Source organism: Beta vulgaris, chromosome 6, assembly GCF_026745355.1.
Source record: "Beta vulgaris subsp. vulgaris cultivar EL10 chromosome 6, EL10.2, whole genome shotgun sequence".
NCBI classification, from domain to species: domain Eukaryota; kingdom Viridiplantae; phylum Streptophyta; class Magnoliopsida; order Caryophyllales; family Amaranthaceae; genus Beta; species Beta vulgaris.
In genome coordinates this window covers 62,111,838-62,183,926 of record NC_079207.1, presented here as the reverse complement: position 1 = coordinate 62,183,926, position 72,089 = coordinate 62,111,838, and the positions used below count along the sequence as shown (strand labels likewise).

The following is a 72,089-nucleotide window of genomic DNA, read 5'->3' as shown; positions in this document are numbered from 1 at the left end:
TAAGAATCTGCTTTAGGCTTGTAATGGAATAAGATGGGACGTAGAAAAAGTGTATTACTGTTATTGGTTAAAGTTACCATCTTATTATGCGTGACCTGATTTGTGGGACAGATAACTTTTGGACATAAGACCTAACTTTTGGACGTAAGATTGGACTTCTGGACACAAGACGTGGTTGGACTTATGACTTAATTGGTTTGGTAAAATAGTGGACTAATGACACTAACTAAGTTTAGTTGCTCACTAACTTTGACTCTTAAAAGACGCTAAATCCACTAGAATAGAAAAATAACGAAAGTTCATGAACAAGGTGTTAGCTATCGTTGAATTCGAATCATTAGATCGTTATAAAATTAGTACGTAGTAGTTAGTGTTATCAAGGACGTAGCACTAAAGCTTTTTATTAATGGTTTAGGTCCCAATTTCATAAGCGGCACGTTCAGTTAAGACAGCGAAAATTCTCCGCTCCAAGGTATGTACGCGTACCAGTTTAATTCCAAGTTTTAGTATCATGATTAGGTTGCAATTCATTTTATTAGAACCTAGAAGCATGATAGAGAACATTTGATTGTGATTATTTGGTTAGACATTTGTAACGTGAAATCGATATGTTGCATTAAGATGCGAAGTTCTATCGTAGTTTAAATATAAGCATTATTAATCTGATCCATAGTGTAGCGAGAATGTTACAAGAGATAAGATTTGAGCATTGTAATTAAGAGAACATGTAAATGTCTCTTTGAGGTTATGGAAAGAAGAGACAGTAGTAAAAGTGAATTATGGCAATAACTTGTAGCTGGACTCCCTACAAGTAATGAACAATCGGGGGAGTGTGGGACTTGTCCTACACTCCTATGCAGGCCTACTGTGACGACAGTAGTGTCCTTATATTTTGATAACTCAAGTAGGCGGAAGGTTCCGTTCGATATTGGGGGTATGCATACTAAGGTGATGGGTGTGAGACGGAACAAAACCGTATTTGCATTTCATCTAATAGACCAAGTTGCCTATTAAGGATTCAGTAGCCCGTATGATTCTAGTAAGATGACGGTGCCCGTTCGATGCCAAATAAAGAAAGATTAAAGGATGTAACATAACGTAGTATCATACTTCAAATTGTTCATGTGTGCATCATTTATGTTCATATATATTCAATGGTTCATTACGTACTCAGCATAGCTGATTCTGTGTGTTATTATGTGTTTGTTGACCTGTGATGAACCATTGACACTTCAATGGGGAGCAGACTAGGTGTGCTGGTGCTGCTGCATGATATCAAGCATACGGGGGCTAGTCTTTAGTTTTGAAGTTAAGCATTTTGGATTAAGTATTATTGGATTTTCTAGAACGTTCTTAAATGGTTTGAGGTTAGAATAAAAGGGGTCATCGATGATTCCCGAGTTGTATTTACATTTGTAATTCCGCTGCATGTTAGTTTTTGAGACAATGATTTGAGTTACCGTTTTTCTATTTATGCCTTGCGTTCCATCGCGGCGGTAACACTCCTAAAGTCGATGCTACGTAGCTGTAGACGTGTATGGATTTTGGGGGTGTTACAAAGCTAGATTCAGAGCCAGAAGCTCCTATTTTCAAAGACGTTTTAAAACGATTGCAAAATGGGTAGTATGGGATAGGAGCATATAGATCATGTTATGTGCATTAAGTCATAGGAATGATTTCAGTTGCAATTTCGTTTAGTGTCTTGATATCGTATGTGTTGTTTGTGTAATTGAAATTGTGAAAGATTCTTGAAATCTTCAAATATGACTAGACTAAGAGAGTGTACAAGGATAGGTCTAAAATGATGTTGGACTCAAAACTTATTTTAGTATAAAATTATTTCATTGATCGCAACGATCTTGATCTTACATGTGAATTTCAAAGTTAAAATGAGCATTTTAGCTCCTAAACATGTATACATATAATATATGTTTTTAAACCCTATTATATGCAAAAGCTTAGATTGTTTTATTTTCTTATTTTCGCAGATGGTTCACGACATAGGTTGTAGAGATTATTTGATGAAACAACCAGTAGGGGAGGATTGGCCGGGATGTTTGGTTTTTTAAGATGAAGGCTGCCATGGATTATACAATCATGCAAGGGGAGCAGTGGTTAAGGTCTGAGTGCTCTAGGATACACCTTATGCTTCGATATGTCCCAGAGATAGAGCCCTATAGATTCGTTCATCGTAGGTATGGAGATATGTGGACCGCAGAGGGGAATTTCAATATGGAGAAGCATACCTACGGATACCAAAACCTCCCTTCAAAAAAACATTTCCTAGCTGACCTCAAATACTGCGAGAATGAGTGGAGGATTCGTGAAACGAGAGGTCAAAAACCTTCTACTTCATCTTTGGGGGAAAGTTCGGGAACTAGGACCGTAGATAGGAATTCTGAGAACCCAAGGGTCAAACCTGAACCACCATCGTCACCGGTTGCAAAGAGGCCAAGATACCAACCGTTTGAGGACGAGTTAGTACCTAATGACTTTCAAAACCTTAGAACTGTCACCTACATCTCGGATGATGAGAGGAATAATAGGACCTTTATTGTAGTGGTGGACAGGGATCAGGCTGCACCAGGGTTAGATGGGGAAGATGATGATGACGAGCCACCCCCACTAGAAGATATACCTATTGAGGAAGAAGAACCTGCTGAGAACGAAGACCCTGTTGAGGAAGAGGAACCTGTTGAGGAAGAACTTGTAGAGGAAGAAAATCCTGTTGAGGAAGAAAATCCTGTTGAGGAAGAGGATCCCATTGAGGAAGAGGGTCCCATCGAGGAAAAAGACCCTATGGAAGACCAAGGACCCCTACTGGATGATATACCCATTGAGGACGACGAGCCTGATGCAGAAGAGATTGACATTGATGAGGTGATAGAGGATTCTGAATTAGAGGATGAAGCTCACCGCCATAGTCCATATTTCCTTTGGTCATATATTTAGGACTAGGAATTTTGTTTTATTTTTGTCGTCTTTATTCATTTGTTTATTTCAGTGTTAATAAGGCTTTCATGCCGAATAGTGAGTACCATTACTTGGTTATTTATATATATATGGTATTTCTTTACAGACATTACATTTCTGTTTTCAATAATAGTACATAGTGTTATCCTTTATTGTTAATTGTGGCATCTTATTTAAGATGATTGTAGTGCAAGTTAGTACAAACTTAGTAAGTGTTCGCAATAACTAGTTATATGCACAATGTGTATTCGTTAAATGAGTTAAAGATTATGTGTAAGTCACTGAAATAGCTATTATGTTAATTTCAGCGCAGAATGGTTCGATCGGGAGGCACCTCTGAAACCTCTCTCAATATCGAGCAATCGATAAGTGACTTGGTACAAATCACTACCAACCTAGCCCAAGGTCACAACCGTGATGGGGATCTATCTGAGAAGGTTGCCCGTAGAAACCCACCTGTACAGAACGGAAAAGGAGGACTTGAGGAATTAGAGAACTGGGTTGGGGAATTTGACAAACTTTTCTTCACCCTATCCTGCCCTGATGAGAAAATCGTGCCCTTAGCTAGCTACTACTTGCAGGGGGATGCTCATTTCTGGTGGACCTAAGCTAAGGACAACCTCCTGAGTCAACCTGATTTTGGGTGGGAGACCTTCAAAAAGGCCGTGAGAGACAAATATTACCCTCCATATCTTAAGAAACAGAAAGCTCAGGAATTTATGATGCTAGAGCAAGGGACCATGTCTGTGGAGGAGTATTACCGGAAGTTCATTGAGCTAATGAGATTTGCCGGGGAGATTGCCCCTACTGAGGAGGCTAAAGCCTCACGTTTCGAGCTAGGACTTACCCTTGACCTGCAAGGAAGACTAGGGGGAGATACATTTACCTCTCTAGATCACGTGTTTGGCAAAGTTGCTCATCTTTATGCCATCAGGAAGAGGGAGGAAGGGGGTAAGCTTCATGAGAAACGCAAAGATAATCCAAACCCCGAGGGCCAGAAGTTCGAGAAAAGCATAATCGGAACCAAAACCATCAAAACCCTCAAAGGGATTTCGGTAAGGGACCCAATAACAACTCGAATCCCAACAACAATAACCGCAATAACAACACCAATAACCGCAGACCTGAGCGTGTGTATAGGTGTAGAAAGTGCCCTAACAACCATCCTGGTAAAGATTGTGAGGGTAACAATGCAAGGTCGAATGTTGAGAATGCGGGAAAATAGGACATAGAGCATATGAGTGCTATTCAAAGAACAAACTGAACCCCAATGGCCAAAAGAAGGGGAATTATGGGGACAAGCCCCGAAATGGGAACGGAAACGGGAATGGATTTGGGGGAAGTGCTTATAATGGGAATTCTAACTATTCCAAGCCTGCGACCAACACCAACAATCAGATCTCTAATGGGAACAATGCAACTAATTCCCAAGATAAGGGCAAGGGGAAGCTATACATGATGACGACTAGAGAAGAAGAGGCTTGTAGAGATGTTGTCACGGGTACATTTTCTATCAACTCCAACACCTGTTAAAGTATTATTTGATTCTGGAGCATCATTGTCATTTATTGCCCATGCAACTGTTAGAACTTTAGCATTGGTCGAGTCTGAGTCGATTTCTATGCCTATAGTCATTCCAGCTGGGGAGACTGTTAACTACTTTAAAATATTTCTAAAAGTGCCATTGAAAAGGTGAGGGTTTCTTTCCTTCTGATCTGATAGAGTTTAACATCAAACCTAGACATTATTTTGGGGATGGATTGGCTTGGGAAGTACATGGCTAAGATAGATTGCGATGCGCAGAAAGTGGAACTGAGGGACCCTTCGGGAAAAAGAGTGTCATATAGGAGAATACCTCGAGAACCCGGGATTAAGGTGATCAATGCTTTACAACTTAAGAACTATGTAGACAAGGGTTGGCCCCTATTTATGTGTTCGGTGAGAAGAGTTGAGGATAATCCGTTGAGGCCTGAAGATGTGCCCATAGTCCGAAAGTTCCAGGATGTTTTTCCTGAAGAAATACCTGGTATGCCTCCAAGGAGAGATGTAGAGTTCACCCTTGACCTAGTACCTGGGACTGGACCAATTTCGAAAGCCTCATATCGAATGGCTCCAGCAGAAATGAATGAGCTGAAGAACCAGTTGGAGGAACTACTCGATAAAGGGTATATTAGACCTAGCATGTCACCATGGGAGCACCCATCTTGTTTGTGAAAAAGAAGGATGGTAGTTTGAGGTTGTGTATAGACTATCGAGAGTTGAACAATGTCACTGTGAAAAACAGGTACCCATTACCTAGGATTGATGACTTGTTTGACCAACTTCAGGGTGCGGGGATGTTCTCAAAATAGACTTAAGGTCTGGTTACCATCAGTTGAAGATTGTTGACCATGATATACCTAAGACTGCCTTCCGGACCAGATATGGTCACTACGAGTTTACGGTCATGCCTTTTGGGTTAATTAATGCACCTGCAGTTTTCATGGACCTTATGAATAGGATTTTCCGACCCTACCTCGATAAATTCGTCATTGTGTTCATAGACGATATACTGTTCTATTCTAAGAATAAGGAGGAACATGAGGGTCATTTGAGAGTCATTTTACAGGCACTCAGGGACAACCAACTCTATGCGAAGTTTTCGAAGTGTGAATTTTGGTTGGAAAGGGTGTCATTTTTGGGTCACTTTGTCTCCAAGGAGGGTGTGTCAGTAGATCCTGCAAAGATCAAGGCCGTGAGTGAATGGCCTACCCCAAAGAATGTCACGGATATAAGAAGTTTCTTGGGTTTAGCCGGTTACTATAGGAGATTTGTGAAAGACTTCTCCAAAATAGCAAAGCCTATGACCAACTTGATGAAGAAGGATTGTAGGTTTAACTGGAATGAGGACAGTGAGAAGGCCTTCCAAACGCTAAAAGAGAGGTTGACATCAGCCCCTATCCTAACCTTGCCTAACGGGAACAAGGGATATGATGTGTATAGTGATGCGTCCAAAAATAGGTTGGGTTGTGTTCTGATGCAAAATGGGAAGGTCATAGCTTATGCGTCCCGGCAGTTGAAGCCATATGAAGTCAATTACCCAACACACGACTAGAATTGGCCGCCATTATTTGCCTCAAAATCTGGAGACACTACCTTTACGGGGTGACCTGTCGATCTTCACGATCACAAAAGCCTAAATACATACTTCACCCAGAAAGACCTTAACATGAGGCAGCGCAGATGGTTAGAGCTCATCAAGGACTATGACTTAGACATCCAGTACCATGAGGGTAAAGCCAACTCGTTGCTGATGCGTTAAGTCGCAAGTCTAGCCATAGCCTGAATACATTAGTCGTTGCCGACAAACTTTGTGAGGAATTTCTAGACTCAGATAGAAGTTGTTCATGAAGGGGAGGTAGAAAGATTGCTGAGTGCCCTAACCATCGAACCAACTTCTAGATGAAATAAAAGAGAGTCAACCTGGGGATGTGAAGCTTGAGCGAGTCAAAGCAAAGCTTAAGGAGGGCAAAGCAGAGGGGTTTGTTATCCATGAGGATGGAATCATACGATATAAGGGTAGGTGGTGCGTCCACAAAGTGTGAAGAGCTGAAACAAAAGATAATGAGTGAGGGTCATAACACGACTATTCCGTCCACCCAGGGGGAGATAAGTTGTATAAGGACCTCAAGAAGATGTTTGGTGGCCTGGATGAAGAGAGCAGTAGCTGAGTTTGTTTCCAAATGCTAACTGCCAGAAAGTCAAAAGTGAACACAAGAGACCTCAAGGAAAGATTCAACCCTTAGACATTCCGACATGGAAATGGGACTCGATATCCATGGACTTCGTTGTCGCCTTACCTAGGAGTCGGGGAGGCAATAATACCATATGGGTGATAGTGGAAGACTAACCAAGACAGCAAGGTTCATACCTATGAAGATACGTGGAGTATGGAAGCCTTAGCCAAGGCTTATGTGAAAAATGTCATTCGATTGCATGGAGTCCCACAGTATAGTATCAGATAGAGATTCCGATTCCTTTCGAATTTCTGGAAAAAGGTCCAGGAAGCATTTGGTAGTGAGCTATTGATGAGTACAGCCTTTCACCCAGCTACCGATGGTCAAACCGAAAGAACTATTCAGACCTTAGAGGACATGTTGCGAGCATGTGCCTTAGAATACCAAGGATCATGGGAAGACCATTTGGACCTCATAGAATTCTCATACAACAACAGCTACCATGCTAGTATTAAGATGGCACCATTTGAAGCACTGTATGGGAGAAAGTGTCGTAGCCCTTTGTGTTGGAACGACATTAGTGAGACTGTGGTGTTAGGACCTGAGATGATTCAGGAGACAGTGGATCAAGTGCGAGTCATTCAAGAAAAGATTAAGGCTGCACAGGACAGGCAAAAATCCTATGCGGATCAGAAGCGAAGGAGAAAATTACGAATGGGGAAAAAATTTGCTTAAGGTGTCCCCAATGAAAGGAGTGATGCGATTCGGGAAAAAGGGGAAGCTAAGCCCTAAGTTCATAGGACCATATGAGATACTGGCGAGAGTAGGGAAAGTTGCTTATCGCCTGGATTTGCCCAACGACTTAGAAAGGGTCCATAACGTGTTTCACGTATCCCAACTCCGGAGATACGTACCTGATGAGTCACATGTCCTTGAACCGAAAACGTCGAGATAGACGAAACTTGTCCTATGAGGAGAAACCTGTCCAGATCCTAGACCGCAAAGTGCGAGTACGAGGAATAAGGACGTCAGAATTGTCAAAGTGTTGTGGAGAAATCAAAATACCGAGGAAGCCACATGGGAAGCCGAAGATGCAATGCGTCTGAAGTACCCTGAGCTTTTTCAAGAGGTACGTGAGTTACGGGGACGTAACTTTTCTTTTAAGGGGGGAAGAATGCGATAGAATTTCGCGCTTTCACCCTAAAGTATGTTAATTATGTTAGTTATGTGTAATTACTGCTTATCTTCTTATTTGTTGTGCGAACGTTAGCAAACGCTTGTGAAATTTTGGGACTTAGAAGTGCAAAAGATCGTCGTTAAGACGGGCTACCTCAAAGTTTCGGGACGAAACTTCTTTTAAGGGGGGAAGCCTGTAATACTCCATATTTTGGAAGTTATTTCGTATTAATTAAGAAAATATAAAGAAGTTAATAAATATGTATTTTAGTATTATTTACAAAATAATAGGAATAAAATAATGATAATATGAGTTGGTTTAGTAAATTTCGGAGTTTATAAAAGGTTAAACCGAATTTACATGACCTAGGGTTGAAGGGGAGTATAAAAGGAAAAGGAGAAGGAAAAAATCAGAAAACAAAAAGAAAACCCTAATTACTTCTCCTCTCCCCAGCCGTTTTCTTTTTCTCTCTCCTCTCCCTCTCCCTCAACCGAGTTTCAAACCCTCTATCTCTCACATTTCTCTCTCCTCTCTCAATCTCTCGTTGTTCTCTCTCTCTCTCGTCGCCGCCCCTAAACGTTCACCTTCGACGGTTCGAGGCTGTGCGAACGACAAGAGTGTCGTGTGCGAAAGAGTTAGTGCGTGAGTATTCGAGGGTTTTGTGCGAGACAGTGCTGCGATGAGGGTCGAGTGTGCGAAGTCGAGGGAGTCGAGGAGTGTGCGAGCGCGGAGTTCGGGCGGTCCGACGAGATCGTCGAGTGTGCGAGCGCGGAGTTCGAGCGCTGCGTCGGTGTGTCTTCGGGTGTTCGAGTGCAGCGACGACGGTCCAACGAGGGTCCGACGAGGGTGTGCAAAGCCTTGCGAGGACTTGGTGTGGGGCGATCCTTCGACGCGGTTCGAAGGCGCTGTGCGAGGGTTTGTGTGCGGAAGTGGTGCGCGTGTGTGGTGTGGTGTTTCGGTTCCGGAGGTCGGTCGCCGGAGTTCTTTTGCCGGCAAGATTTAGCTGTATAGCCTATTATGTACTTAACATATTATATCAGTTTTATTAGTTTAATATTATATTTACTGTTTTCGTAATTACGTTAAGTTGTAATTAGTAATTAGTAATTAAAGTTGTTTAGTAATTAATTAGACTGTTTAATTTGTTAATTTATTATTCTGTTTTTAAGTTAAGAATCTGGTTTAGGCTTGTAATGGAATAAGATGGGACGTAGAAAAAGTGTATTACTGTTATTGGTTAAAGTTACCATTTTATTATGTGTTACCTGATTTGTGGGACAGATAACTTTTGGACATAAGACCTAACTTTTGGACGTACGACTGGACTTCTAGACACAAGACGTGGTTGGACTTATGACTTAATTGGTTTGGTAAACTAGTGGACTAATGACACTAACTAAGTTTAGTTGCTCACTAATTTTGACTCTTAAAAGACACTAAATCCACTAGAATAGAAAAATAACGAAAGTTCATGAACAAGGTGTTAGCTATCGTTTAATTCGAATCATTAGATCGTTATAGTCTTAGTATGTAGTAGTTAGTGTTATCAAGGACATAGCACTAAAGCTTTTTATTAACGGTTCAATTAAGACAGCGAAAATTCTCCGCTACAAGGTACGTACGCGTACCAATTTAATTCCAAGTTTTACTATCATGATTAGGTTGCAATTCATGTTATTGGAACTTAGAAGCATGATAGAGAACATTTGATTGTGATTGTTTGCATTGGTTAGACATTTGTAACGTGAAATCGATATGTTGCATTGAGATGCAAAGTTCTATCGTACTTTAAATATAAGCATTATTAATCTGATCCATACTGTAATGAGAGTGTTACAAGAGATATGATTTGAGCATTGTAATTAAGAGAACATGTAAATTACTCTTTGAGGTTATGGAAAGAATAGACAGTAGTAAAAGTGAATTATGGCAAGAACTTGTAGCTGGACTCCCTACAAGTAATGAACAATCGGGGGAGTGTGGGACTTGTCCTACACTCCTACGCAGGCCTACTGTGACGACAGTAGTGTCCTTATATTTTGATAACTCAAGTAGGGGGAAGGTTCCGTTCGATCTTGGAGGTATGCATACTGAGGTGATGGGTGTGAGACGGAACAAAACCGTATTTGTATTTCATCTAATAGACCAAGTTGTCTATTAAGGATTCAGTAGCCCATATGAATCTAGTAAGATGACGGTGCCCGTTCGATGCCAAATAAAGAAAGATTAATGGATGTAACATAACGTAGTATCATACTTCAGATTGTTCATGTGTGCATCATTTATGTTCATATATATTCAATGGTTCATTACGTACTCAGCATAGCTGATTCTGTGTGTTATTATGTGTTTGTTGACCTGTGATGAACCATTGACGCTTCAATGGGGAGCAGACTAGGTCTGTTGGTGCTGCTGCATGATATCAAGCATACGGGGGCTAGTCTTTAGTTTTGAAGTTAAGCATTTTGGATTAAGTATTATTGGATTTTCTAGAACGTTCTTAAATGGTTTGAGGTTGGAATAAAAGGGTCATCGATGATTTCCGAGTTGTATTTACATTTGTAATTCCGCTGCATTTTAGTTTTTGAGACAATGATTTGAGTTACCGTTTTTCTATTTATGCCTTGCGTTCCATCGCGGCGGTAACACTCCCAAAGTCGATGCGACGTAGCTGTAGACGTGTATGGATTTCGTGGGTGTTACATTGGATCACATCCAACCAGCGCTCGTTGGGCCTTCCCCCTCCCCCATTGAAAGTTCTGCCAGGCCCGCTGGTTTTTCATTGCACATTGGCTCCAGCTCCACTTCACACACTCGCACTGTCTTGCGTTTTGAGCTTCCAGCATCTGCTTTCCCAGCTTCACACACACGCACTGCCTCGCGCGCTGGGGTTCCAGCGTCCGCTGGCCCAGCGTTTCCTTCCTCTTCGTTTGTCGCGTCCACGTCTAGCCTAGTTGGTTCCCCTAACCCGCGTGCCATTGAGCCTTCCTCATCCTTTAAGGGTGTTGCCCCCTCTTTGCGACATTCTAGTGTCGCTCCCTCTTCTCCCATTGTTGATTCCCCCTCTTCACAAGTTTCTCGGTCTCCTCCTGTTAGCTTAAACCATCATCCCATGGTCACTCGTTTAAAAGACGGGGGTGTCAGAACTTAAAAACTGAAATTATTGAGTCAGAACCCACTAACTTTAATCAAGCTTCTTAATACTATCATTTGCATCAAGCTATGCTTGATGAATGTATGGCTTTAGTTAATAATGATACATGGGAGTTGGTACCTCGCAACTTTGACAAGAATTTACTTGATTGTAAGTGAGTTTAACGGATTAAATACAATTCTGATGGTTCTGTGGAGCGGTTCAAAGCCAGACTTGTCATTTTTGGAAATCACCAGCAGACAGGTATTGACAACTTTGAAACCTTTAAGCCTGTTGTTAAGCCTACCACTGTTCGTTTAATTCTTACTATTTTTGTTACTCTTAAATGGCCTATTCGTCGATTAGATGTCAAAAGTGCTTTCCTTCATGGTTTTCTTCATGAAGAGGTTTATATGTGTCAACCTCCTGGTTTTGCTCATCCATCTAAACCTACTCATATTTGTCGTCTTCTTAAGTCCATTTATGGTTTGAAACAAGCTCCTCGAGCTTGGTTTTCTCGGTTTAGCAATTTTCTTTTATCTATTGGTTTCAAGTGCAGCAGTTGCGACACTCCCATGTTCACTCTCAAATTTCGTGGTCAGATCTCATTGTTCTTGTATCATATGTTGATGACATTGTTATCACTAGTAAAAGTCCAGCCCTAGTTTCAAAATTCATCTATGTTCTTTCTTCTTAGTTTGCTATGAAGGATTTAGATCTTTATTATTTCTTGGGTGTTCAGGTTGTGTGTATCCCATCTGGTATATTTTTATCTCAAACTAAGTATGTCTCTGATTTACTTCTTAAATTCCATCTTCATACTATTAAACCTGTTCACACACCTGTTGTCTCTCAAGTTACGTTGTCTCTTCTTGACGGAGACCTTCTTGCTGATCGATCCTACAGATTATCTTAGTATGGTTAGTGCATTGTAGTACTTAACTATGACTCGTCCAGGCATTACTTATGCTGTTAATATGGTGTCTCAATTTATGCATGCTCCTCGTACTACTCATCTTCATGATATGAAAAGAATTTCCAAGTATCTGCAGGGCACTTTGGATTTTGATCTTGTCTTACATAGCAGTGGTTCTCCTACTGTTGTTATTGCCTACTCTAATGCAGATTGGGAGGGTTGTCCTGACACTCGTCATTCTACCACTGCCTATGCTGTTTTTCTTGGGAAAAACTTGATTTCCTGGCGCTTGAAAAAGCAACCCACTGTGTCTAAATCCTCCACTGAAGCTGAATATAGGGCAGTTGCCTACACAGCTGCAGAAACAATTTGGCTCCGGCAACTTCTTGCCGATATCGATCATTTCCTTCGCTGCCTTGTGATCGTGTATTGTGATAACGTCTCTGCTACTTATCTCACTGCTAATCCAGTTCATCATGATCGTAGCAAACATATTGATGTTGATTACCATTTTGTTCGTGAAATGGTTACTAAGGGAGGTCTTATTGTTCGTCATGTTTCTACTCAGCTCAGATTGCTGATATTTTTACTAAAGGTCTATCTAGTGACTTGTTTACTAAACATTGTTCCAATCTATTTTTCGTTTCACCCCGTAATGATTGAGGGGTATGTTAAAGTAATGTTATATGTAAAAGGATAGAAGAGAGTTTTACTAGTCTTAGGTATGTATTATAAAAACACTATATATATTGAATGTCAAGGTTAACCTAATCAGGTCAACACAATTATTCTCCACACCTGTACACCTAGACAGCCAAACAAGCCTTATCATGACCACAGCTAAGCAAGTTTTAGTGTCCTAACGAGATATAAGTACAAATTAGAGAAGCCTGATGAGTCAGTGAACTCTTGCTCATTGTATAGTCTTTTCAATTGTGCGCTAGTTCGACCAATATATCAGTTGTTTGACTATCGAACATTTATAGATGTGTTTGAAAGTGAGTTTTTAATTGTTGGTTGTTAAATATAAAAATGGACTTATAGGACATTAATTTTTTTAATTTACTGGATTCATAATGCATGGATTTATTTGCAAATTTTAGAAAAGAAAAACCAAAAGCCAATATCATATAGTTAGGTCAACCTAGATTATAATTTTGAGTGAAAATTAGCTTTGTCTATCCAAAAAGTCATTTAGCATCAGACACTATATTTTGGTTGTTTGACCTACATGTAAAGCCAAAAACCGACGACAAAGGCAACCTAAAGCTACTAACTAAACCACTACTCCCCTTAATTTGAAAATTCCAAATATTCTACATATTTTTTAATGTAGGTTTTGGACAAAAATAGAGTAATTCGCTAGATGTTTATTAGTCTATTCGTGTCTACATTTAACAGCATGTTCTCCCATTACATAATAAGAATTAATAGATTCTAGTTAAATTTATATCGGTGACAAAGGTTGTACTGTATTTATCATAATAGAAGTATAATATAATAAATAATCTTATCTTGGTTTTATAATGTTGCAGTTTATCATATATAGAATGGCTTTCTTGTATTCTGAAATAATATATTTGGCTACAATCTCTATTATATAAGGGAAGGCCGGGGGAGCAATGGTGTCCTCTTTTGAAACGCCTATTTTGCCCCCCTTCTCTTTCTAAATTACAAAAGGAATGTCAAAATAAAAATACCTAAAATAAATTTACAACACTCACTCACAAATCACTCAAAAAAAGGAACTTTACAAATCACCCATACAATTGAGAAAATCACGTTATAAAAATCACGCAAATTACTCAAATAATCAGGAAACTTTATTAAAACATAAAATTAATATACAAACTAAAACTAATAACTTAGAACGTCAATACATACAAAAATATCTACAAAAATTTAAATACAAATCACTATTCTCAAGAACCATTCACAATTAATGGCAAGTCATGATAAAAAATAGAGGTGTATTTGTAGTGAAATTAGACAAGGAAAAAAATTATTTACTTTTTGATAGTGTTTCCTATATATAATGAAACTTTTACATATATTTGGACGTATTTTTTCATTATATAATAGTGATAAATTATCTAGGTAAAAAGGTTTATATAATATCATTTAAGAATTAAAGTACAACATATCTCTATTATATAAGGGAAGGGGGGAACTATGGTGTCCCCAAATGAAGAGATTATCTTACCCCCTTCCCATTCTAAATTACAAATTCACTTACAAATCAAAGGGGGCTTCAAATAAAAATATCAAAAATATAATTATAATAATCACTCACAAGTCAACTAAAATCATAAAATTGCATAATTTACGTTATGCAAATCACTAAAATGAGAAAACTTTACAAAAACTTAAAAATTCACTTATAAACTACAACCTATGAAAAAATTGACTTGAAATCATAGTGTCTACTTTCTTTACAATTTATGAATTACTATACTTAATTCAATCAAATTTTGCAACTAAAAACAATTATACTTCGTATATCTAATGTTCAAATTTTGACTCTTTATGCCGAAAAAATTGAGTTTCTGTTCGAAAAAAAAATCAAGCACGCATCGCGTGCAAACAATTCTAGTATCTTATTATTAGAATAGGACAGAGTAACATTTATACGAAAATTATATAAGCAACGTAACTCTAAGGCCAGGTTAACTTCAATAAACTAAAAGTAAAAACATTTGACAACAATTAAGCATTGATAAAACCAATTGATGTGTGATCTCGTTATTATAGCTTTCTTTTGCGGTGTTCCAAAGTTATAGTTAAGACATGCTTAATGTAAACCCATGTTTATAATACTGTCTCCGTTGGGTTGCTACTATCGGCATGTAATTCTTCATTTGGAAATCCAGTAAATGGAGGTGGAATGAAATTTTCTTAGCGGAAATCAGCTATTTCCTAGAAGCTAGCTAAACAATCAACTATTTAAACATAGGTCCATTTGCACCAAAAATAAAGAAGTTTAAACAATATGTTTTAATGGTATAACATATTGATACGGTGAGAATGAAATCAGAGATATTCCTTTAAGTCATAATCAATTAATAATCATCCAATTTCTTGTCACTAAAAAAGAACCCGAAAAGTTTAAGAAAAGACAAAAGGCTAGCTAAGAAGTAGTAAGAACCAAATAACCAATTATGATTTTCATGTCAATAAGTTCAGCTAGAATTATTGAGAATTTTTAACGTACATTACAAAATAATAAAGATGCTACTATCATGTACATTGTTAATGGTATCACTTTATGACGGGAGAGCACCAGATATTTCCGCTAGCAAAAAAAAAAAATGAAGGGAACCCAGTTGGAGCACTTTAAAAGGTATCAATTGGATCATGTACGTGATTAATATACTTCATATATATCTCTTCCCACCGAACCTTAAATTTTCATGGTAAGCCTAACTATTTGAGGATTTGGTTAAGTTAATCAAGCCCACTTTTTACTTCTGCCGACAATACTAGGGCTGTAAAATGCATGAACATATTCAAATTTCTAGGGCCAAATGGGTTTGAAACACTTTTTTACCCCCCTAAACAAGATGACAACTTTTGTAAAGGGCTTTCTGATCTCTCTGCTAAATAATAATTGTCGTAGAGAAAATCACACTGCCGCAATTGTGGATCTAAAGATGATATATGTTGGTGCAGCACTATATATTTTTTTTTATATAGATAAGTATGAGTTGTGATTATCAAAACAAGACAATTTACACCCTAATTTTCCTTGAATAGCCAAGCTATACCATGGACCACCAACAAACTAGTTATATACAAAGCTTCCAACCAACATTTATCTCTATGACTTCTTAGGAACACCACTAAGGCATTTATATTTCACATTGTCTTGTATTCTCTTTACAATATAATCTATACAATTGACTTTTCCTTCCCAAATAGCCTGATTCCTAGCCTGCCAAATGAAGTAAATGACAGCTTCTAGTGTAGCAGTTTGTACCATCCTTCTGATCTTGGTGTCTCTCCTCCTGCTAAACAGCCAGTGAAACAGGTGTGTTGTATGTCCTAACTTTGAGTGTGAATGCCACACCATTGCTTGACTTTATTAAGGCATCTTCTGCTGAATTCACCGTTAAAGAATAGGTGCCTATGGTTCTCCACATGAGATTCACAAACCAAAGATTTGTTGTTATCACTCACCTCCCAGCTATGAAGTTTAGTTGTAGTCTGTAATCTTCCTTGGATAGCGAACCAACTACATAATTGGTGTTTTGGCGCTCCAAATCAGCCCCACACAACAGTACTCCACTGGATCTTCTCAAAATCACCATAGAGTTTCTTGTAAACATAAATAATATAGTAATGAGGCATATGCTTAAATTGAAACTCAGTGTAGTATTCCTTCAACTTTTCCTTGACAGTGGTGCCTCCAATACCAGCTACTAGTATTCTTAGGCACATAATCCCACCATGAGTCTTGCTGAATATATACAGCATGAATCCACTTGACCCATAAATTGTCAAGCTTCTTCTCAACAACCCAGACATACTTACCAATTGCAACAATATTCCATAAGAAGATGTTTCTTATTCCTAGTCCACTTGCACTTTTAGGTGTGCACACACCAGCCCAATTTCCATACCCTGCTCTAGGGCTAAATGAGTCACCTGGCCAAAGAAAGGCTCTACATATCTTGGTGATATCATGTAATATCTTTTTAGGTAATACAAATATTTGTGCCCAGTATGAGTGTATACTTATCAACACAAAATTGATGAGTTGGATCTTGCCCGCAAAGGAAATATGCCTGGTACTTTACAGTCTTATTCTAGTCACCATCTACTCAATAAGACTTTCACATTCAGCAACTTAGATTCTTTTTGAGCATATAGGCGCACCTACGTACTTAAATGGCAAGTACCCCGTGGGAAACCAAATCTATCAAGAGCCCTTTGAATGCCTTCATCCTTCATACCACTACAATATATGGCTGGCTTATTGAAATTAGCTTACAAGCCTGAGATTTCAGAGAAGAGTTTGAAACCTCTAAGTATCAAGTGTATTGATGTGAAGTCACCCTTGCAACAGAGTAATATGTCATCAGCAAAACATAAGTGTGTTTAAATTCAAGGCATTGCACTTGGGATGGAACTTGAAATCATCTCTCTCAATCACTTTTTTCAAGATTCTTGAGTGGTATTCCATGCATATGACAAAGAGGAGAGGGGACAAAGGATCACCTTGTCTTAGACCTCTTTGAGAAGGGAAAAGCACTATGATTTTAAATTCTAATAAGAACATGTCAAATGAATAAAAGGAAGGGTAAATATGGGAATGTTTTGACTTTTGATTGTGATTGTTAATTGCGGTAAAAGGGGTTTGTTTGAGATCAATATATGTAAGTACCATCAACCTAGCTCGCTTCTGTTGGGTATCTGGGTGTGAATAAATTAGGGTGTTCATTTCGGATATCCGAAAATTTCAATTTTTCGATATCCGAAAATTTCATATCGGAAAAAATGTGATCTGAATTCAATCCAAAAAACTTCGGATCGGATATCCAAAAATTCTGATCGAATCATCGGATATCTGTAAACTAAAAGAATTGAAATTTTCAAAGGAAAATTTGATATAATAAGTTTCAAATCAGATATGATTATCAAATATTTCGGATATCTGGCCTTGAAAACTAATATTTCGGATATGATATCCGAAAAAATTCCATGTCTCGGGATATCCAAAAATGAAACATTCCGAAAATTTCGGATATCTGATCTGAAATATGCAAAAACTAAAAAAGCGGATCGGATATGCGAAAAATTAGATCAGATCGACCTGCTCACGGATCGAATCGACTAGGTCAGATGGTGATTATATAGTAGTTGTGACGGACCCAAGTGGGTACAAGGGGTATAACTGTTCTCCAAATTTAAAAAAAAAAACACAAGCTGGAATCGGACAAACCACAGGGCATAGGACTTCATTCCTCTCTCTCCTCTCTCTTTCTCTCTATCTCCCCTTTCTCTCACGCTCCTCTCCTTTTCTCTTTCTCTCTCTTTCTCTCTCTCTCTCTCTCTCACTCAATTCTCAAACACTGAACTGAAACAAAAAATAAGACCCAGATCATAACCACCAGATGTTGCCATCTTGCTGACAACCAACGTCAACGTCTGATGGGAAGACCAGAGGTCATGCGGTGACTAGTGACTGGTGAGGACTTCGCCACTTCGGTGCGCCACCTTTAACGTTCGACTCACATGCAGTAAGTTATTTTATGCTTTTTATACTTGTGTTTCATTTTTCATTTTTCCTACTTTATAAGTTTATATATGTTAGACTAGCATCACTTGTATGTACGCTATGTGTGAGAAAAGTCGAAGAATGAGTGGTAATCGCTTTGCAGTTTATTAGATTGATCTCCTCTTCTTGTTGAATATATATATATATATATATATATATAATATATTATATATATATATATATATATATATATATATATGTATATATATATATATATGTATATATATATATATATATGTATTATATATATATATATGTATATATATATATATATATGTATATATATATATTATATGTATATATATATATATGTTATATATATATATATGTATATATATATATTGTATGTATATATATGTATGTATGTATATATATATGTATGTATGTATATATATATGTATGTATGTATATATGTATGTATGTATGTATATATGTATGTATGTATGTATATATGTATATATGTATGTATATGAATTCAATTGGGAAATGAAAAATAATACACTCAAGTCAAGTAAATCCAAGGAAAAGCAAGTCAAGCAACCTGATCTTTGAAAATCGATACAAATATATTAAAAGGCGTGCGAAAATAAGAAACTGTGTCACGTGACGCTCTCCATAGGGAGTTTTAGTTCATGTAATCTATGTAGAATAAAAAAAATTAAAAAATTACATAGTATAGGATTAGATCTCGAGACCTCAAGTGCATATACTAAAGTTCTAACCACTAGGCTAAGTTGTATTTAGTGTTATTATTATAAAGTATTATATTAATAAATGACATTTTTCCTTACCCGGAGCATAGCTCGGACCTAATAACTAGTTCATATTCAAAAGGATGAAATCCTAGGAAGGTAGTTCTTGGTGGAGGAAAAAACCTCTCTTTACTCATGGAGTAGATGAAGAGAATAATCGGAAAAGAAGAAAACAGACAAGATATCTCGAAGCTAAATTGGAGGAAAAGCACATAACAAACGACGAAACCTCTCAAAAAATGCTAATATGGAGGTGGATTAGACAACATCAAATGCTACTTTTGCTGCTAATGATGATATCTCAAATGAATGTTTTGACAATTAAATTGAAATTGACTATAATTGCAAGTTTTCTGAATAATTTTTCTTCCAGTTGTGTTGGTAGGAATAAAGACATTAATAAACTAGTCTTCTTCAAGTTTTTCATTCTTTAATTTGTTATTGATTATATAAATCATATTGTTAGTTTGCTAGTACTCATAAATTAATGAAACTTTTTGTTTCTATGATCTTTGAATGTGCATATGGTGTATATTATGTTTTGTGGCATTCTTCTTGTTACAATGCTTTACTGTATTTTTTTTTAGTTTCAGCGATTCGATTACTAGTGTTGTTTCAAGATTTAATCAAATTGAAAGGAAGAAGAAAATTTAATGACTGATACAATGTTTATGAACTTTTTTACATTATTTTTATGCTTGTTGTACGTCTGTATTCCCCAATTTAAAGTATTGGATCCGCCACGCACTGTACAATAGAGTGAAGATTGTTAAAGAAAATGGAAAAACATAGCAGATCGAAGTCCCCTAGGAGCGACGTAGAAGAGTCCGCTTTTAAAAATATCGTTTTTTAAGGTTCAAGGCAAAAACTTTGAGCCAACGATAATGAGGGAGCGAGGAGTGCCCACTCAAATTAACAAGGAGTTCTCTCCATAGTGAATTTCATGGTTTTTGTGGTTTTTTATGTGCTTCACTACTATGATTGTAACCTAATGTGAATACTTATCTAGACAGGTTATGCCCATAATTCTCATATCATAGAGGAAAAACTATGTAGAGATCTTGAGAGCTTTTGTGTCAACAATCTTGATTTAGTGTGTACTTTGTGGTATTCTGACTTTTTTCCTATTGTAATATTTCCATGTAAAAATTCTTAGTATCTCTATTATTGCTTTATTTTGTTCGTTGTCTTATTATATATTGTTTGAGATTGCTTGCTACATTGATAGTCAATGTAACTTACAATTGGTATTAAGAAGTTTGATGAGAAACAAGTCTCGCTATTAGGTTGTGCAAGCAACCCCAATAGCACAGGGGTCGGAACTTCCAGGGGACCAAAAGCTGAAAAATGAAAACACGTATAATATTATTATGGCGCTTAAACTGTTCAGCTGTAGAAGTTGGCAAAGTTGGTCTTTGATTGTAATATTCCAAGAATGGAGTTCAAACACACGAGTTCGCTTTATCTCCCCAACATTTCTTACTTACTTTTTCACTATTTCTCTTACTTTTTTGTTCCTAGCATTTCATACTTACTTTTCCACTATTTTCCTTACTCTTTTAATTTTTTCAATTCTTTATGGTATTTCCTTTTTCTTTGGAAGTGCATATTTACCCAAGAAGAATTCAATGATTTGTGGCCCAAGTTTACTACTTTCTCCGTTCTTTTTCTGCTACAACAATTGAGATTTGGCTCTTCCCTATTTAGAAATTTAACTATTAAAATCTTTCATTACTTTTCAGTAAAAAAATGAAAATTTGACTTTCTAAAAGTATATATTAAGACGAATCTAACAACATCCCACATGACTTTATTTTTTCGTATGTAAAAATCACAATAGATAGTGAAAAAGTGGTGGGTGAATAGTATATAAACATAATTATTGCAATAGAAAAAGAACCCCGGTAGTAGCTTACACATTCAGCTACTTCATCACATAAATCTTCTTTTCTATTGTAACTTTTGAGGGTGAGATAGAAAAATTATTAATGATTTCTTTGTAAGTAGAACATCAATAATAGCTTGATTTTGTATTGAGTTGTTATATATGTTTTGAAATGAGTTTGAGGTTTTGGTTTTTCGATTTGCAAGATAAATATATAATTGTAATATTATAAAAGATATCATTTAATTAAGTTGCCAAAAAAAATACTAGGGGCCCACTCCTAAGATTAGAACAAGGCCTCCAAAATAAAAGACCGTGATGAGAAATATTTTAATTATTGCAAGATGCACGTTAAGATTTAGAACCTTTTTATATGAATTGTGGAAAATCCATGTAGTCTAATTTTATTTTCGGATTTTGGTTATATAAGAACTCCGAAGGGTAATTAAATTGCTTTTTTCTCGAAAGATAAATTTCATTAATTGAAGGCCAAACAGAATCTACAATAAGTATTAGAAAAAGAAAAGATATAATCAGAAAAGATCAAACCAAATTCGTTTTCGAAGAAACTATAATGAACCAAATCCAGCAATACGACGCAACCCCCTTGTATTTACTGAATCGAGCAACTATTGATGGGGAATTTTATCATTCTGATATAATTTGGGGAAGAAAATTCTTGATTTAACCATGTTGATGACATCCGAATTTCCAATATCTTTTATGTTGATGGTCTTGAACTTCAACAAATAGGAATAATTTCGAACATTATTTTTTAATATTACACGTGGGAACTGAATAAAACTAAACTCCAAACTCCCATGAAAGGAGCGAAAGAACCAAAAATTGGGTATAAAACTCACAAAAAGAGAAATAGAATGGAAGATTATTAATAACAGAAGGAATAAATGGAAGAAAAAAGAAAAATTGGGCGCTTACTGCCATCGAAAGGATGATGTAAACTCCGAACTTGAAGAAAAGGATTATGGCTTGTTAGCAGGAAGAGAAGAGAGGGGAGAGAAGAAGGATAGGGTTTTTCGATATATATTGAATTGCTCAAGAATATCAAATTATGTTACTACTAAATTTCTTTGCTTTTGTAATTAAAAATGTCTACATGACTTGTAACTCGAGGATTTATATAAAGCTATGGAGGTTGGCGTTGGATAATTGAGCTGAATTCTTTTTTTTTTTTAGCGGATGCATATTATAATTACGTCATAAAAGGAGAGTTAGCACTGCCCCAATAGTATTGGTGGTAGTAAGAGAGTTAGAAGTTATAGCTTCTAAGTCAGCTAAGTAGAGTTTTATACAATCTGGGGTTGGGTAATTAAATTACATAAACAGTAAGTTCATGCAAATTTGCGACTTCCTTGCCGTTTTTCTACCCCATCCGCTACTATATTCCTTGATCTGGGCTCAAACTAAAGTAAGGCGCCTGATGTTTCTTGAAGGAACTCCCTGCAATGAGTCATCAATTTTGTTAGTCTTCCTTTGAATTTTGGAGGATCTTTGATACATGTGATTGCTACGCTGCAGTTAGTGGCAACAATAACATTACTCCAACTTTCAGATATACTCCATTAACATGCCATATATATTCTTTTGAGTTCAGCCTGTTTGGCAGAACTTGCAAAAAAATTGATCCATTTGCCACCTCACCAAACTCCCTGGTCACCCCAACACACAATTGTTGCAGCAGCCTCATAAAAATCATAGACATAGAATCCATAACCGTTAAGTTTAAAGCTACCAAGAGGTGGGGGACCCAGAAGGGTAAGTGTGTATGCATGGAGAGGGAGGGGGAGGGGGAGGGGGAGGGGGTGGGGGCTGCCATAGGGAGGTTTTGGGGAAAAAACCATTCAGCAGAAGCGCATGAGACTTGTTTTTGTAAGACATCAGCGGTGATGTTATTATTTTTGAGAATCCAAGGGCTTCTCCTCAACCAAAGGAACCAAAGGCTGAAGATCAATTTTTAATAAGAGGTGATGTTATTATAATATGCGTTTTAGTTTTTTAATAAGGATATTTTGGTAATTTAAGGGGTAAAAATCATACCAAAAATGGAAAGAAGAAAATTGTTGCACTTAATTTGAAACAACCATTTTTAGAAATTGTTGTATTAAATTTTATACGGAGGAAGTAATATTTCTTTATAAATAAAAGTAACTATTGTATCAATACTCAATATAAATAAAACACCATAATCTATGTGAAGATCCCCTTCCTAGTATGCTCCCATGCACATCCAAAATTCACCTGCAAAACTGCGCTGCTTACCAAAAAGGTAAACAGGGCAAAGCCAAATAGGAAAAAGGAAATATGCGTTAGTATAAAACTGAGTACGTAATGTACTAGATAAGTAACACATTTGTTAGTTCGCAACATTTTTCATTTCGAAAACTCCATCATTAATAATTCAAGAATATCTGTTTAAGAATAAATAATTCAAGAATAACCTTTTAATAACAAACTCTATCCAAAATTTAAATAATAATTCGAAAATTTGAATAATAATTCAAGAATAACCTTTTACGAACAAACTCATTCCAAACACTTGAATAATAATTCAAGAACAACCTTTTAAGAACAAACTCATTCCAAACACTTGAATAATAATTTAAGAATAACCTTTTAAGAACAAACTCTTTCCAAACAACTTCGATTAAAATTAATATTGAAAACAATTCCTCTTTTTATCCCTTCTTCTATTTTGCTAAGTGTAGGTTATTTTTGTTATGCTTCCAAAGCCTAGACGCGCCCTTCACCTTGGCTTGGCTACAGGTTCAAATCAATCAAAAATCTTCACTTTAGCGATGACCTCCCTCCTCCCAAGCTAGTCATCCCATCACAGAGCTATATCAAGGGGTAACTATAATTACCAACAAGTGGACTTTGAAGCTCTTAATGTTAATCAAGCGGAAATAATAATAAAAATATGACTTGTAAGTCACGAATAAACCTCCTTTTCTCATAAACAACTTTTGGAACATTCAAAGTTCATAAAAACCAACCAACCTTTCCTTGTAATAATAATTTAATTTTTCAAAAAGGATAACAAAATTTTTCTATAAAAATCATTAATAAATCATTCCTTCTTTTCACTTCCAAGAGTGAATAATAAAATATTGTAACCATTAAAAATCATTCCTTATTTTCTCATCCAAGAGTGAATAAATAAAATATTGTAACCATTTTAAATCAAAATTCTAAACCAATCCAATCATTAAATCAATAAACAACTTTATCACAGAAAACCACATTACAAAAGATCTAGCCACATAACGTACCTTGATCTTGCACCAAAGATTATACTAGTGTCTTCACTTACTCTTATGCTTGAACTTTCTCATAACCAACCCATAAGTAACGTATTACGTGAACTTAATCATAAATTTAAACATGAATGACCTATCACGAGCATAATATTTTTGAGTAAGAAACATGGAAATCTTAGCTTTTTTCTTAACCCAAAGAAAATTGGAACTTGAATAAGAAATATATAACTAGAATAGATGAAGAAGAGAAGGAAGAACCTTGATGCAAGAGAGTATGGATTCTTCAAAGTTTTTATGTGGAAAAGATGGCTTAAGGTATGAGGTATTTATAGGAGTAGAATAGGTAGTACTTAATTTTCAAAATTAATTAATTTGTAACCTGCACCATAAATTAGGAGATTAAAGCAAGATTTGTAACCTCCATCATAAATTTGAAAGTTTTAGGAAAACAGAACTCCCCCATTTACTATGAAATGCTGTCAAAAAATAAGGGCCTAAAAAAATAATTCAAAACGAGTGAAATTGCTAAAATACCCTTTGCTTAAAATATTTATTATAGAAAATAAACATTTTAATTATTTGAATAAATACTCAAAAATATGGGATATTGCAGTATACCCCCTTTAAAAGAAGTTTCGACCTCGAAACTTACGACAAAAAGTCATAATCACTTTCCAAAAAATGGATTAAAATCCGCAATTGTTGTTTCAGACTCAAATGCTCATGTCTAAAATGTATATAATGACTCCAAAAATATGTTAAAATTCAATAACTATAGTAAAAGCGTGAGACTCTATCGCATTCAACCCCCCTTATAAGGACTTACCACCTAGTAACTCGACAACTAACCTCGGAAAACAACGTCGGATATTTCTTGCGCATATCCACTTCACCTTCCCATGTTGCTTCTTCAGTCTGATGGTTTGACAATAATACTTTGACTAATCTTACATTCTTAGTCTGAGTACTTCTAACTTTACTATCAAGGAGTCTTACAGGTTTTTCCTCGTATGTCAAATTATCATCTAATTTAACGTCTCATGATGCAGAACATGAGACACATCCAGAATATACTTTCTTAACCGAGATATATGGAAAACATCATGGACTCGACTTAAATCATTTGGCAAATCCAACTTATATGCCACTTTCCCGATCTTCTTTAACACCTCATATTGCCTGATATACTCTAGGCTTAACTTTCCCTTCTTCCCAAATCGCATCGCCCCTTTCATTGGAGATATTTTTAATAATACCTTCTCTCCAACCTGAAAGTCTTCATCCCTCCACTTCAAATCAGCATAACACTTGTGCCGATCTTGATATGCCTTGGTCTTATCCTGAATCACTTTCACTTGCTTCACCGTCTCACTAGTAGAATAAAGGTTAATTGTGTCGGTCATTAAGTGGCCTATTGTTGTGGTATTGGTCGTGCAACAATCAAGGGTGCACCGAAGGATGATTGCAGGTGCCGGGAAACCACTAATTGTAGGTTTCGCAAACCAATTGTAGGTGGTAAGTGCAGATTGTCGCCGCCGCAAAACGTAGGCAAAATTAGCAAACAAAAAATACAGAAGATTGATTCATAAATTCAAGCATAATTAACCGTCAAATTTTAAAGAATGATAAGTCGAGCACGTGAGAGTAAATCTGAGTGCCTAAATCAATCGAAAGATATGCGAATCAGTAAGTTTTAAGTAATGATATGGATAATTCGTCAACAACAGCAAAAAAATTTGGTCTAGCAATAAGAAAAATCAAGCGAAAGCAATGAAATGAAGCAGGTATTCCGAAAAAAAAGAATTGAGAACAAAAATTTATGTACAGTAATGAAGGAATTTCTCACAAATGACTTACAGCAAGAAAATTCGATTGAACCTCGTCAATTAATATGAACATCAATAATTCGAAGCAGTGATCTTGATTCCGACATTTCAAATGAATTCGAGTAGTACTACAGCTGAAATTTGATGAAAAACAAAAAGTTAGATTACAAATTTTCGACTGAAATATGATGATTTGAATCACAGTTTCACCAGTTACAGAAGATAAAGGAGGAGATTCGAGAAGAAATTTATGGAGATATATTGCGAGAAACTAATCGCAAATTGATGAGGAAATTTAGATGGAAATTTGATCCAACAAAAGACGAAATTTTGAGAAACGATATTAGCGAAAGTTCAGCTAGGATTGAACAAAAAACATGTAAAAGTTTGATTGAACTCCATTAATGGAGCTTGAAGAAAAAGTAGTAATGGAAAGAGGAGAGAGTAAAGATGAGGGACGAGGGAAACTGAAATATTTAAGGGATTAGAGTTTTCTAATTTTTCAACTTTCATAGACTCAAACAATTACCCAAAACTGTCAATGGTTAATGGATGTTTGGCTTAGTATTATTTTTTTCTAATTTTTATTAACCTATAAAAATATTTAAAAGCTAATTAATTAAATAAAAATTTTAAAGTCTTTATTTTATAGTTTTTAGTGTTAATATTTTAGAAGTGTTACTTATTTCAAAAATCATAGTGTTACTATTTTAAAAGTGTTACCTATTACAAAGTTTATAGTGTTACCATTTCAAAAGTGTTACTATAAAATGTTACATATTACAAAAGTGTTACCTTAAATGTTACAAATGGACAAAGTGTTACGTAAGTGTTAATAAATAGAAAATCTATAATTTGAAAAGTGTTACCTAAATGTGTTACTTAAGGTCAATTATGTAGTAGTGAACTAAAAAAATAATTGAAAAGTAACCTATTGTTGTTGTTGTTGGTAAAAACAGCAGCAATAGGTAAGTCTATTGTTATTGTTTTTACCAAACAACAGCAGCAATAGGTTGCTTTTTTTTATAAAAAAAAAATTATACATTTCTACTGGAAGAAAATATACATAACCCTGAAAAAAATTGAGTTAAATGAACTTCACAAGAACCTATTAAAGTTTCTAAAATTCAGAAAAATTAAAGAACAACTTGTAGCTCTCACTGTTAAAAAAAATCAAGATCAACATCAAGTAGAAAAAAGCGGTAAAACTCAAAATCGCAATTCGAAAAATAAGCGATTCTTGGTAATGACATCCAATAGCACAAAACCTTCACATTAACCCAATATAAAAACCCTAGCTTAGCAAAATATGAATGGTATTGGTAGATCACCAAAAATTCGAACCTTCCTTCGCCAAAAATTGGAAAAACTAAATGGAATTCAAGAGAAGCCAAAATTATGACGTTGTCAAACCCTGTTTTGAAGCCCCTAAGTGTGAAAACCTAGGCTCGAAGACTAAAAATGGAAACCCAGATAAAAAAAAACCCAAAACATAACCATTAAAAACCAAAATTTGAAAACCTAGGCCTAATCTTGATCCATGAGCACTTAATCTCGTCGGATAAGAGGAAATTCTCGAAAAAAAATAAAATTAGATATACGAAATTAACAAAAATTTAGATTAAAAAAAATGAATGAAGAGGAAGACTTACGACAAGCAACGAGCGACCGAGAAGATGATGGTGATGATGATGCGTTGATGATGATGCGTTGATGATGTGTTGATGTGAATAAGTTCTTTGATGTTCATTGATGTTTAGGAGTGATGAGATGCGAAGAATTAAGAGGAGAGATGAGATGCGAAGAATTGGGAGTGAGAGGAGAGAGAGGCGTGAGAGGGAGAAGTGAGAGTGAGGCGCGGACAAGGGTTACATTTAGGGGTTAGTGACAGAGGTGTGACTACGCTCAAATATTACTATATCATATTGGGCCTTTCTATTGTTGTGGTTTCTTTAAAAAAAATTGCAGCAATAGAGCTGGTCAAACTAGTCAAGCAAATTTGAAAAATTATCCCGTTGACATCTATTGCTGTGGTTTTGTTTGGGAACCGCAGCAATAGGTTGATTTTCGATTTTTTTTTGTTTCTTTTGACATGGTTTATTGCTGCATATGGGCAAAAACCACAGCAATTCAGTCGCAGCAATAAGCAATTAATTCTACAAGTGTCTCTTCGAGGAACTCGGGTCCAAGCACCACGGTTTCACTAATATCATTCTAGCAGACTGGACTTCTACACTTCCGACCATATAAAGCCAAAAATGGAGCCATACCAATACTTTCATGATAATTGTTATTGTAGGAAAATGCTATCAAATCCAAGAAATTCTCCCACGAACCCTAATACTCCATAACACAAGATCGCAACATATCTTCTAAAGTCTGAATCGTTCATTATGTTTGCCCATCTGTAACTGGATGAAAAGATGTACTCATTAACAAATTAGTACCTAAAGCCTTCTGCAAACTCTGCCAAAAGTTGGACAAGAACCATGAATCACGATCGGAAACAATGTCCTTAGGCACACCATGATATTTCACCACCCACTTCACATATGCTTTAGCCAATTGATCCATCGACCAAATATTCTTCAAAGGTATAAAAGTTGCGGATTTAGTTAGACGATCTACCACTACCCAAATAATACCATTTCCCGCCTAAGTTCTTGGTAATGCAGACACAAAATCCATTGATATAGAATCTCATTTCCAACTCGGAATATCCAAAGGTTGAACCTTCCCTTGTGGTTCTTGTACTTGAACTTGACCTTTTTGCATGTGATACACTTAGCCACGAAATCTGCTACCTCTCACTTCATGTTTGGCCACCAGAACGTTTGCTTCATGTCCTTATACAACTTATCACCATTCTTGTGTATAGAATAAGGTGAGAAATGAGCTTCTTTCATTAATTTCCGCTTTAACTCTTCTCTATTACTTGGTATACACCACCTCCCCTTGAATCGCATACTTTCGTCATCAGCTATCTAGAAATCTGACACCTGACCCTCCCGGATCTTCTCTCAAATCCTTTCCAACTTTTTATCCTTTGATGGACCCTCCCTAACCTTATCATAGATCGAGGGTTGAACTGACAAATAACCCAACAATTCTTCAACACCTCCTTCTTCCAGTACCTTCGTGACAGTTTCTGAAACTCTACACATAACTGATTAGGCAACACCATTGCATTAACTGACTGACTCGACTTTCAACTCAATGCATCAGCAACAACATTAGCTTTCCTTTCATGATACCGGATCTCCAAATTATAATCCTTAATCAACTCCAACCACCTCCCATGCCTCATGTTCAACTCCTTCTAAGTGAAACTATATTTTAAGCTCTTATTACCTGTGTACAACTTACATGTTACCTCATACAAGTAGTGTCGACATATCTTCAAAGAAAACACTATTACAGCTAATTCAAGATCATGGGTTAAATAAGTCGCCTCTTATGGTTTTAATTGCCTAGAAGCATAAGCGATGACTTTCCTTTTCTGCATCATACACACCCTAACCCAAATTTCGAAGCATCACTATATACATTATACTTCTGACTTTCATCAGGTAGAACCAAAACAGGTGTTATAGTTAACCTTCCCTTCAACGCCATAAAAGCTTCCTCACACTCTAGAGTCTAGACAAACTTACATTCTTTCTACATCAGGTTAGTCATTAGTCTCGAGATCTCCGAAAAATCCTTTACAAATCTGCGATGGTAACCAGCTAACCCAAGGAATCCTTATATCAGACACCGTCTTCGGTGTTGGCCACTCGCGCACAGCTTGAATCTTAGCATGATCCACCAAAACTCCTTCCTTTTGAGATAACATGTCCTAAAAACGCAACCTCATCCAGCCAAAACTCACACTTAATTAGCTTGTCGTACAACTTATTCTCTCTCAAGGTGGAAAGAGCTTCCCTCAAATACAACTCATGACTTCACATATCCTTCGAATATATTAAGATATCATTTATGAGTACAGCCACATATTTGTCCAAGTATGGCATGAAAATCCTATGCATCAAATCCATAAACACTGCAAGGTGTGTTGATCAGACCAAACGGTATCACTGTAAACTCATAGTGACCATAACGCGTCCTAAACGCAGTCTTAGGAAAATCACCCTCAACAATCCTCAATTGGCGATAACCTGGCCTTAAATCGATCTTCGAGTAAATCCCTACTCCTTTCAACTGATCAAATAAATCATTTATTCTCATAAGCGAATACTTATTTTTTATCATCCATTGTTCAGCTCCCGGTAATCAATGCTCAACCTCAAACTGCCATCTTTCTTTTTCACGAACAATACAGGTACACCCCAAGGAGACGAACTAGGTCTTATGTACCCTTTTTCCAACAACTCCTTCAACTAAACTTTTAATTCTTTCATCTCAGCTAAAGCCATTCTATACTGAGCCTTTGAAATAGGTCCAGTTCCTGAAATCAAGTCTATGGTGAACTAAAGATCCCTCATAGGTGGCATACCCGGTATTTCTTCAAGAAACACATCAGGAAACTCAGATACGATCGGGACCTCCCTCTTCTCATCTTCCTGTTCATGAATCCTCTAAACTCCACATAAGAATTACGGACACCCCTTCTTCGCATAAGCTTGAATTCTCATCGCATATACTATCTTCACTTCATTCTCCTTCCCAAGCTTCTTATAAGTCACCCTTTCTTTCTTAGGACCGACTAAGGACACCTTCTAGGCCTCAATCAATCTGAGCCTTGAATCTTCCCAACCAATCCATCTCCAAAACTACATCGAGGTCTGACAAGTCAAACTCAACTAAGTCGGATGGAAAGTTCACCCCAACTATCACTAAAGGTACTTGACTATGCAACCTAGTAGTATTAAACATCTCCCCTGATGGTAATGCAATTTCTAATGAAATAGACATTGGACTGCTTAACTAGAGCACTAAAGTGCTAGAAGTAAATGAATGTGATGCTCCTTAATCAAATAGCACTTTGGCAGACAAGAAATTAATGAAAAAGGTTCCAAGTACTACCTTAGAAACATTACAAGCCTCACAGCGGTTCATGACAATAACTCTTACCTCTAGACTAATTGCCAATCCCTGGTTTAACACCATCATTGGAAGAAGCTAACTTCTGTTGATCATTTTGAGGGGCCTTACTACTCGGGTCAGGTTTGACTGCAGGTTCTCCACAAGCTTTTCTAAAGCACTCATACTCTCAGTGTCTTAATTTCTGACAATAATGGCATGTCACCAAGTTCCCCTGGCAATCCTTTCCAGGGTGGTTCTTATCACACTTTTTGCAGAAAAAGGTTGTCTCAACTTTCTTCCCGTTCCCTTGGTTCTTATTAGTCTTCCGACTAGGTTACATATTGATTTTCTCAATTTGGTTAAATCCACCATTGGGCTAGCATTCTAGGCTAGCTGGGTCCTCTTTCCCATGGTAAGTTGGAGGTTTGACAGCTACTACCCTCTTAAAGACCTCATCAAAACCATAAGTCTCACTCTACTTGGTTTCTTGATTAGCTATCACCTGAGTGATGTTTTCAGTTATCTTTGCTATCCTCCTATCCATAGAACTTGTACTCCTTCTCCTTCTTTCTGCTATTCCTCTGGATATAAGGGTGTTTGAGGATAAATCTCAACTATTTTGTAACACCCCCAAATTACTCACTTTTAAATAAATAATTTAGTAAATAATATTGACTAATTTAGGATTATTAGTGCCACGTGAGTAACATGCTTTCGGCAACCAACTACGAACTAAAAAAATAACTTGCAGCGGAAAACTTTAACCAAAAATAATAATACTTCTTTATTAATAAAAGTACATATTGTCTCAATACTTAATATAAATAAAACACCCTAATCTTGGTGACTATCCCTTTCCTAGTATGCTCCCATGCACATCCAAAATTCACCTATAAAATTGCTTACCAAAAAGGTAAACAAGGGAGAGCCAAATAGGAAAAAGGAAATACGTATAAGTATAAAACTGAGTACGAAATGTACTAGATAAGTAACCCATTTGTTGGTTCGCAATATTTTTCATTTCGAAAACTCCATCACTAATAATTCAAGAATATCTCTTTAAGAATAAATAATTCAAGAATAACCTTTTACGAACAAACTCTTTCCAAACACTTGAATAATAATTCAAGAATAAACTTTTAAGAACAAACTCTTTCCAAAAACTTGAATAATAATTCAAGAATAGCCTTTTAAGAACAAACTCTTACCAAACAAATTGGATTAAAAATAATCTTGAACACAATTCCTCTTTTCATATCTCCCCTTCTATTTTGCTAAGTATGCCCCCCCCCCCCTAAAGCTTGTCATCCCATCACGGAAATATATCAAGTGGAAACTATAATTGCCAACAAGTGGACTTTGAAGCTCGTGATGTTAATCAAGCCGAAATAATAATAATAATAATAATAATAATAATAATAATAATAATAATAATAATAATAATAATAATAATAATAATAATAATAATAATAATAATAATAATAATAATAATAATGATAATAATAATAATAATAATAATAATAATAATAATAATAATAATAATAATAATATGACTTGTAAGTCACGAATATACCTCCTTTTCTAATAAACAACTTTTTGAACATTCAAATTTCATAAAAAATGGCCAACATTTCCTTGTAAAAATAATTTAGTTTTCCACAAAGGATAACAAAACTTTTCTATAAAAATGATTATTAAATCCTTGCCTCTTTATACTTCCAAGAGTGAACAATGAAATATTGTAACCATTTAAAAACCATTTCTTCTTTTCACTTCCAAGAGTGAATGATAAAATATTATCTTAAACCAAACTTCTAAATCAATTCAACCATTAAATTAATAAACAACTTTATCACATAAAACCACGTTTAAAAAGATCTAGCCACATAACGTACCTTGATCTTGCACAAAGATTATACTAGTGTCTACACTTGAATAATAAGTAACTTATCACATGAACTTAATCATGAATTTAAACATGAATGTCCTATCATGAGCATAATATTTTTGAGTAAGAAACATGGAAATATTTTTTTAAACCCAAAGAAAGTTGGAACTTGAATAACAAATATAAAACTAGAATAGATGAAGTAAGGGAGCATGGATTCTTTAAAGTTTTTGTGTGGAAAAGATGGCTTAAGGTATGGGGTATTTATAGGAGTAAAATAGGTAGTACTTAATTTCCAAAATTACTTAATTTGTAACCTTCACATAAATTAGGAGATTAAACCAAGATTTGTAACCTCCATCGTAAATTTGGAAGTTTTAGGAAAACAAAACTCCCCCATTTACTATCATAAAAGAAGTGGTGTCGGTTCCATCATGATCATATGATTAGGACCGAATATTGTATCGATCTTTATAGAGAACTTGCTTTTATGCTGAACAAGAGACACCTGCAAGATCTCCTATGCAACAAAGGGAAGTCGTCATTCGACAAGCACCCTCCAAAGAAGAATCCCCAACATCGCCGTTACATATAAAGGTAATCAATGGTATTTTGGGTAAATCCAATATTTGTGGACTAACATATTCATCAACCAAAAGGCTAGATAGAGAGGGATCTACCTCGTCGACTATTCCAAAAGATTGCAGGTCTAATGACGAAAAAAATTGGAAGCAATTCCTTCACGTCCGACGATGATGACGTATGAGAAAATGAGCACCGTGATGGCCTAGTCATCTTATTGACTGTCAGCAACTGCCTTCTCAAATGAGTGATTGTCGATGGTGGCAGCTTAGCCAATATATTGTTTAAGAGTGCCCTAGTAGGCATCGGACTAGACGAAAGGGGCATGACGAAGAAATCAACAGTATTGGTCGGAGACACGCAACAAACTCTTGGAGAGATCGTCTTTCCCACCTATGCAAAAAGTGTCAATCTTAAGACAAAGTTTAACGTCCTCGACTGCCCCTCGGCCTAGAAAGTGATCTTAGGCACTAAATTGATACACATAATGAAGGTCATCACATCCACCTACCATCAAATAATGTCAAATTTCCTACCAAATGGGAGTCTAGGAGATCAAAGAAGAGCAAAAAGCAGCACGAGAATGTTATATTTCGTCGTTCATGCCCTCCAAGGTCACCATCTAGCAATTACAGGGTGGATCAACACCCGACGAGCCTCACGAACAACAAACAAATGAAGTGGCGCTCGATCTAGCCTTCCCTGATAGAGTCGTTAGAATTTACACTTCCTTATTAATAATAATTTTTTAATATTTCTTGACCAACTAAATAATACTCCCTCCGTCCCAAAATATAATTCTCATTTCCCTTTTTTCACAGTAATTTATGCAAGTAGAATCTAAGAGGGATAGTAAATATTTTTTGTTTATTAATTAAAATAAATGTTGTATGGAAAAAGATGATTTTAGGAGAGAGAATGAAGAATCATTGGTGAAAAAGCATTAATTGTAACATTTTGGTTGAATAAACAAAGAAAAAAACAAAAATCATGAAGCAAATAAATGATGGGACACGATTTTTCTGACAAATTATGGAAAAATATGAAAATGAGAACTCTATTTTGGGACACCCAAAATGGAAATGGGAACAAATTTTTTTTTTTTTTGAGATGAGAGAGAAAGAAAAAGTGTCTCATATGATAGTAGAGAGATAGAAAAATGTTATTACCCAAAATGAAAGTGTCACAACTAAATTGAAATTTCGTGAATAGAAAGTGTCACAACTAAATTGAAATTTCTTGAAATAAAAAGTGCCACAACTAAATTAAGACGGAGGAAGTAAAATATTATATATCAACCAATATAATAAATGATCAATTAATGCATATTTTAAACATTTTTAATTTGTTATAACTTATAAGTGCTAAATATAGTTTTTCTCAAAATAATTGACATTTCTAAAATAAAAGATCCGTTTGTTTTCTGTTGGAAAAAAAAAACTTAGAAAAGTAAAAGTCTCTAACCCTATCCCTCGATTACAATTCTCCATCCAAAAAGTTGACGAATTATCACATAAAAATTTTGGATTATCAGCTTCACGTCATCTTCCCCGAATTTGAGGAACAAATACGAAGAATTAGAGAAAAGGATTGCTGGCAAACATAAATTCTTTTTTACGAGACCGGAATTTTGGATCTTCCAAAATTTTGAAGGTTTGTTTAAGAGTAATTTTAGTACAATTTTCAAGATTTAATATCGTATCTTTCTCATATTTGAGCAGGAATTTAGAATATATCTATCTAATATTTGCACTGATTAACTCAAAGAGTTTCAGATTATGGATTACGCCATTTCATGAATTACGTACTGGAAATTATTGTTTGATAGAAAATGTGACATGGCTGTGATATAAACTTGATTTAGAATTACAAAAATTTGAATGTGATTGTATTAGTAAGCTTAAGATTTTCAAACAATAGTGGTAGTTTATGTAATGTACTATCAAATTAAATGATATTTTTATGACCATTAATAAATGGTTGATTGTGCTTTGCTATCTTTGTTGAATGTATTAGAGCTATCTAGTTCTGATAATTTGGCTCAAGTGGAAAAAAGTTAGCTTGTCTGGAGAGGAAAAATCTATTGAAGCCAATGATACTTCTGCAGTCTCAGTCAAAGTATCTTCTCCAGCTTCTCACGAATCGTCTTCAAAAGTAAGCTTTAACTGCTCTTTCATTGTGTTTTAAGTCTCTAAACTCTAGGTATGCAATTTTCAGCTGTTTGGTTTTTAACCAGACAAATGTGGGTTATTGATATCTGATCCGAAAGTCATCTTTTTCTTTTTTTATGAGTTCTAATTGTGAATGGTTTCTTTTTCTGTGACCTACTGGAAAATGTGAGAGTGTGTTTGAAGTTTGAACAGTGGGATACGAGATGTTGCTTGAATTTCTTCTTAATGGACCAGAATATATAGAACTATACAAAAATAGCTGAGTACGCCCCTGAGGGTGTCCATGGCTGGCAAATAGCATCATGTCTTGTAATATAATTGGACAAGGGAAGGGTATGTAGGGTTCATCTTCATTGAACTCAGTTGCCTCCTCCTCTCCCTAACCCCTTACCCTCCTAAAGATAAAGACCAAAAAGAAAGACAAGGATATTTTTATGTGCGCAATCTTCATCATGGCTGTGATCTCTTCCTCTGAACTTATCGGAACTGTTTGGTGTCGGTCAACCTAGTTGCACCATATGTTCATACTTGATCGGACTTATCAACCCTTAAATTTATATTTTGAGGTGAAGATAGCTCCCCGCCCCCCTATATTTTTTAAAGGTCCGTCATAAGGAGGAGCTCGACAAGGTCGAGTTGACCAAGAAGAGATGGAGTGTCGCCGACAAGATGGTTAATCTTTCAAGTGTGGCAAGAAGGGCCAGTTGCTCAAGATTGTAGGTCTAGTTGAGTGGAAAGTAATGCTGCTACCTTCGCTAACAAGTAACAATGACAGTGAAGAAGAATGGGATTTTGGAGGATCATGTGCCATACGTGAACAAGAGGGTAAATGCTTAAACTTTAATATAATTGTTGAGATAAATTATGAAGAAGATTGGGACTAGATGATGGTTTTTCTGTGATCCATGATTTGGAGACTGATCAGATAACTTATGAAGGTAAAGAAGATATGATAATGAAGAAAGAGATTGAGGAACTAGGAACCTTAAAGACTTAATGGAGTTTGGAGGAAGAAAGGTTGAATTTAAGGGGCATGACGATGAAAAAGAAAGTATGGAGCAAGAGAAAAAGGGGTGCTGTGTGAAATTCGGATAATAAAAAAAAAAGGGGGGGGGGGGGGGTTCATATAGAAAAAAATGAAAGAATTGTAAGTGAGCTTGAATAGTATACTAGCATTTCTGGAGATCAAGATGGTTATCTTGCATTTATGCTTGGAGTACAGTATCCAAACAAGGCACTAGAGGTGTTATGGGTATAGATTATGTCAAGCGTGATAAATTGGAGAAAGTCCACTAATAAAGATATTAGTGATCTAGTAAAAGAAGGGCTAAGAGAGCTCAAAGGAAATAAAGTAACTCTTGGTATGTCCATGGAAATTATGGAGAAACGAAAAATGTAGATAAATTGGAGTATATTGGTAAACAGAGAAAAGAAAATTCTCTAATGATACAGAGTCCAAGATCTGCGTGGTATGACTACACTGGGAGAAAGTGATCATTAAGGGGGAGTTTTAGAAATATTAATTCCCACTTTCTCTAGAATAAGTACACATATGAGTAGGTTGGTAACAATGAAAGTATAAGAGAACAGCAATTGGCTTTAATATCTAGAGATTTCTAATAGCTAATGGCCACAAGTCCACTGCCATTAATCTTGGAAATTTGAGCTTAAAATGCTCATGCAAGTATTAGTAAAATCTAGAAACAGCTAGCATATTGTACAAGGATGGTTCCAGAGTCCTGCCAACTTTTGTCCACCGACTTTTTCATTGCCGATATAGTAGAGTATATATATGTGATGTTAGGCATTTAGGTGTATAGATAAGCATGAGTAAAGTGTGAGTTCCAAAGAGTGTGTAGTTATTGTTTGAGTATTGTAATCTCAATAGAGATCCACACAAAATAGTTTACATATTTTAGAGTGTAAGGTATTCCCAAACATATTAGAGTATGTGTCTCCTCTTGTAATAACTTGTCTGCATTGTAAAATTATCTTATGGGTATAGTAGAGTTATTATATTATTATACCACCTGTGCCCATCAATGTCCAGCAGTAAACTTTAGGTCTTGGGCTAAAACCTCGGCTACAAGAGCCTTCACCGGGAAAAGATAAAGTGCCTCCTCAAGTGCCATGGATTTGAATAATACTCGTAACAAATTATTTACCATGTAATCTAAATGTGATGGTTCCTGCTACTTCATTTTTATTACTACTTTTCCTTTCTGCTGTCTAAATCCTTTATTGTGGTGTTCTATAGTCTTGATAAAGGAGTCGAGCTGGACTGCCAATGGATTGAGTTTGATGACGTGCGATTCAATGTCCAGGTGATTTTCTTGGGCTCTTATACTCTCATCACAGTTTTTGGACAACTAGAACTGACTTAGACAAGTATGTAATTATCTGTATGTGTCTATTGTCTTTTTCAGTAGTTAGTATGACCTGTCTTATCTTTGCAGACTTCTATGAAGAATCCACATATCTTGCTGTTGTCATTATCATTACCAACACCACCTCCTGGAGCGATGTTTGCTGGAGGACTGCCATATGGGGCCATCGAAGCTATAAAGTCTGCATATGGAACAGTGGTGCAAATTCTTGATCCTCCAAAAGATGGTTTTAATCTCACACTGAAGCTGAACTTCTCAAAGCTTTCTCCAGATGAAGGTCTTACGAGTTCTTCTTTCTAAGGTCATTATGATCTTGCTGTGACTAGCTAAATTATGTGATGTCACTGTCTAAAGTTTTTTTTGCCTATTAATCTGCATAGTTTAGATGATGACTATCTCCACTCTTTTTCTCAAAGTCATTATTTGAAACAGGAGGCAGTTTTTTACATTGTAAAAGTTCTTTGGTCCCAAGAAGCTGGTGATGATTGGAAACTTGAGAAGCAAGAGACAGTACTTATTTTATGACTTTACTATTTGTAATAGCTGTTCATACCAGTCTTCACATAATATTTGTCTTGCTTAAGCTTTCCATTGCAACTTCAAATTTAAATTGGAGTGGCCAATCTTAGCAAGTTTTCCTCGCTATATATTGGGAAGGAGGGAGTGTCTTTGTGATTACTTTTTATGGTGAATAATGGGCGAATCACATTTCCTTGAATGTTGGCTGTTAAAACTTCAGTATATTTGAGTTTCACTATCCTAGAGGCTATCTTTGGAGAATGGAAGTTTTTTGGTGTTCCTTATCTTGCCACCATATAGACTTCGCATAGATGATTGTCCTGGGTCTTTAGTAATTGTTTTTTTAGGCAAAACTGTGACCTACTTGCATAATCCTTTTGCATATACATGTACTTGGAAAATGAGTCTCTCTGTGTCTTTGTTGTCGCTCTTGAGCTCTGGATGCCCCTAATTTTACACTTTTGCTGGATACTGGTTTTACCTTCTTCCAGATTTGATCTTAGGAGGAATCGTCACGTTCCATATGCTTGATGACCTACTGGTGTTTTCACATAGTCTACAGCCACACTTAACGGATAAATATATGTTTGCTCTGTTTTTATTTGGAAGGTTAAGGTTCCAAGGTGAATGAAAGCTTCTCTGTGGGAATGGGAGAAATTCAGTATAGATGTTTAACTGCAGGTCTGAAGGCCCAATAAGACATCATCTCCTAAGGTCTGTCCGATTTATCCAATTAGTAGGGAAATGGACTGCTACTTGTTATATCTTAAGCCGGCAGCTGCTTGGTGATGTAGAGTAGGGACTACTTGGCTTCATCCTTGCTGTGTACTTTCTCTCATACCTTATGTAAGTTTCAGTTAGAATGTAACTAAATCCACCAAAACACGGAATCTAGGGGATCTAATGTAGGGATATGGTCTATGGACTTAGATCGAGATTAAGATATCAAGCATCTAACCGTAGACCTAAGCTAAATTATATAGCAAAAATAAGGATTTATGGAGCCAACAACAAATAAGGAGATGGAGTGCTAGTCATTCTCATATAGCTATATCTTAAGCTGGCTTCTACTTGGTGATCTAAAGTGGGGACTACTTGGCTTTTTGACTTTTTCCTTGGTGTATACTGTTTCTCTTAGCTTCAGTAAGGATGTAACATAATCTACCCTAAGATGAATTATAGGGTAATCAAACGTTGGAGTATGATCTATGACTTAAATTGAGATCAAGGCATAAGGATCCAACCCTAGACCTAAGATCAATTATACAGCACAAATAAGGATTTATGAAGTCAGTGAAAGATAAAGGTCCTCAATTGAAGAATCAACATGGGAAATATATACCTAAATTAAAAGGGAAGCGTAAACCTTTTTGCTTTTGGAGTCTACATATTTGTCAACATCAAGCTATTTTGGGATGAACCCTTACATCCTTATCTATGTGGAGATTAACAATAGCCTCTAATTCCTAATCAACGTCTTATTTGGACTCTTAAAAGTAAATTGAATGGCTTAAGATGAATTGAAGGAGATAAACGGCTTGAACGGAACGGTGGAGGTTCTGTTAAGCCTTCGAGGTCCTTTCGGGCTTCTGTGAGCTTTCCAACATGGCTGTGGTGGGTCTGATAGCCCATCTCTGAGCTCTGAAGTGTACCACGAAGTCTTTGTTTTGGGACCACCATGACCGTCAACACAGGCACCCTATTGGTCGGCTGAGTGTTCTGCCAAGTCTACTAACCGTCTTTTCTATCATATTGGTCAACAGGGCTGGTGTCGGTGAACTCTGTCTGCAGACAATTTTCCTGTTGTGCATATTTCATTTATAGTTACTCGCTTCATAAAAACATCATTTTTTAGGTTTATCTCATAACGACTTTCATTTCCAACTGTATCCCCAGATATGAGTTATGACACTCGAAAGTAGACTCATGCACAAATGGTCCACTTTGCATTTTCGTTTTAATGCTTTCATAATCACCTCTAAGCCGCTAAATGTAGCATAGTTCATTCAAAGCCTCTGCAAGCTTAACATAGGAGCTAGGATGGCGCCAGGTGAAAGCAAATCTTCCCAAAATGGTCGTTGAAACTATAAATCTCTCTGTAAGCAGATCAAGTGAGAATTTGCCATATCAGGCTCCTGAATTTAAACGAGATCAAGGCGTATGCGTCAAATTATTTATAATGATGGATGTGGTGCAGTGAACGTCCTATTTAATATGGGTTGAAACCTGAAAGTACTTGCAATATTAAAAAATGTGGAGCAATAGTTCGTGGCAAAAGCAGTGCACTGGATGAATGACTTGGTATACTTGAGTACTTTGAGTGTACTCATATTTAGCTATCCACAAAAAGACCGTTCAGGAAAACATGGGGCCTTGACAATACCCTTCTTAGATTCCATCAAGTTTGTCAGTGGAGAAAGCAGCAATTAGAAAAGTATCTGATCCATTGCCTCCATTTCAGAAACTTGTTCTTTGCTGATAAACTTTTAACTGTCAATTTGACAAGTGACAAATCTTTAAGGGACTAAATTATGTTTTTACATTTCATGCAGCTATATCTGGAAGCTGTACTTTCTCTATATAACTATCGATTAAAATTTTTAACGACTTTGATAGGTCAACTAGGACTATCATTGCGAAATTGCAGGGGTGTTAATTTAACTCTTTCAATTTTGGATCTTACCATGTCCTTTCCATTGTTGTTAATCGTTCAATAGCTACTTTTGGAACAATATGATATTGAAATAGTCTCTGTTCTATATGACATGCATAAGATTACAGGTAATAACATTGGTATAATTTGCCGTCTGCCAAATCTGAGATGATCTGTCTCTCAAATTATGGTGGTTTATAACTCTGCATAGAAGTGCAATGTTTGATTTTTATTTTCCCGTTCGTGGTTTATAACAATGGATAGAAGTGCAGTGTTTGAATTTTGTTGTCTCGTTGGTGCCAATCTTGTAAAGCACAATAATCATATCTACATACGTGTGTTTGGGGTGTGCGTATTTGATTATGGATAAGAAGTTGTCTGCACAATCTTTGAATGTGGGATTAAATTCTTTGAGTAACAAAACCTATGTTAGTCTGTTTTTGACTTGAAAGTGGAAAATATTTTTGAATTTCAGTTAAAAGTGAGAATTTATCGTCAATAACTTTGCTGAATCTAATTTTACCTTCCATCTCGATTAATCTTTGCTTTCTGCCATTTTTTCAGTGACACTCTTGTGACAGTTGTTTTCTTATGCTTTTCAGACACTAGACAGGCTCTGTTGACGAAGGTTGCCTCTGTCAGGGAAGTGGTGCTAGGTGCACCTTTAAGGCTTGTCCTAAAACATCTTGCTTCAAGGTCACTTGCTCCTGATATGGATCAGTTAGTTGCTCTAGTGCACCGGCCTAATGAATCATTTTTTCTCTATCCCCAGGTCTGACTTTTGATTCTTTGTTTTTTACGCAAAAGTTGGAACTTTGGCCGAATGAATATTCTGCACAGACAAATCTTTAAGGGACTAAATTTACACGTATACCTGTCTAAATTTTTTTAAATGCAACTCAATGAGAACATTATCTCATGGCAGATTGATAAAGTGACGGTCATATTTCCTATGAGATTCAAGGATTCCACAGATACAGTTCTTGCAACTTCTTTTCTCCAGGTACAGCATCTTGTTCTTTGTATTTGTGACGAGTACACATTTTGTTTAGTGAAGTATATAGGATGTGCACTTTCATTACATTTCCATCCAGTGTACTTGGTGGTGGAGTTGTCGTGCTTGTGCTGTTGGCAATTGTCCTTGTGCTTCTCACCCTCATGATGATTTTCTTGTTCAATACCTTTTGACTTATGTATCAGGAATTTGTTGAAGCACGACGAAATGCTGCTGCTGGACTTAATAATGCTCCTTCTTGTCAATGGTCACCTTCACCCCCTCAAGAACTTGAGGGAGTTCCTGAAGAAGCGTTATCTGCTAATGCTGGCTTTGTTTCCTTTGGTGATGTACCACACTAGCTGCATACCATGTGTACAATACTTGTATTTATCTAACTAGATATCTTGTTATTTCTCAGTCATTTTCCCACGCCATGTCGACAACAAGAAGATTGATAGAACTGTTTGGAATTTGTCAACATTTCACGCCTATGTTAGTTACCATGTCAAGGTGATGTTTCTTAAGTTCATCTTGATCGCCTTTTACGCCCCTAGATTTTGCTGTTTTCTTATATTTTGGTGGCAAATATCAAGTTCATAGCTACGAACAGCTATTGCTAACTTCTCTGCTGCAGCAAGAGGATACATCTGAGAATCCCTATATTGTCATGCTCATGACTTGATCAAACATTTGCAGTTAGAGACTATAAACTACTTATGATACATGGGAGATTCTGTCCTGTTAAACAAAGCTTTATTTTTTATCCAAACACAAGAAAAAAAGGTTCACGAAGAGATATTGTTTCCGTTCCTTAATGTCTTCTACAGTTCCTCAATATGGATGTCCTGAAGTGCTTTGAATATCTTTCTTTGGCTTAAAGAACTTCCATCATATACCCGAAGATTACCCTTACTGGCACAAATCTTAGTTGATGTCTTCTTTAACACAAGGGACGTAAGGACTGACATTCTCTGGCCTTTGCTAGATTTATGTGACTATCTCATGTTTATTGTAAAATGTGGAATTCAATAAAATCATGCATTTCTGCATGAACTATACTCTTGAGAAATTAATATAGCTACCTGAGCTTGCTGTCTTGATGACTAACTGAAACTAACATCTAAGTTTCAGTTTCTTTTTTATAAGAGCATTTCTCAGAAGACTTTGATTCTGTTTCTTTTTCAGTAAGCCTGAAAGTAGCGTGAAATGTATCTTACTTTAAACTTGCACATTTATATGTCACCAGTGCTCTGAAGGGTTCATGCATACTCGAATGAGGCGCCGTGTAGAATCTTTGATTGAGGTATCCTTTTATTCACTTTGGTGTTCCTTTTTACTCTGGCAATGCTCTCTTTTCTTTCGCCGATTGTGTTAATGTGAGTGCCTGAGTTCCACTTGAATAAGACAGCATAATGTTGGACTCCTGTTTTCTGGGCAAATATACAGATTTCTGTACCCCAACATCCTCTCTGCTGTTATTAATTTGAAACCTGAAATGGTGTTATAGCATTATGAACTGTTGCACGATTTCTCTAACGATATCATCTAGGTTTAGGCAAAAGGCAGTTGGATGTATCATGTATGCAGCTGTCTTGCAGAAGGAGTGCTCACAAATATTAGGGGGATTAAAACATATTATTTTCTTGTGAAAACGGATACTTCTTTCGTACTAGGGCTAGAAAAAGCTCATCAGTTATGCTTAATCCTCTATAGCATGCCTCTAAACAGCAATTGAGGACTGTTTGTTTGTGCTTCCAGGCTTTGGATCGTGCCAAATCAGATCAGGAGAAGACGAAAAAAGTTGGGAGTAAAACATCCTTTAAGCGACTGGTTAGCTTGCACTGTTTCTTTGTCTATAAACTGATAGTAACAACATTATATGAACTTTCCTCACACCATTTTATGTCCCATTTTTGCAGAGCCTAAAGGATTCTCGGAGCAATTCAAATTCAAGGGGTTCACCCAGTTGGAGATAAAAACTTCTATAGTTAAATTTGGAGGTAATCTTGGAATTTCTTGAACTCTATACAATTGCATTAGCTAGCTTTCACTCCAGCTTTATACAAATTGTACCGGGCATATCATTTCACATGGTCGCTCAACGAATTCTGTTTTCATGGAGAAGAAAGCTGAGGGAAAGTCAAATGCACCATTTTTTCTAGTCTTGAAGTTAGGTAGATTATTGCCATTTAACTTGTGAGTAATCGGTGCTTGTAGTTGACAATAATTGAATTATCATGCAATGCTAGTTGATGTAGCGTACTTTCAATAGTCTTGTGTCTGATGATATCAGAAAGTGTTCGTACTTCGTAGTTTCTGAGCAAGTCATTATGGGCATTGTTCATTTCATTTTCTGTGACTAAAATCCAAACGGTGAAAAAGGATTCTAAGTTCTAACTGCTAATGAAATAACACTTTTTCAGGGATCATTTAATAATCAATATCAATGACTGTTTGCATTTTTTAGATGTCCTCGACATAATTCAGTTTTTTTTTTCTACATAAACGATGTTTCTATCATTCTATGCCTCGTTCAACTAAAGACTTTTAGTAAAAGGTTAGACTCAGTCTGGCGTCGTCATCCCTTTTATTTTAATGCTAATGATTAATTAAGGATATGACTCCATTTGCTCAAAAGATCCTTTGTGAATGAAATTTGCAACACTTCTTTCATTGAACTCAGTAAGGGTAATTGGGGAAGTTAAATTTTTTTAATGAATTTTGTAAGATAATCTATATTAACGCTCTCTCACAAGGCATCTAAGTACAATATTATCCATATATTTTGAAGTTTCAATATATAAAAATTGATATCTATTTAGGAAGACGAATCTAACTTTAATTCATATGTGACTGTATTATAATTTACTTATAAATCATCAACAATGATCAAAAGAGAACGGAGGTTGGATGAGGCACTATTTTATTAGATTAGAAAATTATGCATAATTTTAATTTATAATTTCATTTTGGTGAGGTGATCCAACTGGACACCAACCCTTGTAATTTCTTAGTTTAATTTATCGTATTTACTTCCTTGAAGTAGGAGAAATGGATAAGGGGATCTTAACCCAGTAACCTTGTTAATGGTCGGATTTTTAAAGTCACAAGATAAGTTTCCTACCATTTATTTCAAACAACCTTGACTAGGCATTAGCTATTACAGAAGCGTCAACCGAACTATATTTTCGAATGAACAAAGGCATCAATAATGGATTATTTATGGTACATCATATGAATTTCTCTTAAAGTAATGGTAAACTTTTTTGGGTGACCTTTTGCTAGTATGATTACTAATAGTTTATTGGTTAGTTTTCCACATTTAGTAGTTTCCATTCAACTTAGAGACAAAGCTCACAGATATCAGTAAGTAGATTAAGTCAAAGTAATCATAGTCAGAACTGCAAGGAAACCCCTCATAGCTTTATTAAGAAAAGATCTGCGTCTAATTATATGTTATTCTCTCTCTTCAAGCTACTCCCAAGAGCCATGTCTAAAAACACCCAACAACAATAAAACCCTTTAAAGAGCTCTCCATTCAACTTTCATTATTTGTGTCCCATTCTAATGAACCTCATTTCATATATGATCAAAATAAATAGTTATCATGTAAATTAAATATAATTACAAATTAATCTTTTTCATAATTTAAGCAAAGTAAATTTTTAAAAAAACAATATAATTATGAGTGCTAATATTTAATTTTCATAAATTTGGCATGGAATGAAGAATTAACCTACAACATGAAAAACTAATTTTTAAATATCCAATATTAGGCTCATTTTATAGATAAAGGAAAATATACTTGTTGGCATAATAATTATTACCATCTTTTTTTTAATTTTTATAAAAAGATCATTAAATGGTGCAGGAAGAAATAGAATTGAAGTAATTACAATAAAAAGTGGGTCCACCATTGGAGAGTCATCTCTCATCAACCCAAATGATCTCCCCAAGAGCCCTTTTGCAAAGTGTCTCCATGGAGAGACACCCAAGACACACCCAAGAGTCCCATTGTTGGGTAAGAGGTGGCTCTCCATTTTCTATCTCCTTGGAGAGTTAGTTTGAGACTGTAAAAACCAACATGTGCTCAGAAACTTTGAGACAAATACAGTTTTGTAACAATAAATGAAACTAGTACAGCTCAGAAACTTGGAGACAAATACAGTTTGTACGAATAAATGAAACTAGTACAGATATTCTACTAGTAATTGGCTCAGTTTCTGTCTTGACCTTTTGTTTTGGGGAATTCAAGACTGTATTAGCAAAAGAATTCCACTTTTGTATCTATCTGTTTGTATGGATCAGTAGAGGCAATACCAGCTTCAAAATTCAAACGTTGCAACGCTTGTCCTTCTTTGATCAATATAAATTAGAAATCTTAAATATCTATATATAGTATTATATGCCTATGAAATAAAATATATAGCATATTTAAATCCTCGTCTAATAAAGAGTATCTTTGTGAAATAATAAGAATTTTTTCCTTGGATAATGTAAAAGTGGATTTTAATTCCCAAAATATGCCCAAAAATATTAAAATTCCCTGCGTACCGTCCACGTAGGACGGCACGCGAGAATTTTTTTTTTTAGTAAAACCGCTACTCGGAGTAGCGGTTTATAAGTGTCGAGAATTTTTTTTTTTCAACTTAGGTAAAACCGCTACTCGGAGTAGCGGTTTATAAAAAAAAAAAATAAAAAATAAAAAAAAAAAAAAATTTTTTTTTTTTTTTTTTTTTTATAAACCGCTACTCCAAGTAGCGGTTTATTATGAAAACTGATATCTGCTTACCATATTTTTGCGCAGGTAAACCGCTACTCAGAGTAGCGGTTTATATTTATAAACCGCTACTCAGAGTAGCGGTTTATATTTGTAAACCGCTACTCAGAGTAGCGGTTTTTATTTGTAAACCGCTACTCCGAGTAGCGGTTTATTTTAAAATTAAACCGCTACTCTGAGTAGCGGTTTCTGTGGGTTAAAACAAAAAAATAATAATTTTCTCGCGTGCCGTCCTACGTGGACGGTACGCAGGGAATTTTGATTTTTTTGGGCATATTTTGGGAATTAAAACCCACTTTTGCATTATTCAAGGAAAAAATTCGAAATAATAATAATAAAGAGTATCTTTGTGAAATAATAATATCTATTTGTAGGAAATGTATCTATATGCTTATCTAAGTTGTAATTTCTATGGACAATAGTTAGCAAACCCTATTTACAAATTCTTCTACATGACGCTCTACATTTTTAGTAAATGGTGCTATGTGGGAAACTGATTAGCATAAATGGAGTTACTAGTTTTACATAATCAATGACTTACGAATAACAATGACTTAAGTTGTAAAATAGTTACCGTTAATCTATGTAAATGGAGAATTTTGATAATGTGTATATAAGTCAGTTATAATGTCGCACCATTATTTAGGTATGTGACGTGTCACATGAAGAAATATATAGGATTTTCATAGGGATTTTTTTCTGTCGTCCTTGGATGATTTTTATTTTCTAAACTTTATTTTTTGAAAGGTAAACTGAAGATTCCTTGCAAGTAGGGGGGAGTTCGGGATTTTACTTTGCAAGGGGTAATAATCGAATCCTGATTAGAGTTGTCAATTATCCATGGGCAAGTGGATTATCAAACCATACGCCCCAGATAAATGAGTGAAAACCCGCAATGAGACGGGTGACGGACGGATGGCGGGTCGAGATGGATGAGCTTTTTTTTTGACCCATCATCAGCCCATCCCTCCACCCATGTCATATATATATATATATATATATATATATATATATTAATATATAATATATATATATATAAATTATATTATATATATAACATACTAATAAATACTAATATATGTAATCATTTATAAAATATACTACTATGTATATTATGATTAGTATTAAATTTTGCCATGTATTAAGAATAGACAATTGATATTTACTTGCTTTGTTGTTAATTGATAACTAAATTTTCATATATTAATTTTTTAAAACTTGTCAACTATACAAACAATTTTTTCTAGTATTATCCATTTCCTACCCGCCCCACCTGCTCCATCCATGGTTGATAGATGGGACGGATATGGATGGAACTTTTGGCGGTTGATGAATGGTGCGGATGGGGTTTTGGTTCGCGGGTGATGGGGTGGGTTGAGGTCCACCCGACCCATTACCATCCCTAATCTCGGTCATATGGGTGGAAAGGAGGCTTGTCCAATCAACTAAACCGACTTTGATTTTTTTTTCCCAAACTACACATTTTATATTCATTAGTTAAAGAAATCCCATTCCCCTCCATAGAAAAAAGCCCCATCCTTTTTTCCTTGAAAGGTTTAATCAAATTGTAACCTTCCCTTCTCTATTGAGAACTTTCTACTACTAGTTATCTGTATTTGCGCAAGATAGTGAATAGCCTAACAATTGTGCACTCACGCATGCATGGGCACATTAGGCCTTACACACCATAATACACAAAAATGCAAGTACCTTTGGTATTATGTTACATCGTTTCAATCTCTTCATGGAAAGCCACATACATATGGGGCTGGCTATTATAACGGATGTGAGAAATAACAAATGATAAATGCAAAAAAAAAAAAAAAAAATAAACAGATTTACGTGTTTCACCAACGATGTGTTGGCTACATCCACGAACAGAGAGAGAGAAAAGTTTTCTTAACGATGAATTCCATATTACAGATGTGTTTTCACACTAATGACGATATAAAACAAACTAGGTTAAAGCCTATTTATAACCCAACTCGGAAAACGCGTCTCTGCATTAAATTAACCACCGCCTGATCGGGTCGGGCGAGCCCAATTGAGCGGTAATTCTTCCAACCCCAGATTCATCTCGGGCTCAATCGAGCGGCCATCGCCCGGCCGTGATTCAGTGATCACGCCCGAGCCAATTGGGAGACCTGCTGCCAAGCCCCTGCTAAGACCTTCGACCCCGCCGGGTCAGGCCGCACTGTCCGACTTGATCGAGTGGGCCTGCGAACATTATTCTCCCTGACGAACTTCAAACAGATTCAAAGCATAGTTCCTACAAATCTCCACCTTGACTTGAATCCTCTCACAACGAACCAGATAACCAGATGCATTTATCACAAGACCCAGATTCTCCCTGCAACCAGATTTGCCCCCCGAAAGACAACCAAAACCAGATTTGTCCCTTAAGGACACCAGATTAGCCCCTAAGGACCCCAAACTTGCCCCCAAAGGGAAATTAATAGCTTCAAATAGTTTGTAAGTCCAAGAAACCTTGAAACTTACCCTATGGAACCAGATTCGAACATATGGCTTGCTTATACTCTTTCCTAGTACGAGCAACACCTTCTTTGGATGACTCAAATATATTCACACCTCCGATATTTAGTGCAAAACCCACCGTGTCTTCAAAATTGTCCCTTTGGGAAGAGTTCTCGAAGATTACACGCCGACCAAGAGCCAGATTGTGAGTGTTGGCAGACTTCTCCCTGATGTGAACCACCACTCCAATCTAGATTGTCTCTATGCTCCACCTATTTCTCAACACTACCATAAACAGCCAACATGACAACCCCAGACTCAGATAACGTAGACCCTTACAATACATACAATGTCTTCCATTTAACACCTTTCAGAATTATCTTTGGACCCCCTGTAGACATACAACACTCCACCTTCACCTTTGAAACTGAACCCTTTGCTGTCAAGACGACTAAGTGAAATCAGATTCTTCATAACATGTGGAACATGCCTAACATTGTTCAAAATACGGACTTTGCCATCACATGTCCTAATTCTGATGTGGAACCTATACCAACTGTCTTGCAGACTTCATCGTTGGCCATAGTAACACTTCCATATCAGTCTGTTTTTATTTCATAAACTACTCCCTGCGCGAACAAATATTACAGGATGCCCCCGAATCAAGAACCTACACATCCGAAAGATGCGTATGTTCATCAGCAACTAGGGCAAGATCATCATCAGAGTTCAAATCTTCTATTGCAACAGCAGCATAACCATACCCAGATTTATTTTCCTAATGCTCCTTTTTAGAACATTCCCTTTTTCAATGCCCCGTCTCCTTACAGTAATTACATATATCATTTGGTTTAATACCCCCCTTGGAATTTCCAGTTTTCTTGAAATTCTTTTTCCCGGAATTCCCATGCCCCTTACTACTGCTGGCCATTAACCAGTAGCCTGATTATCTGTAGCTGTACTACCAGATGCCTTATGGCACAATTCCGTAGTAAAGATGATCTAACTTCCTATAGGGACACATAATCTTTACCAATAATAAAAGATTGCACATAATTCTTTTATGAAAATGGTAAAGACAAAAGCTGAATTAAAGCAGCATCCCCATCCTCCACCTTAACATCAATATTACACAATTCTAATAAAATCGTATTTAATTGATCTAGGTGATCCCTAAGAGGTGTACATTCATTCATGCGTAGACTGAACAGACGTTGCTTTAAAAGCAATTTATTGGTTAGAGGTTTTGTCATATACAAACTCTCCAACTTCAACCACATACCAGAAGCGATTTCTTCCTCCGCGACTTTAGTGATTATGTCGTCAGCCAGACACAACATAATCGTTGAATGTGCCTTCTCCTCCAGAATGATTATCCTAGCGATAACTGAGTCCGTTGACTTCTTTGCCAATGGTTACCACAACCATTGTTGCTTCAGTAAAGTCCGCATCTTGATTTACCACAGATTGAAATTGTTTCTCCTAGTAAATTTATCAATTTTCAGACTCATCCCGAACATCTTTCTCATTCAGTTTGAAAAACCAAAGCTCTTGATACCAATTTGTTATAACGAATGTGAGAAAGAACAAATAATGAATTTAGAAAATAATAAAGAACACACATATTTACGTAGTTCACCAACAATGTGTTGGCTACGTCCATAGGCAGAGAGAGAAAAGTTTTATTGAAGAGGAATTCCATATTACAGATGTGTTTTCACACTAATGACGGCATAAAACAAACTAGGTTAAAAAGCTATTTATAACCCAACTCGAAAAAGCGTCTCCGCGTCAAAGTAACCACCACCGGATCAGGTCGGGCAGTGATTCTTCCAACCCCAGATTTGTCTCAGGTCGATCAGGCGACCATCGCCCGGTCATGATTCAATGATAACGCCGAGCCAATTGGGCAGCCTGCTGCAATCCCCTGTTGAGACCTTCGACCCCGCCCGACTTGACCGGACGGGGATGCGAACATGCTCTTTGACGAACTTTAAACAAATTCAAGGCGTAATTCGTACTCTGACAATGGGTCGGATGGACCTCAACCCGCCCCATCACCCGCGAACCAAATCCCCATCTACATCATCCATTACATGCGAAAAGTTTCATCCATATACGCCTCATCCATCAATCGCGGATAGGGCAGATGAGAAATGGATAACACGAGAAAAATATTTTGTATACTTAACAATTTAAAACAATTAGTAAATGAAAAGTTAGCCTTCGATTAATAGTTAAGCGACTAAATATCAATTGTCAATTCTTAATACATGACAAAATTTAAACTAATAGTAATATATATGGTAATATATTATATATATTATCATATATATTATATATATATGACATGGTTGGATGGAGTGGGTGATGGGTCAAAGAAATCTCACCCATCTCTAACCCGACCCGCCGGCCACTGCACCTGTAACGGGTCCATCACCTGCCTCTTTGCGGGTTCTCAACCATTTATCTGGGGTACGTTAGTGGATAATCCACTCACCCATGGATAGTCGTCAGCTCTACGTACATATTAGATTTGATAACCTCACTCTAAGTAGGAGCAAAACATACAACAAGATCACTGTGCGTGAGTGATTAATCTTGATATGGTTACTACGAGTGTATTGAACCAGATTGATTGTCTAGTAAGTAGCAAAGACGTTGTCACGAAGTAAATTCGCAAGTTGTAAGATAAGAAGGCTAAACTCTGTAAAAAACTAAGAAGGGACATGTTTATGACCGTAACGGTTCGTTTGATAGTTGGTTATAAATGATGGTAACGAGAATGAATTTGTGTATAAATTTGTGAAAAATATCATTGTCAATTCCCATATTAATGCTACTTTATCATAAAGTGTCCACTTTTCTTCTTGAATTTTCATTCCCATCTAATACCACCTTGTAGGTAGTAATGAGTGGTAATGAAAATTGCTTTCTCTAGAGACCAAAACACAAGTATAGGGGTGAGATTGTTTGTCCATGGAGATTTTAAGGGTGCTTCCCTAATTAAATTACACTTTTAATTCATTCTCATTATCGTAATTTATTAACGATTATTAAACAGGGCGTAAATGGCCTGTTAGAAGTGAAATACATGATCAGAAAAGTGGACACATATAGACTAATAGACTTCTTCCTTTTGATAGGAAGGAAAGCAATATTAACGTCTAATAGACGAATTACCCACCCAAAAGATTTGGCGAAAGAAACCAGATAAAATGCAAAATCATCATTGCAAAGCAAGTAAAGTTGAATATGGAAAATGTAAGCTTACATCGGACAATAACATATTAACTAGAATATAAGTTATGAGATATTTTATTTCAAATTAGTATTGTGATCATATAATGATGATGAATTGATGATGGTGATTATAGAAGATATTGAATCATCATATATTTTCGGATTTTTTTTTAAAGTATTAATTAAAATAGGATATTTATGGAAACACCATTTAGATTTTTTTTTAGCGGGAAGGACCAAATATAATACTTACGTTGGCAATTAAACTCCCCACATTACGATTTCCAAGCCAAATTGTCAACTTTCCAGGGTTGACAATTGGTTTCCCCCCAAAATCTCGATTTTTTTTGTTTTGTCAATTCACATTCTTTGTTTTCTCCTCTTTATTCCACGAGACACCCATCTTTTTTCTCTCTCTCTCTAATCTTCACGTCGTCTTCTTCTTCTCCTTCTTACCCACTCTTCCATCTTCTCACTAATTAACTCTCTCTCTCTCTCTCTCTCTCTCTTACTCTCTCCTCACTCATTCACATTGTTCCAAATCTTCGTTTACCAACAACAAGCCTGATTTCCGATATAGGTTCACTCGTTTCTCCTCTACGAACTCGGACGAATGCACTTGTTTCGAGTTCTCTAACTAGTACTACTACCCGTTCCGAGGTTGAGGATGAGAGCTTTAACTTCAATAACATGAGGAAAATTGGGAAAATTGGGAAAAATTGGAGAAATTAGGGCTTTTAAATAGTAAGAGGGGGGAAATAAGACAAAACAAAGAAACGAGATTTTGGAGGGAAAGAAACTGTCAATGCCGAAAAGTTGACAATTTGGCCTGAAAATTATAATGTGGTATTAAGTTGCCAACGAAAGTATTTTAATTGGTCATTCCCTCCAAAAAGAAGTAAGTGGTGTATCCCACAAAATCCTATTTTAATTGGTCGTTCCCCACAAAAAGTCCTATATTTTTTACACATATTATTAGAATATAGATCAGACGTGGTCTAATTTTATGTTAAAGTTAGACAAATCCAAACCTATATTCTCCTAACAAGTTCATTTTATCTCACTCTAACCCAACATTATCCCTAGGTATCTCGCACCAACCTAGTGGTTCCTTCTCTTCATTTTTCTTTATTCGTCTTTTAATCTCGAACTATAGCAGACAATTTTAAAAAATAACTTGTCGATCTTATTGAATTGATTAAACTAGTTAGTAAATGGGTTTAACTAGTTACTAAATGAATTAAAGAATGTGATTACTGAATGGATTGAACTGATAACTAAATAGATTAAACTGATTAGCAAATATTGAGTTTGGTTAGTTGTCTGATCTTAAATTAGAAGTAGATGGTCTTTTACAAGACCAACCGTACTTTTTAAACTTGTGTAAAGTTATAAAAAAAAATCTATATGAAAGATATTTATTTAAGATAATTTTTCTTTTTACAATTTGACAGTTGCTACTAACCAAAGAGTCAAAGTTCATAGAAAATTATCAATAGGCTAGTTTGCAAGTAAAGAAACTCTTTCACCCAAATCGATCAGTCTGAACAATTTGATTACATCAGGTATCCAACAACTAAATACTTAGTTAAACTAAATTGGAACTAGATTACTCCATTCGTTCTTATGTGATGTTCCAATCAGAAATATTCTATTTAAAAAGATAAATTTTTTTCGTGACCTTTGATCGATTATGTCATAAAAAAATCATTTGGAATCTAGTTAGATTCATCTCGAATTGTACTTTCACAATATAATTTTTTTATAGTATTTTATAATTCAGATCTCAAAATAAATTGTTGCTCAAATATTTGCAATTATAAAAATTTTGCCAAAAATAATAGGAACAACAATAAGGAAAATTTAAAACACAATTGTTAGAGCTTGTAAACGTCTTTTTTGGTGGAGTCTCCTCATGCAATGGGCAAACAGTTTGGTACTAGATTAAAAACAGGTGGGACTTTCTCTCTCTAGCTTTTCTCTCAAACACACGGAGTGTAGTTGAGCTGCCATGGCTAGGAAAACTCGAGCAAGAGTAAATTCCAATTCCTCTAACTCAATTGAAAGTCTCAGAAATTGAATGTGCCTTCATCATCATAGGCAAAGAAAACACGTACGATGGATGAAATTTTAGGTGTTTAGGCTCTGGACTTTGCGAGTTCTGATGAAGATGAGGTGATGAGTCTTGGCCAAAATTTGTCACCAAAATCATCATTGAAGCATTTGTAACAACAATTTGAGGTCCGATATCAATTTTCGGAGTGGATGACTATGATCAAGTCAAATAAGCTGGCTACTGTTTCATCAACCCCTGTTTTGCAGGTGAATCCAGGTATTCGAAATTCATCTCAAAATTTGCGATTGAATGATCAAAATCAGGTGTTAATTGATAATAATGTGGTGGATAATGTTGATAAAACTGAGGTAACACATAAGAATATGGAGGAAACTGATGATATTGATAAATGTGTTAAAATTACTGCGGATGATATTCAAGATGAAGTTGATTTTTGGAATTCTTCCATAATATGTTATGTCTTGGGTGCGAATCCACCAATTTATGTTATGGAAGGCTTTATTCGTCGGATTTGGAAGAAATTAGGGGTGGATAAGGTGGCTAGTATCAGAAAGGGGATGTTCATAGTGCGATTCACGTCTATGGAGAGTAGAGATGCTGTGTTACATGGAGGATTCCAGTTTTTTGATAAAAACCGGTAACCATAAAAGCATGGACTCATGAGATGGACTTAACAAAGGAGGTGATTCATACGGTGCCTATGTGGATTCAACTTCATAAGTTGGACTTCAAATACTGGGGGGAGAAGAGCTTATTCAAGATTGCAGGTCAAGTTGGCAAGGTCTTGAAAGCAGATCAGGCTACATCAAAGAGAGAGAGGTTGCAGTTTGCTCGTGTGTTGATAGAAGCTGAGGTAGACCAAGTGTTTCCTGATCATGTCAGGTTTCTAAATGAAAATGAGATGGTGGTAACTATTGATGTTGTACATGAATGGAAACCTAAGAGATGTGGAAAATGTGAACAATTTGGCACTTAAGGGTGCATTGTAAGAAGAAAGATGAGTCTAGAGTGTGGCAAAGGAAGGCTCCTGTAGGGGTGCAACCTCAGAAGGTAAATTCTGAGAAAGAAACTGGGGGATTCAAGAAGGTGGTGGGACCTTCTAGAGTGAATACTCAGATGCACAACCCTGTGCACACTCAGAATTCATTTCAGGCTTTCGTATAGGAGGTAAATGTGGGAGATGTGGTTTGCCAATTAGGAGGAAATTAAGATGGGAGGGTGGAAGGCCCTCCAGGGTTCAATGAGTAAGGTGTTGTGTTAGAATGTGAGGGGCTTAAACAGTCTAATTAAGCAAAGAGTGGTTAGAGATTTCATATCCACTCGTGCTGCTGGACTGGTTAGCCTTTTGGAGACAAAGGTAAAGGTTGGTAATATAAGATGGGAATCCTTTACCTTAGGGTCTGTCCTGGGTGGTGTTTCACTTGTAATTCTCAGTATCACAATGGGGGGAGGATAATAGTGATGTGGAATCCACATTTCTTTAATGTGACTATTGTTTGTTGTACTAGTCAACTCATTCACTGTTACATAGAACCAAAGGTAGGTAAAGCTTTTTATGGTACATTTGTGTATGCTTTTAATGATGCTGGCAGTAGGAAGGAATTATGGAGAGATTTAGCTCAGATTCAAAGTTTGAATGAAGCATGTGTTTGGATGGGAGATTTTAATAATGTGCTGAATGTGGATGAGAGAGTAGGAGCTCTTGTAAGGGCTAATAAAATTCTGGATTTTAGGAGGTGTGTGGAACAATGTAGTATGGAGGACATGAAGGCTACTGGATGCTTCTACACTTGGAATAATAAGCAAGAGGCAGAGGGCAGAGTTTACTCTAAACTAGATAGAGTAATGTGTAATGCTGCATGGTTGGAGGCTTATCCAAGTACAGAAGCTCACTTTCACCCTGAGGGTGAGTTTTGATCATAGCCCTGCAATTTTGACTTCATATCCTACTTTGAACTTGGGGAGAAAACCATTTAGATACTTTTCAATGTGGAGAAATGATGTAGATTTTGAAGCACTGGTGTCTGGAAGCTGGAATAGTCCCATCACAAGGACTCCTATGTTCAGAGTGGTCCATAAGCTTAAGAGACTGAAAGGGGTGCTGAAAGTTCAATGCAGAAGGGTTTCAAGATTTGCAAGCAAAGGCAATGAAGCAGTCTCAAATTCTGAAGCACTGCCAAGAACAGGTCCATAGACAACCTAAGAACATGATGTTGAGAAGGCAGGAGTCAGATGCTGCTATGGAGTACAAAAATGCTCAAAAAATATATATGCAATTTTTGCAACAGAAGGCAAAATGTGATTGGCTGAGAGATGGTGATTTAAATACCAAGATATTTCATAGGAGCATCAAGAAGAGGCAGCTACAAAATTCTATTTTCAGTATCCATAATGAAGCAGGTGAATGGGTGGATACACCTCAGGAGGTTAATGCAGCATTTCTAGAATATTATGAGAATCTCCTGGGATCTAAATTGGAGAATAGGAAGTCTGTGAAGAGTAGGGTGGTTAATTGTGGTCCTTTGGTGACTCAGGCTCATTGTGAATTTCTAATAAGGTCAGTGACTGGGGAGGAAGTAAAGCAAGCTTTATGGTCTATCCATGGAGATAGAGCTCCTAGTCCTGATGGATTTGGTAGCCAGTTCTTTAAGGACTGTTGGCATATAGTGGGGAGTGATGTTGTTGATGCAGTGGTAGATTTCTTTCACAATGGAAGACTCTTAAAGGAGGTAAACTCTACAACTATCACTCTCATTCCTAAAACAAGTTGTCATAGTCATGTGAGTGACTATAGACCCATCTCCTGCTGCAATGTGGTATATAAATGTATCACAAAGGTACTATGCAACAGATTGAGAAATTTGCTCCCTGATATCATCATGGATACACAAGGAGCCTTTGTTCATAGTAGAAATATCATGCACAACATCATGATATGTCAAGATATGGTGAAACAGTATGGTAACAGAAGAGGTAGGCCTAGTTGCATGATGAAAGTTGACATGAGGAAGGCATATGATATTGTAGAATGGAGTTTTTTGAAGGATATGTTAGAAAGCCTAGGGTTCCCTTCAAGATTCATTGGCTATATTATAACTTGTGTGGGATCTCCTAAGTTTTCTCTGATGATAAATGGGGTCATGCATGGTTATTTCCCCTCTCAAAGGGGATTGAGACAAGGTGATCCCTGTCACCCCTCCTCTTTGTAGTATGTATGGAGTACCTCTCCAGAATTATGAAGAAGGTGAGTGAGAGGGAGGATTTTAGGTTTCATCCACAGTGCAAGGACATGAGAATAACCCACTTGTGTTTTGCTGATGACATACTTCTATGCTGTTAAGGGGATTTCACTGCAATACATCTCATACTTAGAGGTTTCAAGCTGTTCTGTGAGACTTCAGGGTTGCAGGCAAATGTTAATAAGTCAGCTATGTATTTTAGTGGTATGTAGGAGGAGGATATACAAAGGGCCTTAGACAGATCTGGATTCACCAGAGGGTACCTACCATTCAAGTACCTAGGGGTTCCAATCTGCTCAAAGAGAATCTCAATAGCTGAATGTGAAAGTCTTACAGAAAAGATGGTGGCTAGGATAAGAACATGGAGCACTAGACACATTTTTTTTTGCAGGTTGGGTCCAGCTTATAAACTCTGTATTGATTAGCCTACATTCATATTGGGCTCAGGTGTTTGTATTACCTAAACAGGTCTTGCAAGAGGTTAACAAGATATGTAGAGCTTTTTTGTGGTCTGGTGAACACTTTAGTATGAAGGCAAGTTATATAAAGTGGGATGGGGTGTGTACTCCTAAGAGTGCAGGTGGGCTAGGTATAAGAAATGTATATCTATGGAATATAGCTGCCATGGGTAAGTATGTGTGGGCTGTGGAAAAGAAAGTTGATAATCTGTGGGTAAAGTGGGTTCATGCTATCTATATTCAGCAACAGTCATGGTGGGACTATGAGCCAAGGAGTACTAGCAGCTGGTACTGGAGGCAGGTATGTAGAACCAATTGAAAAAATATTACACTCAGGCTTAAATTCAGCAAATGTCTCATTATTCAATCACTGAGGTTTACAATAAACTCTCTGGTGAATATGAGAAGCTTCAATGGAGTTCTGCTATATGGGGCAGGATGGGAATTCCCAAGCACCAATTCGATCTGTAGCTGGTTAGCAATTCAAGGAAGGCTGCAGACAAGAGAGAAATTACATAACTGGGGGGGTGAGTGCCACAAATACATGTCTGATATGTGAGGCTCAAGTGGAGGATCATAGTCACTTGTTCTTCAGTTGTGAATTCAGTAAGAGATGTCTTAGTGGCATAAAGCAATGGCGTGGAATTACAGCAAGGAGCCAGAATCTTCAGCAGCTGATCCAGTGGTTGGTTAGTAGAAGGAGAGGTACAAAATTCAGAAGAATGGTGCAAGCAACTGCATTGGAAGCTGTTATATACTGTATATGGCAGGCTAGGAATCAAGCTATATGGGAGGGGAAAGTTCATTGTATAGAGTATACTGTAAAGAGAATACAAGGGGATGTGAAGCATAGGTGTCTCAATGTTCTGCCTAAAAAGATAAGTCACAATGATAGGAGATGGGTGGAATCTTTGTAATTAGCTTGGTGTTCCTTGGTGTAGTTTGATTACTCAAGGAAAATGTTAGGGTGTAATGGCGTTTTTGTTTGATAATAATATCTCATACTTACTTATCAAAAAAAAAAAAAAAAAAACAGTTTGATACTAAAATACGATTAAGTTAGTACCAAAAAAACAAGTTGGTAACAAATTAGAATTTTGTACCAAATTTTTAAGTTGATTATAATTTGATACTTAAATAGAGTAAAGTTGATATCAAACTGTAAAACCTAATTTATATTCACATTCACAGTGTGCAACCCAAAATACAGCTGTTCCTACTCATTTGTGAGCAAACATTGTACAAAACATGCATAGGACTTGCACAATAATACTACCACTAACTTGGAAGCAAACCATGGTAAACAGTAAAAACATCATCATATTCCAATTAGGAGTCATGTGATGACATGATGTATACTCAAAATCAAAAATAAACTACAGTATATGAATTGAAAATCAAGTTTCCTTTGCCTGCATGATCCCCAGCCTACTAATCGTGATTTCAATGCCCTACATTTTCTGCTTTGATTATGGCTATTATCAACCTCATTTCTCATTCTCTCTCCTCCCTAGTCTTAGTTACATAGAAATTCGTGAAAGCCTCTCTTTATCTACTTATTAATCTGATTTTATCTACCCTGTATGAGGTGCACATTGCGCACTCTTCGTTGTCACATGGGATCCCAATTCATGTTTCAAAATACTTCTTCGATAACAAAATTATTGCAACAATTTGGCTCGACATGGACTCCTAGTCAAGATTTGGTAAATTTTTTTTATCCATATGAGCCACAAAGGCAGTACAAAGTACAAAGAAGGGGAGGGAGGATTCGAACCTGTAACCTATCGTTCACAACACCTCAATCTTAACCACTCGGCCAAGACATCCTTGGTATAATTTGGTAATTATAATTAGAGGGGTGAATTAGTGAAAAGGAGGAGATAGAAAAAAAGGAGGTCATTGGGTTTGTTGCCCATGTAGGATTAGGGAGTGATAATGATAAATTTGGGTTTTTTAGTAATGATATTGTTGTAAATATGTTGAAATTTTTTATAATTTTTACTTGTAGAAAATAAGAATTATTTGTGGTTAAAAAAATGTATTGACAAGTGTGTTGAGTAAAATGTGTCAAGTATTTTATAACAGAGGAATTATATATTTATTATTTTCTACGAATAATTTCTATTATGGGCTAGTGTGTTACTAATCAAAAACTTTGAGATACTCTTTAATTCATAAATAATATGTCCTTTATGTTTAGAGGGAAAAACATGTATACAGTTACTCCCTCCGTATCATAATATAGTACTTGCATTTCTTTTTGGATGTACTAAACTATTGTGTCTATTTTCTTATTTTGTCAATTTATTTGGATTAGATTATCCTTCACTTCTACATAAAATTTTCAAAAATTCCTACTTTTCTTTCAAATTATGTGCCCTTATTTACTCCATGTGCTTTCTTTTATTTGCTACATTTTTGTTTTGTGATATTTAAGACGTTACTTAACCCTCGATCTCTTATTTCGTTTAAGTAAAAATTATAAAAATTTGATATTATGAGTCTACACATCGAGACGACTCTAACAAGGCCACAATTGACTATATTTTTACTTATAAAAAAAATCAAAATAGTCGGTAAAAATTAATGGCTTCATTCCCAAATCAACAATATAGCAAATAAAAAAAGCCAAGGGAGTCTTGTTTTACACTATTTCAAGGAATATTTATTGCCTTTTTATTTTATTTTAAAGGAAAAAGTAAATAAAAAACTAATTCAAAGAAAAAAGTGCCAAAAAAACACTTCCTTAAATATGTTTTTTTTGAAAACCCTACTAATCCTTCAATTTTTCTTAATAAACGTGAAAAATGAAAATTGAGCACTATGTTATGGAACGAATGGAATATAAGAATGCAATCTTTTGGACAGTAAACCAATTTTGCAAAACAAAAAGTCCAGACATGGACAATCAAGATAATGTTTAAAATGTTTAGGTCATTACAAGAACTTACCTTTTTTTTGGGAATGAGAACTTACCCTTAAATAGAAGTACAAAATTATTTGGATTTTTTTTGGATGACAAAAAGAAATTTATAGAAAAATACTTTCAGAGTCCTCTTGAGTCTTGAGTAGAGGTCGTATACTTATTGAAAATTAAGTGATAAACATCTAAAAGATAATAATATAAGTTGGACCATGTTCTCAGTGTTACCTGCCTTAAGGATGCAAATGGGATGAGAAAAGTCATAATCATTTCAAATATATATGTTGGACTGGACTACATTATAAAGTGATTAGATTGAGCATGTTTCTTTTCACCTTAAGTATGAGTTTCATATTTGAACAGGTCTAATCATGTTTGATTTGGTCCAACAAGGCGTTGATGTTATGATTTTATATATAATTTCCCCCCTACTTATAAGTTAAAGTGTGTGTCAATGGTGCTCTTATGAGCCATTTTATGCTAACTTTCTCCATCTAATTGTGGTTTTCTATTTTGTGATGATTTGTAGGTTTTGGGAAACTATTTCTCGATTCTCTACTACTCTATGACTACTATAATGGATTGGAGAGGTTTGAAGGCACATATATAGTGTTTTGTAGTTCCAAGAATATTTTCGGAGCGGAGGCCTTGGGCAAAAGAAGATTGGAAGACTTGGCGTATGGAGCCAAGAAACGAAGAAAAGTGGCTTCACCCAATCCCATATGGGGCCTCAAGCCCAATCGGGTTACCATCTTGCCAGAAACGATTTTTGTTGCGAGCCCGATCTAGCGCCTTTGGCCCTGTCGTAGTTCGTTGTTATGGCCCGACCAGGCGGATCTTCCCGAAGCAATCTGACGGTGATTGTTGCGCTGCGAAGTGAAGCTTGTGATGAACTTGAGTGGCCCGGACCCGATCGGGCAGATTGGCCCAATGCCATCGGTTGCGTGTTGTGTGTGCTGCGTGCGTTTGCAATGAATTGAACATGGCTCGATCTGGTCGGGAGGGGGGGGGGGTGGGGGGTTGGCTCGATGCCATCGGGCGACACTTGTTTCTGCAGTGTGAAGATTCCACGATAAAAGTGGGTCGCCTGACTTGATCGGGAGGTGACCCCTACATATCTATTTTTATATTACTTTTCCTATCTGTTTTATAGAAAAAGCATAATATTGCTGAACTACCTTTTATTTTCCTCGTTTTTTTCTAGAGATTCACAAACCCTATTTATTGCTTTTCTCTTTGGATTCAAGATTTGACCTTTGGTTTATTTACAAGTTTCTATATAGTTCTTCAATTTGGTAATCTTTTCTATTGCTTTCTTTATTATTGTTTAGATCAATTTCTAGTTATTTGCAATTAATTTATGTATCAATTTTTATATTGATATTGTTATTGCTTTCATAAATATGAGTGAGTAGTCCTCTTTCTAGGGATTAGGTATCTATGTATGCATATGAGGGATAGATTGAATATTTAATTCATTGATTTGTTTGATTCTTGCTATTGAGTTCTTTAAGTTAATTTACAAGTTTGGTCAACTGTATTGATTATTGTTGCAATACAAAGTTATAGATCGAGAGGTAGGATTTTGTATAGGCTCTCAATAGTAGGCTTAGCGATCTATGACCATGCGAAAGCGGCTTAGTGAGCTTCGAGGGTGGTAATGTTCGAGAGAAATTACATGTGTCTTAGTTAGATTATTTCTTTGAGTTCTTCAATCATTCTTGATATCCTAAATTTCATATATGGTGAACCGTTCTCTAGTCTTTCCCTTAATTAATATATGTGATTTGATTATTTGCTTAGTTTATCATCTGATTTAGCTAGTATAATATTTGAGTTTAGATATAATAGTATAGCCATCTCCTTGTGGATTTGATCCTGACTTCCCTGACTACTAGTTAGTGGACCTTAGGTTATTTTTTATTAAGTGATACGACTTTAGCCTATCAGGTGTAAATGTACACAAGGTAAAAACAATGTTAGTGAGATTTTATTATATTTAATAAGATTAGTTCAGATTAGTTAAAGTGAAGAGAACACAACCTAAATCTGAAAGTTGGAAATAAATTGGTCAAATTTAGACTCAACCTTTCAAATTAATAAATAAGAATTATCAAAGTAACTATCATATTTACTCCCTCTGTTTCCTAAAGATCTTCCCACTTACTGTTCCTACAAATACCAAGGAAAAAAAAGTTGTGTGGGGCATGGTGTGAGTAAAGTAGGAGAGAGAAAGGCGTTAAGATAAATAAACAAATGAAAAGGGGTTAAAGTAGGAGAGAGAAAAGGAGTGAAATTGAATTAATAATGTAATGGTGGACCATATGATAGTGACATGAGAGGGTAAACAGGGAAATTTGTTTTGCCAAATAAGGAATAAAGCAACAGAGGGAAGATCTTTAGGAAACGGAGGGAGTAGAATTTATCATCATCTATGTATGTTGCTTATAAATTGATCTCATTATATAGTTTTTATTGTCTCTTATTTGTTGTAACAAGTAATTAAGCGAAAAGAAGGTTGATTTTTATTACTGTTATTGTTATTATTATTATTAGTATTATTGTTATTGTTATTGTTATTGCTGTTGTTATTGTTACTTTTATTGTTATTGTTATTGTTATTGTTATTGTTATTGTTATTGTTACTGTTACTGTTACTGTTACTGTTACTGTTACTGTTACTGTTACTGTTACTGTTACTATTACTGTTACCGTTACTGTTAATGTTACTGTTACTGTTACTAATACTGTTACTGTTACTGTTACTGTTACTGTTACTCTTACTCTTACTGTTATTGTTACTGTTATTGTTATTGTTATTGTCATTATCATTGTCATTATCATTGTCATTATCATTATCATTATTGTTTGGGCCCATTAGGCCCTTCCAAAGGCATAAGGCCATGTGGCACCGCCACCTAAGCATCGTGGGTCCCACCAATTACAGCATGGCCATCTCAGGCTTCATGGGTCCCACCTGAATCATCTTTGAAAAGGTATCATCAATCCCTAAGTGAGCTGTCCCATCCAGCTCACCACTTCATGGAAATTCTCACCACTATAAATACCTCTTGTCCCATCAATGCAAAGGTATTGAATACTCACCTAACTAACTTGAGTTTCTCACTCTAGACTCTCTCTCTCTCTACCTCATCATCAACTGACTTGAGCGTCGGAGGGGCGATCCCGGAACAACCCCCGGGGTAGTTTTTCTGTGTTTTGCAGGTTTCCGGTGAACTGATAACCAGCTCCGCTCGGACTTAAGGACTTGTTCAGCACAGATCATTAACCTTAATTTCTAGACAGAAACAGTTTGGCGCCGTCTGTGGGGATCGTACAAAAAGTTACTTCGCCACCACTTCGAAAGACTCACTTGCTGCTCAGCAGGACTTAATCACAGTGCTGGTCAGCCATGGCACCTTCCAAGAACGCCCGTAACAGATCTACCCAACCTCAGCGGACCGAGAGGGAACCCTCACCCCAACCAAGGAGGTCAGCACGAACTAGATCCCCGTCGGTTCATACACTGGACCCTAACCTGGAGCTCTCCCAGGAACTTCAACCTTCTCCCTCTCGGGAAATACACGCGTGACCCCAACCTTGCTCACAGCTGACATAGCACTCATAGCAGCTCAGCTGCAACAAACCTTGCAAACAAACATCATGCAAATGCTGACCACTCTCCAGCAAGGGCAAGGGCATAATCAGCTCAACCTCCAGCCACGTGATGACAACGTCCAGAGGCCCTCTCACAGGGAAGAGCGAAACCCTCGCTCCATTCATGACCAACCTAACCGGCAAAGGTCAGCTGCTCGGGAGCTTACTCGGTCTCAAAGGCCCCCCTCCCGGCAAGATGAGCGCCCCCCTCTAGGCGAGAGGTCGGCCCCTCGGGAAGCAGCTCTCCGAAGGGAGGAGACCCATGTCTCCAGATCGCCAAGGGGGAATCCTGGCCGCAAACCGGAAGATGCTCGAAATATCCTTAATGAGAAACGCCGTAGTCAGGGATATGATGCTCGTCAGTTCCTAGATCGCAAGGCTGCTCAGCGTGAGGGGCATGGTGATTCCGCTCAGTCCAAACCCCAAGGCTCGGCAAGGGAGCCTCAAGTTCATGACCCCGTTCAGCCGAGAGATTATTGACACCCCTACCCAAGGGAAAGTCAAAACGCCACTGATTGAACCGTTCGCGGGCCTAACCGACCCGGAAGACCATATGGCCACGTATAAGGCCCAGATGAGTGTGCAGACCAGCTGCGAGGCCACATGGTGTCGGTTCTTCCCTACCACACTGAAAGGGCTCGCGCTAAATTGGTTCCAAGAATTGCCAGCCGGAATCATCACCGACTTCGCCGTGCTCGAGGATATGTTTACCCATCAGTTCGTGGCCGGAAAGAGGCAAAAGAAGACTAGCTTACACCTCATGGGGGTCAAGCAAGAGAAGAATGAAAGTCTAGCCGACTACATAAAAAGATTCAATGAAAGTCCCTGAAATATCCGACCTGCAGGATGCCGTGGCCTTCGCTGCTCTCATGTCCGGATTACAACCTGGCCGGCTAAGATGGACATTGGCTGAGAGTGAAGTGAAAACCTTTTCAGAAGCCATGGCAAAGGCTCAGAGGTTTATCCAAGCGGCGGACATTTGCCGTCACTCGGAAGAAGGAAGTAAGAAGAGGAAGGAAGAAGGAAATAACAGAGATCAGCCCAAACAGCAGAAAACGGGCGGTAGGTCGATAGGTTCACTGATCATGGAAACGACCCTCGTTTCAATAAGAACCGGAGGGAAATATACCTGGACATCAAGCACAAGTCCATACTGCCCAATCCCCAACCCATCCGGACCTCAGCCTACCGGAGGGACAAAAGCCAGTGGTGCGAATACCACCGCGAATGTGGCATACCACAAAGATTGCAGGGAGTGAAGAAGGGGTTGGACAATCTAGCTGACCAGGGGAAGCTGAACCGCTACCTCAAGCACACGAGTGAAGAGAAGGGAAAGCAGAAGGTCGGTCAGTCCAACAGTGGGGATACAGAGGGCTACATTGGGGTCATCTCGGGTGGCTTCGCCTCGGGAGGCCTAACCGGCCGAGCCAGGAAAGCTCACCTCCAAAACCTCAAGCACCAGGTACTAGAGGTCAAACCAAGCCGGTCGGACTGTCCTATAATGACCTTCGGGGAATCCAGTCGGCCAGTCAGTGTTCCCCACGATGACCCCCTGGTCATCGAGCTCAAGGTGGCCAACTCCCGGGTGAGGCGAGTCTTGGTCGATAGTGGGTCGTCCGCTGACATCATAACTCTAGAATGCCTGAAAAAGCTGAAGTACAGCGAAGAGGATGTCATGCCACTCGACCAGCCACTCATAGGCTTCGGGGGTAACTCGGTACAGCCCGTTGGATCGATAAAGCTCCCCACTCGGATGGGTGAGAAAGGCAAAGGCAGAAGCCTACCGATCGACTTTCTAGTGGTCGACATCCCCCTTCCATACAACATAATAATGGGGCGACCCACTCTGAACAAAACAAAAGCTGCCATCTCCACATACCAACTACTCATGCAGTTCGAAACGGATGAGGGGAAGGTCGGAAAAATTCAGGGAGATCAGCAGGCTGGACAGAATGCTATGTTAATATTAAAGAGCAGAACTGAAATCGACGTCCAAGAGGACTCGAAGAAGAGAAAAAGGGAAGAAATTCACCAAGGAACTTGGGGGTGTACATAACAGAAAACCCCAAACAGTACGAACGACCTCAGCCAGCTGAGGAAGACGAAGAAGTAGAGATCGGGACAGAACCCGGTCGGACTGTAAGAGTGGGCAAGGCCCTAAACCCAGAAACAAGAGCACAAGTAGTGCAAGTGCTCAGGGAATACCAGGACGTTTCGCCTATGAGGCCTCAGAGATGCCGTGGACTTGACCCCAAAATTATGTGTCATGAGCTGAACATTAAGGAGGGATACAAGCCGTCAAGCAAAAGCTAAGGCATCAAGGTCCGGAAAGGTGCAAAGCTGCCGCAGTGGAGGTCAAAAAACTGCTGAGGCAGGATTCATTGAGGAATGCCAGTACTCGGAATGGCTGGCTAATAGTACTGGTGAAAAAGCCGAGGGGGCTTGGCGCATGTGCGTGGATTTCACAGACCTGAACAAGGCCTGTCCGAAAGACAACCATCCTCTGCCCAAAATAGACAGGTTAGTCGATTCGACAGCTGGTCATGCCCTTCTAAGCTTCATGGATGCTAATGCAGGCTATCACCAAATTCCCATGGCGGAACATGATCGGATTCATACCGCTTTCACCACCCCGCAAGGGGTATACTGCTATAAAATGATGCCATTCGGACTGAAAAATGCCGGAGCCACCTACCAGCGGACAGTTAAAAAATTTTCAGTGATCAGTTGGGTCGGAACATGAGTGTATGTTGACGACATGATCGTCAAAAGCAAGGCCCACTCTGATCATCCAGCGACCTAGAGGGAGACGCTGAGCACACTGAGGAAGTATCGTATGATGCTCAACCTAAAAAGTGCGTCTTCGGAGTGAAAGGGGGAAGTGCCTCGGATTTCTGGTGATGAAAGGGGTATTGAGGCCAACCCGACAAGATCAAGGCAGTTCTGGAAATGAAATCCCCCCGGAACGTCAGGGAAGTGCAGCGCCTAACAGGATGTCTAGCTGCCCTCGGACGGTTCCTACACGGTCGGCTGATAAGAGCCTGTTCTTCTAAGGCCCTTAAGAGAAAAGAGTTCACATGGGAGAAGAAGCTGAGCAAGCCTTCCCTCCCTCAAACTTCATTTATCAACTCTGCCCAAGCTCATGTCCCCCTTGCCGGGGGAAACATTGTTTGTGTACTTGGCCGTATCCGAATACGCCCTGAGCGCTGTTCTGGTAGCCGAAAGGGAAGGGACGCAGCACCCAGTTTATTTCATAAGTCATGCCTTTCGAGGGGCAAAATCGAAATATAGTGAGGTGGAGAAGATGGTCTTCGCCCTCGTCATGGCAGTAGAAAGCTGAAACCATACTTCCAAGCCCATCAAATCAAGGTCCTTACCGGACAGCCTCTCCGCAAGGTCATAGAAGAGCAGAACCACTCCAGTCGGATGACGATTGGGCTGACCAGTTGGCTGATTTCGGCCTGGAGTATGAGCCCAGAAGGGCCATCAAAGCTCAAGCCTTGGCGGACTTTATAACTGAGTGCACAACTCGGCCCCCGGTCGGCCAGAATGAAGAGTGGGAGCTGTACGTGGATGGTTCCTCCACCAAGTCAGGATGTGGGGCGGGGCTAGTGCTTAAGCCCCCGGTCGGAGAAAAAATGGAGTAGCAATCAATTCGAATTCCTGGGTCGAACAATGAAGCGGATATGAAGCTCTCATCCTCGGACTTCAGCTGTGCATTCTTGCAGGAGCCACGGCCATTGAGGCCCGATCAGACTCCCAGCTTATAGTCGGTCAGGTCTCGGGAGAGTACGAGGCCAAGGAGGACAATATGAGAATGTACCTGGCCAAGGCACAAGAGTTCATCAAAAAACTCTCCCATTTCCGCATCAGCCACATACCCAGGTCGGAGAATCAACAAGCCGACGCTTTGGCTCGTATGGCTAGTTCGGCAGAGGGGTCAGCCCCTCGGACTATCATGTGGGAGGTGCTTCGCCAGCCCAGCATAAATGCCAAGGAACATTGATTCTAGACCGAACGCCACTTGGATGGATGAGGTGGTCGGATACTTAAGGGATGGAGTCCTCCCAACAGATGCCAAAGAAGCCGAAAGGATCAAGCATCGAGCAGGTTGGTTCTTATGGCATGGCGAACAGCTCTACAAGAAGTCATACACGCACCCATTGCTGAAATGTGTAACCCCTGAAGAAGGAAATTACATCCTAAGGGAAATACACCAAGGGGCGTGTAGCAGCCATCAAGGGGGGAGACCATAGCAGGAAAAGCTCTAAGGGCTGGGTATCTGGCCTACCTCAAGGCAGATGCACAAGAATTGGTGAAGAGATGCCCATCTTGCCAAATCCATTCGGATATTCCCAGATCCCCAGCTACCCCCTCAATCCCATTCAAGCAGTTCTGCCATTTGACAAATGGGGCATGGACCTGCTCGGCCCATTCCCCAGCATCTGCAGCGGAAGTTCTTGATAGTGGCCATAGACTATTTCACCAAGTGGACTGAAGCCGAACCCCTTGCCTCCATCACTGACAAACAAGTCCAAGCCTTCATTTGGAGGAACATAATCACAAGGTTTGGAGTCCCCGAGCCCTGGTCTCGGACAATGGTCGGCAATTTAATAGCGGACCAACTCGGGAATATTGTGCTCGTTTTGGAATACAGACCAGGTTCTCTGCCGTTTCCCGACCACAAACCAAGGCCAAGCGAAGCAGCCAATAAGATAGTGCTCAAGGGGATCAAAAAATCCCTTGACGCGGCAAAAGGGGCTTGGGTGGACGACCTGCCTGGAGTCTTATGGTCCGCTCGGACAACGGTAAAGGAAGCAACGGGACACTCCCCGTTCGGATTAGTCTACGGCAGTGAGGCAGTACTACCCGTAGAGGTCGGTATCCCATCACCTCGGATCACCTTCTATGACTTCGAGCAAAATGAAGAAGAAAAGCCTGTCAACCTCGACCTGCTGCCAGAAACAAGGGGCAACTCATTGTTAAGGTCGATCCGCTACAAGCAAAGAGTAACTCGGCAGTTCAATCGTCGAGTCAAGTCAAGGCCAATCCAGCTCGGAGATTGGGTGGTCAGGAAGGTCGAAGCTACGGGGCTATCACATCTGAAAGGCAAACTAGGGGCCAACTGGGACGGTCCTTACAAAGTAACCAAAGTCATCAAGCCTGGTACATTCCAGCTCGAGAATCCTGAAGGCATACCACTTGCTCGGCCATGGAACCTGGATAATCTAAAGAAATACTATGTATAGTCAATTGCAATTAGGGGCATATAGCTGAGATACTGGCCAGGTATGGCATGTAGTCACTCGACAGTCAGGCAAATTGTAAGACTTAACCAGTCAATTTTCCAAGTTATAAAAAGACTTAACCAGTCATTTGTTCAAGTTCTGATTAAACTTAGCCAGTTTTAATTATTCGAATTTAATCCGACCAACTACATCTTTCGAAACTTAACCAGTTTCAATCGCGAGTTGTTCGAGCTAAATCCGGCCAGCGCTATCAGGCAAAACTTAACCAGTTCGAGAATCAATGCTTGAAACAAAATTGCAATTGACAAACATAAAAGGCGCTCGGATAAAATTAAAAGAAGACTTTTCATTGAAGTTAGAAAAATATTACATCCTAAAACCTTGGTACTACCAAGGTTGAGAGCAAAAAGAAAACAAAATACAATTCAAAGGAAACCTAAGCGACAGGGGGGTCGGTCTGATCATTAGTACTTCCATGATGTTCCTCGGACCTGGCCACCCCTTGGTCCTGCTCCTCAGCAACCTCCGCCTCCTCGCCGTCATCTTCATCATCGTCCTCATCGGACAGAGCGATATGCAGCTCGGCGAGCAAGGCCTGGTCTTCCTCCTTCAGAAGGGCATCATAGCTTCCCTTCACCTCGGACCAGGGAAGAGAGGGGTGGGATCTGGCCAAGGCCGCCTTCATCCGCTTGAGGGCGTCGTCCACCCCCATCTTCTGGGCAGTAGAGCCGACCTCGTTGACAAAATCGGTACAAGCCTTGGTCTCCTTCCAACTCGCAAACCATTGGTCCTCGGTTTTGGGAGCCTTTTCCAGCTCAGCCAGTTGGAAGCGCAGCTCGGTTATTTTGCCCTCCGCCTCCACAACTCGGGCCTCAGCAGCCGTCTTGGCAATCACGGCCTCGTCCCTCTCCTTAATGAGCGCCTGCTTGGCCAAGTCCCACTGGGCCCGCTCAGCCTTGAAATCTTCCTGGTCCCGATCAATGCAGCGCTTGGCGTTGACAAGGTCGGCCCCGGCTATCCTCCGGCCCTCCTTGGCAGCGCGGAGCTTCTCGTACTGCTTTTTGCCTCGAGCCTCCAAGTCGGATACCTTGTCGGCCAGGTGCACCTTATTCCGAGCCACGTTGACCAGCCGAGCGGAGAACTGCAATAGCAAAAAGATTCAGTACTTGGCAAAGAAAAGCGGCTAAGTTAAAAGCGAAAGGAGCTCACCTCAACCCAGCTGCGGAAGAGGTCGTTCGTCTCCTCCGGGCCGCTGGATTGCGCAATGTATTCCCGGTCGGTGGGACTATACAAGCACTCCACCGCATTCATCCAACGGGTGTCGAGCCCGTGGGCATCCAGTTCGGCAAACGGCTTAGCCAGAGCAAGGTTAAGCTCTTCCGGGTCGTCATGAGGGCGAGGGGTGGCCGGTGTGTATTGAGGACTCCGAACTGGTCGGAAGTCCTCCGAATGTATGGAAATACGGGTCCCCTCGGACTTGTCTGCCCGCTCCTCTGGCCAGGGACTATTGACTTCGACAGATTTGGCCTTTTTAGCCTTTTCGTCCTGGGACTTGGCCAACGCCTTCTCGGTCTTGGCCACCTTATGAGGATCCCGCTCCTTCCTCTTCTTAGAAGCCTTAGGCTTCGACGGATCCTGCAAAGTTTCAAGGTCAGCTCGGAATTAGCAAGAAAAAGTACTCGGCCAAAACCCGAGGCATACCTTTGGAGGGTTGGGAACTCCAATCTTCTTTGCCTTCAACTCGGCCTTAAGCTGGGCCGCCCTCATTGCTGCATAATTCAATTTCTCAGCCATGTCGGGGTCGGATTCCAAGAGACGCGTCAAAGAACA

General features: G+C 37.8%; 1 protein-coding gene across 1 annotated transcript; it reads left to right on the top strand.

The window, feature by feature from the left end:
• The first annotated feature begins 34,815 nt into the window (after positions 1 to 34,815).
• On the top strand, positions 34,816 to 44,467 carry LOC104897253 (actin-related protein 2/3 complex subunit 2A). The gene is made up of 11 exons (XM_010684095.4): positions 34,816 to 35,081; positions 35,445 to 35,582; positions 37,857 to 37,923; positions 38,056 to 38,263; positions 41,761 to 41,930; positions 42,084 to 42,161; positions 42,359 to 42,497; positions 42,574 to 42,665; positions 43,402 to 43,458; positions 43,914 to 43,985; positions 44,075 to 44,467. The coding sequence occupies exons 2-11, from the start codon at positions 35,521 to 35,523 to the stop codon at positions 44,129 to 44,131; spliced, it is 1,002 nt and encodes a 333-aa protein (XP_010682397.1). The 5' UTR covers positions 34,816 to 35,081; positions 35,445 to 35,520; the 3' UTR covers positions 44,132 to 44,467.
• The last annotated feature ends 27,622 nt before the right edge of the window (positions 44,468 to 72,089 follow it).

Excerpts from the sequence above, each read along its gene's own strand:
- LOC104897253 (XM_010684095.4), top strand. The coding sequence starts at position 35,521 with ATGATACTTCTGCAGTCTCAGTCAAAGTATCTTCTCCAGCTTCTCACG. Across the intron at positions 42,498-42,573 it reads TGCTGGCTTTGTTTCCTTTG|TCATTTTCCCACGCCATGTC; the intron begins GTGATGTACCAC and ends GTTATTTCTCAG. Across the intron at positions 42,666-43,401 it reads ATGTTAGTTACCATGTCAAG|TGCTCTGAAGGGTTCATGCA; the intron begins GTGATGTTTCTT and ends ATATGTCACCAG.